We start from the raw sequence: 72,089 nt of genomic DNA on the forward strand, positions 1-72,089 counted from the left end.
GAGGCTTCACCACCCTCCCCCAGAGCCTACAGCCTGCACCCTGGGACACAGAGCCCCACATCTTTCCCTCCGGGCTGCTTTGTTGGCATTTGCACTGAGTCTCTCTTCAGTCAACCCCAAGGGAGCGAGGCCTCCAGTCCTGCAGTCCCTGCAGTCTGCATTCATCAGCATATCATCCTGAGGAAGGCAGATTCATCCCAGGGGTGGGGATTGCCTGAGTGCTGAGGGGTTCTGAAATTGATTTCCCATGTCTGGGTCCTCGGAATAGACTTAACCCACCCTGGCCACCTCTGGTCATGGCGACTTTGTATCCTGCCCCAAGAGAGGTTCAGAGTGAATCCCAGATTCACAGAATGAGTCCCAGGGACCTGGTCCTCTCTGTCATGTCTCAGCACATACTGTGGGCCACCGAATTCTGGAGATAGGAGAGGTCTTCACCTAACTGTGCCTATGACAGCTCCCTTACATCCCTCTAATCAGCTGTCATTTCTGAGTCCCTCTCCTGGTGACAGCTGCCACAAATCCTCTCTATCCCCAAATCCCCACCCTCTCCCCTCACCTTCCACCAGGCCTCCCTCCCACTCCAGGAGCCTCTTTAGCCCCTCTCCTAGCCCTGCTCACAGGGCCTCAGGTACATCCTCACCCCATTTGTGGCCTCTCACCCAGCACCTGCACTGCCTCAGACGATCCCCTGAGGACCTTGCCTGGTCCCTGCATTCTGCAGGACACCTCTCTCCTGCCCACACACAGGTGTCTGTCTTAAAGTCCTGGTGAGGGCTGAACTGAAAATCTCTCCAGGATCCAGAGAAAATCCAGACCCAGACCAGGCGTCCAAGGCACTTTCTTCAGGGCTGGGGGGAAAGGGAGGGGTCTCTGAGAGAAAGAGCTGGGCTCAAGGTCCTGCAGGGGTGACAGGGTTTTCTTCAAGTGAGATGGCACCTTACAAGTGCTTAGGGCACTGCAACTCAGACGATTGATTGCCTAGAACTCAGAGATGCCCCCAGGGATGCCAGCTGAGTCCTAGAGTGACCTCACTAAAACAGCCACTGACTGGGGAATCGTCTCCAGCCTGTTTACTGGGCAGCAAACACTCCTGAAGACTGGTTTCCATTGGCCCTCCAGTGCTCAGGCCCAAGACACCCACTGTGGACTCTTGCCCATCAACCTCAGCACCTGTGTGAGCCTTGGTCTGATCTGGGGTCTCTGTCCCTGTACCCCGTGAGAGCCTGAGCCTGTGTTTTCCACATGTGCTCCCCAGAGTGGTCTAGGATTCCTTGCCTCCCAAGCCCCACAACCAATCGCTGCTGCTTGTGTATTCAAATCTGCAGTGGGTGGGCATGGCCAAAATGGGGCTTGAGCGTCCTCCTGGACATCTGAGAAAGGGGATTCCCCTCGGCCCATGTTTGAGGCCTGGGTCCCAGCGTAGCATCCGCCCCATCTGTGTCAAAGTCTGAAGTTGGTTACCCTGGGCAGTGGTGGACGGTTTGTCCTTCCATAGGCAGTACTTGCATTGGTACCAAATGGACTCCTCTCCCCTGAAGTACCTTCTGTTCCTGTGGTTGTGCTTCACATCTCTGCAGGCACAATGGAGTGTTCCAGTCTCACACCTCACCCTCCAACACCCCCAGAAGGTGAGAACCCCATGGGGAGCCATTTTGCACTCAGGCTTGTTGGTCCTGGCTGGGACCCGACTATTTGCATGTCTAACCGTGGTGTGATCACTCACCTAGAGCCAGACATCCTGGAATGTGAAGTTAAGTGGGCCTTAGAACGCATCAGTAGGAACAAAGCTAGTGGAGGTGATGGAATTCCATTTGAGCTATTTCATATCCTGAAAGATGATGCTGTGAAAGTGCTGCACTCAATATGCCCGCAAATTTGGAAGACTCAGCAGTGGCCACAGGACTGGAAAAGATCAGTTTTCATTCCAATCCCAAAGAAAGGCAATGCCAAAGAATGGTCAAACTATCGCACAAATGCACACATCTCACACGCTAGTAAAGTTCTGCTCAAAATTCTCCAAGCCAGGCTTTAGCAATACATGAACTGTGAACTTCCAGATGTTCAAGCTGGTTTTAGAAAAGGCAGAGGAACCAGAGATCAAATTGCCAACATCCACTGGATCATCGAAAAAGCAAGAGAATTCCACAAAACCGTCTATTTCTGCTTTATTGACTATGCCAAAGCCTTTGACTGTGTGGAGTATGGATGTGAGAGTTGGACTGTGAAGAAAGCTGAGCACCAAAGAATTGATCCTTTTGAACTGTGGTGTTGGAGAAGACTCTTGAGAGTCCCTTGAACTGCAAGGAGATGCAACCAGTCCATTCTAAATGAGATCAAGCCTGGGATTTCTTTGGAAGGAATGATGCTAAAGCTGAAACTCTAGTGCTTTGGCCACCTCATGGGAAAAGTTGACTCACTGGAAAAGACTCCGATGCTGGGAGGGATTGGGGGCAGGAAGAGAAGGGGACGACAGAGGATGAGATGGCTGGATGGCATCACCAACTCGATGGACGTGTGTCTGAATGAACATCACCAGGAGTTGGTGATGGACAGGGAGGCCTGGCGTGCTGTGATTCATGGTGTCGCAAAGAGTCGGACATGACTCAGCAACTGAACTGAACTAACTGAACCGTGCTCAGCCTCCCTCCTACACAACTGGTGAACTCCCTGATGAGCAAAGGTCTAAGCATCCTGTTCACTGCAGGAGAGTGTCTGCTCCAACAATGATGTAACGGGGTAGTAAACAAGTTTTACTTCTCCTGCTTTACTGATGGACATCAACTTTACTGATGGACAGCATTTGGGAAGCATCTATTAAAGTGAAAAATCCATACAAAATCTTTGTCCTTGTTGATTTAATATTAAGAGTCAGTTAATTTAATATACCACATCAGTAGAATAAGGGAGAAAAAACCACATCATCATCTCAGTAGCTACCAAAAAAGCATTGGATGCATGCGTTCAAAGTACAAAGACTTAAAGTAGAAGTAGAAGGCAACATTTTCAGTCTGATATAAAACATCTATGAAAACCCCACAGCTATCATCGTACTTAATGATAAAAGGCAGAAGTAGTTCCCCTGAAAATCAGGAACAATAGAAGGATGTCATCTCTTACCACTTCTATTCCACATTGTCCTGGAGGTTCTGGACAGGGTAATTAAGCAAGGGAAAGAAATAAAATGAATCTACATTGGAAAAGAAGTAAAACTATTCTATTTGCAGATGACGTACTCTTTTGTGGGAGCTCTCAATGACCTTTTATATATTCCACAGACACAGAGTCTGCTAGTTGATCGTGTGGATTTCATCTGCAGCTTGTACAGCTGGTGGGAGGGTTTTGGGTCTTCTTCCTTAGTCACACTGCCCCTGGGTTACACTTGTGGTTTTATTTCCACCTCTGCATATGGGTCGTCCACTGGGGTTTGCTCCTGAGGCTGCCCTGGAGGACTTGGGTTTGCCCCTGTGAGGGCCAGGTGTGGAGGTGGTGCAGCTGCTTGAGTGTCAGGGGTTCTGGTGATATCAGATACTCAGGGGAGTTGGCAGCTATAATTCCTCAGCAGGAATTATAGTGCTGTAGAAGGGTATGGCAACCAGTATTGGCCAATACGCTCCAGTATTCTTGCCTGGAGAACCCCTCTCCCTGACAGAGAAGCCTGGCAAGCCACAGTCCACAGGGTCGAAGAGAGTCGGACACTACCAAAGTGACCCTGCATGCTTGGACATAAGACTTTTTTTGCCTGTGGCAGCTCTGCCCCAGCGGGGGTTGAGCGTGAACGTTGCACAGCAGCTTGGCTTGTGGGGACCCTGGCGGTGCCAAGTGTGCAGGGACACGGACTGCCTCCGCTGCAGGAGTTATGGCCCTGTGGGAGCCTTTTTTTCAAGCCTCCCATAGCTGGCAATCAGAAGGCCTCTTTGGCCAATCTTTCTCCATAGTTCCGCCCATTCAGACACTTAGAGGGCTTCCTTAAGTGGGGTCCTTCTCTGTTGTACGCACATCAGGCACTTAAAGGGGCACCCTGGGTGGGGTCCTACTCTGTAGTTCAGTGCATCAGGCGTTTGATCGGCCAGCCTCTCTATTGTTCAGCTGCCAATGCTGGCATGTGGGGGTTGAGAGGCTATGGTGATGGCTCCACCCGCTACACGTGACTCAGCAGAATCACCTTACTTCCATGGCTGCCAGGATTTCCTCCACAGGCATTTCCCACCACAGTCTCCTCCCTCACATTCCCTCCATCTGTCTCTCTGCAGTCAACAGCAGCCCTTGCCCTGGGATTGCTCCAGAATCCCTAAACTCCAGCTCCCAGCCACTGCGCCATCTAGGGCATGTATGGCTGCAGCAAGGATGTCTGATTCTCATTCCATTTAGGCTGCCACAGATGGGCTGTTTCACTCTCACCCTTAAATGTTTCTCCTCTGACTCAGACAATTGCCCTGATGTGGGGATCTGACCCCTTCTTCAGTTCCCCCACCTGCCAAGGGCAGGTCCAGCCCTACTAACACTCCCGTTTTTTCCCCTAGTTCCTTCATCCTACCGAGTTTTGCGTGGGTCTATGTATTCTTTTCCACTGGTCAGGTACTCCTGTCTGCACTCAGCTGGTGTTCTGCATGCACTTCTGTGTCTGAGGGTATATTCCTGATGTATCCATGGAGAGAGATGTATTCCCCATCCACCTACTCCTCTACCATCTTGTCAATCCATGATATAACCGTGCGTATAGAAAATCCTAAAGAACCACCCTGTCCCCACAGAGACTATGTATTAGACCTATTACAGGGGCTCGACAGGTTTACAGAATACAAGGTCATATACAAAGAGCAAATAGATCTCTATACACGTTCAAGACTTGTACAACACAAACTAGAAAACGTTGCTGAGTGAAATTATAGACCATCTAGATAAGTGGAAATTTCACTCCAGTTCAGTCACTCAGTTGTCTCTGACTCTTTGCAATCACATGGACTGTAGCACGCCAGGCTTTCCTGTCCAGCACCAACTCGCGGAGCTTGCTCAGATTTTTATGAATTTGGGAGATCACATTTATGGGTTGGAAGACTTACTATTGTGTTAAGATGGCAGTTCTCCCCTAATAGAGGCCTATCAAAATTCAAACTGCTCTTTTCCCCCAGAAATCAACAAACTGATCTTAGAATTGTAAGAATTAAAAGGGTCCTGGGAGAGCCAAAACAGTGTGGAGAAAGAACAAGTACTTACACTTCCCAATTTCAAAACGCACTTCAAACCTACATTAATCAAGACATTATGGTACTGACATAAGGATTGTATATAGACAGATAACGGAATAGAATGGAGAATCAAGAAACAAGCCCATATCTCTATGGTCAGTTGATTATTGTGAGGGGTGTAGAGGCCATTCAATGGCAAAGAATAATGTTTCAACAAATGGTTTTGGGATAACTGGATGTTCACATGCAAAAGAATCAGTTTTGACCTATACCTCACACTGTAGTTAACAATTAACTAAAAGTTGATGAAACACCTAAATATAAGAGCTAAAACTATAAAGCACTCAGAAGAAAACAGAGATGTAAATATTAATCTTGGATTAGGCAATGATTTCCTAGATATGATACAAAAAGCGCAAGTACCAAAAGAAACAAAAATAGGCAATTTGGAATCATCAAAATTAAAACTTTTATCCTTCAAGCGATACTATCAAGAATGTGAGACATCTAGGGCACCTACTGGATGCTGGCCTGGAGCCTTGAAACCCAGGCGGACCAGAGGAACACCAGAGCAACCCTGTATGATGTGGGGGTGGGGAGCAAGGGGGAGTTCTGGAGGCTAGTTGGGGTTACTGTTCCTGAGGGTCAGCTAGGGGAGAAAAGGGTTTCCTACGCCTGCAGAGGCACTGAAGGGGATCAGTGGGGATGGCGAGAGACCCTTGGGTTTTTGTTTTTTTAATTAATCTATTTATTTTAATTGGAGGCTAATTACTTTACAGTATTGTGGTGGTTTTTGCCATACATTCACATGAATCAGCCATCGGTGTACAGGTGTTCCCCATCCTGAGCCCCCCTCCCGCCTCCCTCCCCATCCCGTCCCTCAGGGTCATCCCAGTGAACCAGCCCTGAGCACCCTGTCCCATGCATCGAACCTGGACTGGCGATCTATTTCCCATATGATAATACACATGTTTCAATGTTATTCTCTCAAATCATCCCACCCTCACCTTCTCCCACCAAGTCCAAAAGTCTTCTTTACATCTGTGCCTTTTTGGACAGAAATGTTATGGATCTAACAGAAGCAGAAGATAGTAAGAAGAGGTGGCTAGAATACACAGAAGAATTATAATGCCCCAAATATCCACGATGGTGTGCTCACTCACCTAGAGTCAGACATCCTGGAATATGAAGTCAAGTGGGCCTTAGGAAGCATCACTATGAACAAAGCTAGTGGGGTAGCTTTTGCACCAACTCGATGGACACGAGTTTGAGTGAGCTCCGGGAGTTGGTGATGGACAGGGAGCCCTGCCATGTTGCATTCCATGGGCTCACAAAGAGTGGGACATGACTTAGAGACTAAACTGAAGTTGTTTATGGTAGCCTATAGCTAAGGAAATAACTTAAACATTGTGGGAAAATCAGTAAAGAATTTTAAATGCTACGTTAGAAAATACCCATTTAATGCAAAAGAAAGCTGTAACATGAGGACTGTAGAATAAAAAGGCATGAGACAGAAAAATATATTGGCAGATGTAAGTCTGTATCAACATTAAATGTGAATAGATACAACAATACAATCAAAAGGCAGACATGGAGATACCAGTTTAAAAATCAAAAGAAGATCCGACTCTATGTTCTCTACAGAGGACACAGTTTAGATTTTAAGATAATAAATTACTGTGTATGTGTGTGTGTCTGTCTTCAGTTGCCCAGTCGTATCCAACTCTTTGGGGTCCCATGGACTGTACCTGCCAGGAATTCTGTCCATGGAATTTTCCAGACGAGAATACTGGAGTGGGTTGCCATTTCCTACTGCAGGGGATCTTTCAGACCCAGGGATCCTACCTGAGTTTCCTGCATTGGCAGCTGGGTTCTTTACGACTAGCACCAATGGGAAGCCTTATATGACCCAGCAATTCTGCTCCTAGACAATTTTAACCAAAGGAAATGAAAACATGCTCACACAGTGGCCTGCACTCAAATAGTCCACACATGTATTCCCAATAGCCACACGTAGAAACAGCCCTGTTATTCAACAACTGGTATACAGATGGAAGAAAAACAAAAGAGTATACCTGTGCTAAGGAATACTACATGGGCTGTTTTCTACATTTTTATTGTGGTAGCATTTATACCACGGTATACATTTGTGAAAACTCTACAAACTATAATGATTAAAGTGTTGTCTTTTATTGTATACAAATTATACCTTAATACTTTCTTTTAAAGGAAAAGGAACATTTAAGTTTTAAATATTGGTTATTGTATCCATCTAGACCATGAGCTCAAAAACATAAAACTCTTATTTTGGAATTCTTCCCAGACCTGGCCAACTTCTGGGATTCCCCATGACAGTTTCATACTCTTATGACAGAACACACAAACGTGTTCTTAACCACGTTTACAACTCCCTCTCCTTCACCTCAAGTCCAAATTCTTGCTGAGTTCTGTCCATTTTATTTCATAAACGTCTAATGTGTCTCCTTTTACCCATGTCCATCACATCTGCTCTAGTCCAAGCCTCCCTCCATTTAATTGTCAACCCCCCTTCTCACTGGTCTCTTACATCCACTGAGTGTGTCTGTCTCCCTATTCCCGCCCTCTCCCTCCCTCTCTTACAGTTGCAGAACTGTCTATGTGTTTCTAGATAAAGGCTACTCTCCTATACAAGGACTTGAAGGCATGGTCTAGCCCCTGTCTCCTTGCTAGCAACATCGAAAGTAGAGCTTCAGTTTCTTGTCCCTCTTATCAGACTTCCTTCACATCCACCAATTTCCTAAGCTTCTCCACTTAGATTGTCCCCAAGTTCTGAAGCCTCCTGGTTTGTAAACTCCTTCAAACTAGGCTTTAACAGTACGTGAACCGAGAACTTCCAGATACACAACTTCGGTTTCGAGGAGGCAGAGGAATCAAAGATCAAATAGCCAAGATTTGTTAGATCATGGGGAGAGCAAGGGAAATCCCACAAAACATCTGCTTCTGCGTCATTGACTACGCTAAGACCTCTGACTCTGTGGATCAAACAAACTGTAGAAAATTCTTAACCACAGCGGAGTACCAGACTACCTGACCTGTCTCCTGAGAAACCTGTATGCCGGTCAGGAAGCAAGTTAGAACCAAAGATGGAAAAGGTGACTGCTTTAAAAGTGGGAAAAAGTATGACAAGGCTGTATGTTATCTGATAACAGTGGCCTCATAATATGAGACAAAGGAATTAACTTCCTTGGGATTTCCCAGGTGGCGCTAGAGGTGAAGAACCTGCCTGCCAATGCATGAGAGAGTCTGGTTCAGTCCCTGGGTTAGGAAGATCCCCTGCAGGAGGCCCTGGCACCCACTCCAGTATTCTTACCTGGAGAATCCCAGGGACAGAAGAGCCTATCGGGCTATGGTCCATAGGATCGTAAAGAGTCAGACACAATGGAAGTGACTTAGCATGCACACACATGAACTTAATAGATAGAAAGGTACTATTCAGCTTCATTACTTTTTGAGTGAACTTTGCTCCTCAATATTTTTAAAGAAATGTTCTCATTTTATGTAAGTATCCATTTTTTGGAGAACATTTTTCTGCTCTCCTTTTTTAAACGTCTTTATTGAAATAGAATCGATATACAGCAAATTGTATATTTAATGTGTACATTTTGATGAGTTTGGACATATGCAAACAATGATTCTACCATCACCGCAATCAATGTAATAGACATACCCAACACCTCCTAAAACTTCCTTGTGTCCCTTTAGTTTTGTTTTATGTTAGACTGTGTGTGTGTGTGTATGAGTGTGTGTGTAGTGAGAACACAATATTCGATTAACTCTCAACATATGTTGGGGCTACCCACGTGTCTCCGTGGGAAAGTATTCAGCTGACAATGCAGGAGATGCAGGACATGGGGGTTTGATCCCTGGATCGGCAAGATCCCCTGGAGGAGGGAATGGCAACCCATTCCAGTATTCTTGCAGGAGAATGCCATGGACAGAGGAGCCTGGCGGACACAATTCAAGAGAATTGGCACACACTTGGCATGTATGCACAAGTACTTATAAGGTGCCATTTCACTTCATCCTCACTAGGACCCTTGAAGAAAAGCCTTTCACCCCTTCAGGATTCTGAGACCAGATGCTCCTCTCAGAGACCCTCTCCTTTTCCTTCCACCCCACATGAACTTCCCTGGACTGCTGGTCTGGGTCTGAATTTTATCTGGATCCTGAACAGATTTTTCAGTTCAGTCCTCACAGGGACATTGTGACAGACCCTGCATGAGGGCAGGAGATAGGTGTCCTGAAGAATGCATGGAGCAGGCAGGGTCTTGAGGGGATGTTCTGAGGGAGCGTGGGTGCTTGGTGAGAAGAGAAAAATGGGGTGAGGCCCTGTGAGTAGGGCTGGGGGAGGGCTAACGAGGCCCCTGAGGGGGGAGGGGAGGCCTGGTGTTAGGGGAGGGGAGGGGTGGAAATTTGGGGAGAGAGAGGAATTGTGGCAGCTGTTACCAGGAGAAGGACTCTGGAAAATGACAGAGGTGATTACACGGATGTAAGGGAGTTGTCATAGGCACAGTGGGAAACCTCTCCTATCTCCAGAATTCAGTAGCATAGAGTGGGTGCTGCGATAGAGAGGACCAGTCTCTGGGGCTTCTTCTGTGGATCTGGCATTCACTCTGAACCTCCCATGCTGCAGGATACAGAGTTACCATGACCAGAGTTGACCAGGGTGGGCTTAGGGCCATTCTCAGGACCCAGACCTGGGAAATCAATTTCAGAGCCCCTCAGCTCTGAGGCACACCACACCCCTGGAATGAACCTGCCTTCCTCAGGATGACATGCTGGTGACTACGGGCTGCAGGAATTGCAAGACTGGAGGCCTCTCTCCCTTGGGGTTGACTGAACAGAGACTCAGTGCAAATGCCCACGCAGTAGCCCAGAGGCAAAGATGTGGTGCTCTGTGTCCCAGGGTGCAGACTGTAGGCTCTGGGGAAGGGTGTGAAGGCTTTGAGGTAAATGGGAGCTATTAGCTAGAGTAGTGTCCACTTAAGGAAATACATACAACAGAAGAGTTGTGAGTTTAGGTTGGATTTGGGGTCTCCTGGGGACTATAGCCCGGGACACAGCTCCTCTGTTAGCTCTGAGAACACTGCTCTGAGGAGGTAGCAGTGAAGGCAATATGAGTTTTGCCTAGGAAATACATGAAGTCTAGCATGAATACTGGCAAAAGATTACTGTGAAACACCGAGATCAGACATTGCAAGTTAATCATTTTCATGCTTTTGTGTGTGGGGCAAGGATCTGGGGTCACTGAACCTTTTCCCGAGGAAGCTGTGTGACTAAATAAGGGCCAGTTTGTCCAAAGCACAGTGTGCCTCTTCCTGTTTGTCACCCAGAATTCCTTCAGACTGCAGTGTCATGCAGGAACCATGGAGGTTACAAGTTAACCCTGTAGAACTGGCTGTGAGCAATGCTGTTTCTCTTAGGGATCCTAATTCATCTGAAGCCACAGTTGGTATTTCTGAGCTGGAGTGCATCTGTGTCCTCAGGCGTGACCTATTAGAGCTGTTTTGGGTTAGTGTCCAGGATGAGCAGTCTGAACTGTTTGCACATCTCTGTCCCAGGGCATGAAATCTCAGAACTATTTCGGGGTCCTTTGTCCAGAGGGTTGGGCCTTTCAGCTCTTCATGTATCTGCACATGAGAATAGTCTTAAGAGGAAGGCTGGATGGACCCCAGTCTCACAGGCCATAGAAGCAGGCCTGTGATGTCACATTTGCTACGATTTCTACCATGCCTCTGCACAGAGATAAAAGCCTGGGGCCCCAGCCTCAGAGAGGGTAATAATGCTCTGTTCACAGAAGCCCAGGTAATAATCTTGTTAAGAACAATACTTGCTGATATGACTGCTACCCTTGATAGGGGCCCTGTTTCAGAAACTGTGTACACACACTCCTTCAGTCCATCTGTCCAGCCCACAACAAGCAGGGCACCGATAGCAGATGAGCACCCAAGGCCAGTGCAGATGGAAGATCTCAGCTCATGAGGAGGAGAGAGACTGCATGTAAGCTTGGGCTCCTTGGAAGAGGAAGGGAAGAATCAGCACAACCCTGGCCGGGTAGTGGGGGGGGGGGGGGCGTTTGCACAGGGCCACAAGGACCCTATGACTGACTCACTGTCAGGATATGTCTCTGTGTCTCTCCATCACACACCCATCGATGTGGTGGGGGAAGGTACAGAGGTGAGCCTCCAAGCAGCTGGGGAGAAATCTCACATTCACCAATTTGCATGAGGCTCCACCACAAATGCAGAGATCCCTGCCTCTCTTTCCTCCATTAAAGCAGTCATTGGCAGTGAGATCAGCAGGAGGGCAGTCTGGGCAGGATAGGTTGTGAGGGACCCTGTGTACAGCATGAGCCTCCCCAGGAATGCAGCATGTACTTGTCTTGATGGGCAGAGGCCCCTGATGTGGATGAAGGGAGCATGATTAAGGCCCAGGCTATGGGCGACTGAGTCATTCCCTAGAGAGAGTCCTAGCGGAGGAGCTTCTTTTCTCCTATAGGGAAAATGTACTGTACATCATCCAGTAGCAGGGCTGGGGGCCTGTAGGTGGGTGCTAACTAAGTGGGGACAGGTTGCTACCAGAAGTAGTCTCTCCGTCCCTGTCTAATGCTGTATCTTTGTCTTTCTCCCTGCCATCTCTGTGCCTCTTATATCATGCCTCTTTGCCTTTGTAAGACTCAATGCGCCCTCAGTCACACCAAGAGGGTCCTTGCCCTGTCTCTCCTGAGAGTATCATCGGTTGACATGGATGTTCACTAGAAGCAGGAAGAGGCATTCCCCTTGAGTGTAGGGGATTCCAGGAAAGGCATGCTCAGCTGCAGAAGGGGTGGGGAAGGGTTTTTCTTCAAATAAACCAGGGGCTCTTCAACAATCATGTGCCATCTGGGCCTCGGAAAGAAGCCTTGGGAATTCTCTGATAAGAACCCTCCTGTGGTTCAAGTTCAAATCCCCCCTTTTAATGACCTGGCCCTCATCACTTCTGTCACCCAATCTCTTCACTCTCCCTCCATCATGCTGTGCCTGTCACATTGCCCTCCTCACTGTTTTCATACACACTACACAGGGTTCTACTCCCCAGCTTTTCCACTGGCCTTACCTCTGTCTAGGATACTTTTCTCCCAAATAGGCATATCTCCTCTAGGCTGTTGCTCAAATGTCACAATCTTAGAACTTCCCTGACCACTCTTTCTAAATATCATCCCCTCTCTGTATTTCACTATCCCGATTTAATTTTAATCACAGCAATTACAAACACCTGATACATTACTTGTATTTAGGGACCACATGATCCCAACAGAATGTAAGCTCCATGAGGAAAAGGTTGATTTTCTCTGTCCTAACATACAGAGTTGTGCTTAATGCATACTTTGGAGAGAATGCATGAATGATGGAATGAACAAACAAACTTAAACTTGTTGAGAGAGGCATAGCTAGACAGGCTGAGGATTCTGCTATGAAACATATTCAGGGATGACAAGATGGTGACAAAGCCATGGTCTTTATCTCACCTACGTGGTGGTGTCCTTGGGTCCTCTCAGAGTTGACCCCTTTCCTAAGAGAATGGAAGGTCCTGTTGTCTCTTCCACATATTACTCGCAGTCAGCGACAGAGGGCTTTCCCACGCCAGGCCTGCAGATCCCAGTCGGAAGCTTTATCTATCCTGCCCCTTGGGGGACTGCGGCTGGCCTTCCCCCATGAGACCTATTCTGTATTGAACAGGAAAGCACAAACAATCACAATGCCCAGCAAAGATAAAGTGTTTTCCATGCTCTCTGTTACGACAGTGATCCCCATAGAGACGTAATCTTCAGTTTACGAAGACTTTTTTCTGAGTCCCAAATTGCAGGAATCTGTGGGGTTTTCCCCCTAACCTTGCCCTTCTGCCCTTTGTGGATCCTCCTGGAATGGTCCACGGGCATCTATATCTGCTGTTCCCCAATGCCACCAGCAAGGGGCGCGCGAGATGAAACAGTTCTGTCCTGGGATGTACCACCGAGGGGTAGCGGAAAGACCACCCACTCTGGAAGGTACCATTGGGAGAGGGCGTGTGACAACAGAGAGGGTCCCCTTACACCGCGTCGGGCATGGACCACAGTTCCCAGCAGCGGCACTCATGGCGCCACTAGGTCCATCCCCACTCGCTCCTCTTATCTTCCCACTGCTTTTGAATCCGAGTGGACACAGGTATTAAGCGGAAACTTTCTCCGTCTCTTTTTCAACTCCACCCCTTCGTTGGTGGGACCACTACGGAGCGAGAGACTGGCTGTCTGGGTGTGGAGTCAGGGAAGCGTTCTGGGCAGTGATTGGCCACCGCGTGATTGCAGGCAGTGTGGTCGCAGAACAGGAACTGAGGGCGAGAGGCGCCTGTATACGCGTGCGCCTGCGTTGGCCTGCGCGACTTTTCAGAGCAAACAATTTTCCTCCGAGTCTTATTGCTTTTTCCAAAGGGGTCTAATAGGTGCCCTGGTTAGTGGCGAGGTTTGGCGCAGTCGCTGGCTGTGCATGGTGAAGGCATTTCATTCTGGTTTAGCTCCGCTCAGTCTGGATCCTGTGGCAGTGCACGGTCATTCACACAGCTGCTGCTGCCAAGTCGCGTCAGTCCTGTGGGACTCTGTGCGACCCCATAGAAGGCAGCCCACCAGGCTCCCCCGTCCCTGGGATTCTCCAGGCAAGAACACTGGAGTGACTTGCCATTTCCTTCTCCAATCCATGAAAGTGAAAAGTGAAAGTGAAGTCGCTCAGTGGTGTCCGACTCTTAGCGACCCCATGGACTGCAGCCTACCAGGCTCCTCTGACTACGGGATTCCAGGCAAGAGTACTGGAGTGGGTCGCCAGTGCCTTCTCCGTCATTCACACAAATGCATGCAATTCATGTCCAGGGAGAGGTCTCTGAGTTTGGTGTCTCTCCCTGGAGAATAAACTGTATCTGGCAGCTTGGGATTGTGTATTGCTTCGTGTGACAACACAGGTGTTGTTTGGGTACATTTGATCCCCTTGAGCCTTTTGGCAGGGTTGTGAGTGATGGGTTATTTGATCTGAGCGGATTTTGTGAGCCATAGTACAAAGCCTCTAGGATGTGTGCCTGTATACCGGGATGTGCATCTTTGGAGCTTGCTGGCTTTTCAGTCCCTGGGTGAGAGATGTCTGTATAGGCGTCTGCACCCCAGAATGTGAGATCACTGAGCTTTTGATTCTGCGTTCCAAGTTGTGATGCCTCTGTGCTGCTTTAAGGATGGGTCAGTGTAAAGGTGTAAACTATCAGCTGCTTGGGAATCTATGTACAGTTTGCAAGTTTTTCATTTGTCTGGGAAATTAATCTTAAGATTATATTGTGGTCTTGAGTTATTATTAAAACGTCTGTCTTTCTGTTTAGGGGGTTTTGTGTTAGATCGGTAAGTGTCCCAGTGGTTTGGGAGTCAGTCTCCATGATGTGAAGTATCTGTGCAGTTCTCGTTTGTTTCTGTCTGGAAGACTTTGGTCTGTTTGGAGGGTCTTTGTCACAGTGTGTATGGTTATGGTCTCAGTTGTGTTTGAGGGTCTGAGACGAGTTGTGCACTCTCTGTGCAGAGATTCAGTGAGCTCTTTTTGGTGTCTCTGGGTATCTATCTGAGCTGTTTGGAGTCTTTGTGTTAGATATAAAACCTCTTATGTTCTTGGCTGTGAAGTCTCTGTCTGGGAACTGAGGATTTGGAAGCTGGCAGATATGATTCTGAAGCCTGGAACCTGACATGCTGACTGTGTTGTTGAGTGTATCACTTGTCTCCTGAAATCTCAGTTTGTATCATAATTAATACAATGGGGCCAGTGCCCATCTTGGAGGGTACCTGTGCATGTTAGCAATGTGTGTAAAGGGCCTGGCTGCAGACTGTCCTTCAGCAAATGTTATCTGAGCACCTGCCATAGACCTGAGGACTATTGAAGAAGTTTGGGACAGTACTGTTGCTGCTGCTAAGTCGCTTCAGTCATTTCCAACTCTGTGCGACCCCATAGACGGCAGCCCACCAGGCCCCTGCCAGTCCCTGGGATTCTCCAGGCAAGAACACTGGAGTGGGTTGCCATTTCAACCAAGTCTCTCATTTCATCGACTACTGGTCAGTAAATAATCAAGGGTGGCAGGCGCTATGAAGAAACATATTGCTAGATCAGGGGAAAAGGAGTATGTAGATATGATGTTATTATTTTATTCAAGATAATGAGGGAAAGACTCCCTGAAAGATGGCAAGTAAGCAGAGATCTGGAGGAAGTAAGGGAGCAGGCTGTGGGGTTACCTAAGAGAAGAGCATTCCAGGCAGAAGGAACAATAAATGCAACAGTCCTGGCATGGAAATCTACTTGGCGTGCTCCTGAATGTCAAGGAGTCTTGTAACGGGCTGGGTTTGGCACGTAGCTGTCATCGAAGGGGGCCTGGTGCTGCTATTTCAGTTTCTCCCACAGTTTGTGGTCATCCGCATCTGTAACCTATTTCTTTCCTGATATTGGTAAGTTTTGTCTTTAGTTATCTTTTTTTTTTTATTCTTGTGGGTGGAAACTTATGAATTCATATTGACCTTTTGAAAGAGCCAGCTTTGGGTTTTGTTGCTTATCTACATATTTTTTCTAATATCTGTTCTGATCATTATTTCCCTTATTTTGCTGACAGTCTCACTACCAATGGGGTTTAATAAAGTCCCTGAGAGTTTCCCAAGTGTAGTGAAATCTCACAGATTCTGGGGCACTGTTGTAGCCCCACTGAGTGAGATTCACTGAGTGTAGATCATGGAATCTGCACTTTTTAAAAGAATTCCTCAGTTCTGATTGACATGGACAACTTGTCTAGGCACTACCAGAGCAGAGGCATGGTCTAATTTTGCCTGCTGCCTGGCTCTGTCTCCATTGAGAGCATGTGACAGGGGTTTCCTGCTTTCTCTGATGCACAAACCCAAGACCACCAGTCTAGGAGACTCACTGACATGCTGTCTGATGTTCTGAGGAGGCTCTGAGACCATCGTGTCTACAAAACATCCTGATGCCAGTCTTGTCAAGCCTCCATTTGAAAGATTTCTGAAGAAATCAGATTTCTATTTAGTGTGCATTTCTATGATGTAAGATCAATTTGTGTTATGTGCTAGCTGTTATTCTACATATTTTGCCATAGCCATTGGATCTTACTCTTGACTGATAAATACAGAACACACAGTTTTCCACAGTGCATCCAGACCTCTGGCTCCCTAAATGCTGGAGACACTGAACAAGTTACGTAGTGCCTCTGCGGCTCATTCCCCCTTTAACCACATGGAAACACTCAGTTCAGTTCAGTTCAGTCGTATCTAACTCTTTGCGACCCCATGAATCACAGCACACCAGGCAGCCCTGTCCATCACCAACTCCCACAGTTCACTCAGATTCACGTCCGTCGAGTCGGTGATGCCATCCAGCCATCTCATCCTCTGTCGTCTCCTTCTCCTCCTGCCCTCAATCCCTCTCAACATCAGGGTCTTTTCCAATGAGTCAACTCTTCGCATGAGGTGGCCAAAGTATTGGAGTTTCAGCTTCAGCATCATTCCTTCCAAAGAAAACCCAGGACTGATCTCCTTTAGAATGGACTGGTTGGATCTCCTTCCAGTCCAAGGGACTCTCAGGAGTCTTCACCACCACCACACTTAAAAAGCATCAATTCTTCGGCGATCAGCTTTCTTCACAGTCCAACTCTCACATCCATACATGACTACTGGAAAAACCATAGCCTTGACTAGACGGACCTTTGTTAGCAAAGTAATGTCTCTGCTTTTGAATATGCAATCTAGGTTGGTCATAACTTTCCTTCCAAAGAGTAAGCGTCTTTTAATTTCATGGCTGCAATCACCATCTGCTGTGATTTTGGAGCCCCCAAAAATAAAGTCTGTCACTGTTTCCCCATCTATCTGCCATGAAGTGATGGGACCAGATGCCATGATCTTCGTTTTCTGAATGTTAAGCTTTAAGGCAATTTTTTCACTCTCCTCTTTCACTTTCTTCAAGAGGCTTTTTAGTTCCTCTTCACTTTCTGCCATAAGGGTGGTGTCATCTGCATATATGAGGTTATTGATATTTCTCCAGGCAATCTTGATTCCAGCTTGTGCTTCTTCCAGCGCAGCGTTTGTCATGATGTACTCTGCGTATAAGTTAAATAAGCAGGGTGACAATATACAGCCTTGATGTACTCCTTTTCCTATTTGGAACCAGTCTATTGTTCCTTGTCCAGTTCTATCTGTTGCTTCCTGACCTGCATACAGATTTCTCAAAAGGCAGGTCAGGTGGTCTGGTATTCCCATCTCTTTCAGAATTTTCCACAATTTATTGTGACCCACACAGTCAAAGGCTTTGGCATAGTCAATAAAGCAGAAGTAGAATGTTTTCTGGAACTCTTTTCCTTTTTCCATGATCCAGCAGATGTTGCCAATTTGATCTCTGGTTCCTCTGCCTTTTCTAAAACCAGCTTGAACATCTGAAAGCTCATGGTTCATGTATTGCTGAAACCTGGCGTGGAGAATTTTGAGCATTACTAGTGTGTGAGATGAATGCAATTGTGTGGTAGTTTGAGCATCTTTGGCATTGACTTTCTTTGGGATTGGAATGAAAACTGACTTTTTCCAGTCCTGTGACCACTGCTGAGTCTTCCAAATTTGCTGGCATACTGAGTGCAGCACTTTCACAGCATCATCTTTCAGGATTTGAAATAGCTCAACTGGAATTCCATCACCTCCACTAGCTTTGTTCATAGTGATGCTTTCTAAGGCCCACTTGACTTCACATTCCAGGATGTCTGGCTCTAGGTGAGTGATCACAGCATCGTGATTATCTTGGTCGTGAAGATCTTTTTTGTACAGTTCTTCTGTGTATTCTTGCCACATGTTCTTAATATCTTCTGCTTCTGTTAGGTCCATACCATTTCTGTCCTTTATAGAGCTCATCGTTGTGTGAAATGTTCCCTTGGTATCTCTAATATTCTTGAAGAGATCTCTAGTCTTTCCCATTCTGTTGTTTTTCTCTATTTCTTTGCATTGATCGCTGAGGATGGCTTTCTTATCACTCCTTGTTATTCTTTGGAACTCTGCATTTACATGCTTATATCTTTCCTTTTCTCCTTTGTTTTTCGCTTCTCTTCTTTTCACAGCTATTTGTAAGGCCTCCCCAGACAGCCACTTTGCTTTTTTGCATTTCTTTTCCATGGGGATGGTCTTGATCCCTGTCTCCTGTACAATGTCACAAACACCGTCCATAGTTCATCATGCACTCTGTCTATCAGATCTAGTCCTTTAAATCTATTTCTCACTTTCACTGTATAATCATAAGGGATTTGTTTCCCTGAATGGTGTAGTGGTTTTCCCTACTTTCTTCAATTTAAGTCTGAATTTGGCAATAAGCAGTTCATGATCTGAGCCACAGTCATCTGCTCGTTTTGTTTTTGCTGACTGTATAGAGCTTCTCCATCTTTGGCTGCAAAGAATATAATCAATCTGATTTCGGTGTTGACCATGGTGATGTCCATGTGTAGACTCTTCTCTTGTGTTGTTGGAAGAGGGTGTTTGCTATGACCAGTGCATTCTCTAGGCAAAACTCTATTAGCCTTTGCCCTGCTTCATTCCATATTCCAAGGCCAAATTTGCCTGTTACTCCAGGTGTTTCCTGAATTCCACTTTTGCATTCCAGTCCCCATATTGAAAAGGACATCTTTTTTCGATGTTACCAACCAGTCTTTTCTAAAGGAGATCAGTCCTGGGTGTTCTTTGGAAGGAATGATTCTAAAGCTGAAACTCCAGTACTTTGGCCACCTCATGCGAAGAGTTGACTCATTGGAAAAGACTCTGATGCTGGGAGGGATTGGGGGCAGGAGGAAAAGGGGACGGCAGAGGATGAGGTGGCTGGAGTGCATCACCGACTCGATGGACTTGAGTTTGAGTGAACTGCAGCAGATGGTGATCGACAGGGAGGCCTGGCGGGCTGCGATTCATGGGGTCACAAAGAGTCGGACACGACTGAGCGACTGAACTGAACTGAAGAGCTGAAATAGCTTTTTGAGAATCTTGTAATACCTGTTGAGTAAAATTAGTCAAAAGCATCCGCTCATAGCAGAACATCTGTAGTTCCCAGAGAGGGAACAAACACTGCAGCCAAATAATCATACCAGTGAAATACAGACCTTGCCCACTGAGTTTTAAAGTGTGGTAAATTAGCAGGCTTTTCTGGAAGCTCTGAAAATATGAAGCCATGAGTAAAAGCTAAACCTAGGGTGCATCTCCCTATCCAGCCAGGGGGAAGCCATGCCCATAGGTAAGAGCCACATATCCAGTAGGTCCCATTTGGAGCAAGCCAGCGTGACTGAGATATCCACTCCCAATCAGTGCCTGGCCAAGCAAAGGGAGGACCTGAACTGGGGTTGGAAAATACGGGAATGATTACCTTGCATATTTCCTGAGGCAAAAGTCCCAATTGTTTCCAATCATTATAATTAAGTTGTTGGCTAACTTCTGGGGATGGCTCTATTTGTTCCCAGCATATATGGGCAGTAGACATTAGATGTCCTTTTTCAGGAGTTAGCCATATAACCTCAATCATCCCATATTTGATAAACGTCAGGTAAAAAGCCACTAGATCTAGACCCATTTACCTTCTGTGTAGCGAAATAGTCAATAAACCAAGACAATGTATAATCAAAATTAAAAGCCACGTTATGTCCGTAATTAAAGTACAAAGAGTTGCACCGGTCCATCTTAGGGTTGTTAGATGTCATCAGATTAAGAAGAGACATCACACACGATTGTTGTCGAAGGTATTCGCAGACTTGGAGAAAGTCTTTTCCTTGAAGTGGAGATGTCCACCATGGGAAGCCTTCCACTGATGAAGAGGGGAGCACTCTGCAGACCCAGCAGTTAGACAGATTGTGGAATGCAGCATAGGAGTGAGCCCAGGACAGGAAGGCATTGTCTTGAGGATCAAACGGCAAACTCAGGATATTTGGAGTCAGCAGAAGTAGGCTCACATAGATTATCAGGGCCATCTGAAAAGTACAAAGTCAGAGCATAAAAACGAAAGACATAAAATGACGTCACTTAGTTCTGGTCAGGGTGCCACCTCTTAAACTCGAGTGTGATGCACCCATGAATCTATTCCTGGCACTTTGACAGCTGTGGGAGAAGAAAGAATAACCTGGTAAGGGCCTTCCCAGGGATTGGCCCCCAGATCCCAGTGTTTTTATCAGGACCTCTGTTCCTGGCTCAAATGAGGGCTTGTTTGATGCAGAGGCTAGGTCAGGAGTCACCTGCTGGAATTCCATTAATGCCTCTTGAAAAACTGAGAGCTGAGTTACATAATTAGTTAATTCTAAGGCTTCAGGGTCTATAACAATGTCTGTGCATAAGAAAGGCCTTCCATAAATACATTCAAAGGGGGACAGCCCCTCCTTTTGGGGGGCAGTCCCAGCCCTCACTAAAGCTATAGGTAGAACTTTAATCCAATTGTCCTGTGTCTCTTGAGTTAATGTGCACAGATGTCTTTTGATAATGTCGTTAGCTGTTTCAACCTTTCCTGAGGATTGGGGTCTCCAGGAACAGTGTAAGTGAGATTCTATTCCTAGATCTTTAGACACCCCCTGAGTTAGAGCAGCTTCAAAGGTGGTGCCATTGTCCCTGTGAAGCCTCCGTGGCAGCCCAAACCTGGGGGTAATTTCATGGATTAAAATTCTTATAACCTCCTTAGCGTGTTCACTGCAACAGGGAAAAGGCTCAATCCATCCAGGAAAATATCCACCCAAACTTGTGAGCAAGAATATCCATTAGCTTGTGGCATGTGAGTAAAATCAGTTTCCCAGTCTTCTCCAGGATATTTTCCACTTCTTTGTAATCCACATTTTGCTAGCTTTTCAGTCTTTGGGTTATTTTTCTGACAAACCTCACATCTTTTGATAATGTCCTTTAAAGTTTTCACTACATTTTTACCTTCAAACAAATGAGAAGCTATCTGTTAAGTACTCTCTACACCTAAATGAAAACTCTGGTGTAAACCCTTAAGAATTTTCCATTGAGTCTTTTCAGGAATTATTAATCATCCATCCTTGGACTGTAGCCATCCTTTATCAGTAATCTTTGCTCCTCTTTTCTCATATCTTTCTAATTCTTCCTCAGTATATTGCGGTTTTTCCTGTTCCACAGGACCTGTCCAGATCAAAGGCATCTGCAGTGAAGGGGATTCCCAAAGTGCCACTTTTTCTGGCTTGACATCAGCCAGCTGATTACCTTCAGCTACTTTACTCCCATCCCTGCTGTGCCCTTTGCAATGCGTAACAGCTACTTCTTTAGGACAATATAGTCGTTACAAGTCTCTGGATCTCTCTGAAATGCTCAATAATTTCTCCTGTTGCCCTTTTAAACTGTTTTTCTTTCCATATTGCAGCATGAGTGTGTAAAGTCAAATAAGCGTACTTAGAATCAGTGAAGATATTTGCTCGCTGCCCTTCGCTTAGCTCTAGAACTTGGGTCAGAGCCATAAGTTCCGCTAATGGCACTGGTTCCCTGGGGGAGAGATTTTGCTTCTAAAACCTGTTCAGCAGTCACCAGGGCATAACTTGCTTTATGCTTCCTACCCTGATCACCAGCATCAGGGTCTTTTCCTGTGAGTCGTCTGTTCCCATCAGGTGGCTAAAGTATTGGAGCTTCAGCTTCAGCATCGGTCCTTCCACTGAATGTTCACAGTTGGTTTCCTTTAGGATTGGCTGCTTTGATATCCTTGCTGTTTGAGGGATTCTCAAGTGTCTTCTCCAGCACCACAAACCGAAAGCGTCAATTCTTTGTCACTCAGCCTTCTTAATGATCGAACTCACACGTCTGTACATGACTACTGAAAAACCCATAGTTTTGACTATACGAACCTTTGTTGCCAAAGTGATGTCTCTGCTTTATACTATGCTGTCTAGGTTTGACATAGGCTTCCCTGGTGGATCAGTGGTAAAGAATCCCACTGCATGGGTGTATCTATGGCTGATTCTAGTTGATGTTTGATAGAAAACAACAAAATTCTGTAAAGCAATTATCCTTCAATTAAAACATGCATAAATTGGCAAAAACAAAAACAAAAAACCTCCCTGCAATGCACGGAATGCAGGAGACATGGGTTTCACCCCTGGGTTGGGAAGATGCCCTGCCATGCCTCATGGGAGGAGGGCATGGCAATCCATTAAAGTATTCTCGCCTGGAGAATCCCATGGACAGCGGCACCTGGCAGGCTATGGTCCATGGAGTCATAAAGAGTCAGACACGACTGAAGCAATGAGCATTTATGCATACTAGCTTTGTCATAGCTGTTGTTCCAAGGATCAAGTGTCTTAATACATGGCAGCAATCACCATCCACAGTGATTTTGGAGCCTCCAAAATTAAATGTGTCCGTGCATCCACTTCCCCCCTTCTGTTTTCTGTGAAATGATAGGAGTAGATGGCATAATCTTATATTTTTGAATGTTGAGTTTTAAGCCAGCCTTTTCATTCTCCTCTTCACCCGTATCAAGAGGTTCTTTAGTTCCTCTTCAGTTTCTGCCATTAGAGTGGTATGATCTGCATATCTGAGCTTGTTGATATTTCTGACAGCAACCTCGATTCCAGCTTGTGAGTCATCCAGCCCAGCATTTCCCATGATGTGCTCTGCGTGTAAGTTGAATAAGCAAAGTGACACTATACAACCTTGTCTTACTCCTTTCCCAATTTTGAACCAGTCCATTGTTCCATGTTTTATTCTAACTGTTACTTCTTAACCCTCATACAGGTTTCTCAGGAGACAGGTCAGCTAGTCTGGTACTCCCATGTCTAAGAATTTTCCACAGTTTGTTGTGATCCACACAGTCAGAGGCCTTGAGGTAGTCTAGTCAATGAAGCAGAAGTAGATGTGTTTCTGGAATTCCCTTGCTTTCCCCATGATCTAATGAAGGTTGCAATTTGATCTCTTGTTTCTCTGCCTCTTCAAAACCAGCTTGTATATCTGGAAGTTCTCGTTCCATATACTGTTGAAGCCTTGCTTGAAGGAGTCTACTAACCGGAGGCTTCAGAAATATGGGACAATCTAAGCTTGAGAAAGTGGAGGGTATGAATGAAGCCGAATGAGAGAGACAAGAAGAGGATTCTCTACTTTCCATGATGTTAGCAAGCTGGGCAATGGCTAGACCATACCTTCAAGTTCTTGTGTAAGACAGTAGGCTTTATCTAGAAAGTCATAAACAGTTCTGCAACTGTAAGAGAGGGAGGGAGAGGGCGGTGAGTGGGAGACAGGCACCCTGAATGGATGTGAGAGACCCTTTAGAAGGGGGTTGACAATTAAATGGAGGGGAGCTTTGGACTAGAGCAGATGTGGTGGACATGGGAAAAAGTCGATGCATTAGACATTTTCGAAGTAAAACGGACAGAACTCAGCAAGAATGTTGACTTGAGGTGAAGGAGACGGAATTGTAAACGTGGTTAAGACCCAGTTTCTGTGTCCTGTCATAAGGGTACAAAGGTGTCATGGGGAATCCTGGAAGTTGGCCGGGTCTGGGAAGAATTTCAAGCAAGACTTTTATGTTTATGAACTCAAGTTCTAGATGGATACAATAACCAGTATTTACATACTTAAAAGATCCTTTTCCTTTTTTAGAACAGTGGGAAGTATTGAGATATAATTTATATACCATAGAAGTCAATGCTTTAAAGCATTACCATTTGTCGAGTTTTGACATATGCATACCATTGTGTAAATGCTACCACAATAAAAATGTAGAAAACGTCCCAGTGGTTTGAAAATGCTCCCTTGGGCTATTTCCTTTCAGACTCCTTCCTCCACTCCTATACCCTGGCAACCACAGACATATTTCTCTGCCCATAGTTGTGCCTTTTCCAGAAACCCATTGACATGAAATCATATAATACATAACATACAATCATATAATACATATGTTTCACGAGTTTTGTGGTAAGGTGCCAAGAGAGAAGTGGACCAGTTGCTCTGCATGCAGACTCACCTCAGCCACAGACACTGAGAAAATCCCATAGTCAGGCTGTAAAGACTGAGCCTTTCTTCGTGTTCCAACTGAATTCCAATGGAGTTGGGGGAAATAGGTCTGGTGAATAGGAGTGTGACAAGAGCAGTAGTCCTGAATTTTTAAATTCCTAGCAGTATTTCACTAAATATCTTCATGATGGAGAATTCTGTTGTGAAATCAAACTTCCTCACAAAAATTCAGCCTTCCTGTGTACCTTAAGGTGATTTCTCTGCCAGCATAGCAAAGACAAAAATGGCTTTGCAAGCAACTGTATTTGGTGTAATTGGAATGCATGTACACTTTAACTTAACCAGAATTTTCTTTTGAAAGTATTTTCACATTAAAAAAAATAAGTCAACATATGGTCATAAAAGTGATGAAATATAGCTGTGCTCTTAAATACATTTTCTAAATCACAATATTCTACTTTCCGGGAGAAATATCAGTGGGCAAGTGGTGTCAACATTGGGACCTATAGATCAAGATTCCCCAAGCTGGATGAACCTGTGGTTGTGAGTACCTTACCATTTGATGTTTTCTATTAGCACAAGTTTATTTTTGAGAAAATCATGTTAAATAGTACAAATGCAGTGATAAAGGTCTTCCATGCTCATAAAGGGTGACAGTTTGTGTTAGGAAGGAACATTGATCCAGATATTTTACAGTCTGGCATTGCCTATGAGTATACTGTTGAATTCCCTGGAAATGTGCCCAGTGACTCCCTCCTCCTGCTTATTAACAACAGACTGCATACTTCCATCCCAACATAGATTTAAATAACTTCCAAAGTCTTTCTGGGTAACTCTTATGGGAGCTAATTCTTCTCTGTGGGAAGAGTAACTTTATTAAAAGTAAGTACATAGAATTGTGTTGGGAAAATGTTGTTAGGTTTACTTATGCTCAGATATATCTATGTATTATGTATATTTATGCTATTAGATGTATTAACAACAAAAAGTTTTTATTTGCATGCACTCTCTACTAGGACCAGCAGCCCAGTGTTGAGCAACCTCAACAAGAGGAACCGCCAGCTGAGATTCAGGATATCACACCTGGGAAGGAGGAAGTAAATGGAGAGGATCCGGTGAATCATAATGAAGAGAAGGAGGATGCCTCTGGAGGTAAAGTGTAAGTGTGCATCATGTCTTAAGACATAACCAGTAAGAGGAGGAAAGGAAACATTAGAAAAGGACTTCAGACAGTTCCTAAAAAACTGAGCAGAGTATAGTTTGCAGGTCAGTGTGGTCGCTCAAATTTTCCCTTGTTTTCAAGACAAAGAGAAGGGGGCACCTAAGTTGTCTGAGGACAACCCTGGGAAAGGAAAATGGTGATAGCATTCGGAAAATTCTGCTTTCCTTTTTCTCCAGCAAAACATTCCTGGAATAATGCTCCTGAGGTTCTCATTCATCACATTTTTACCATACTGATCTAAGACTTAATTCATAATACTGAGAGAATCAATATCATCATTCCCTTGTTTATATTGTATGCTTTACAGCTGAATTGATACTTTTTTTTTTAAAAGATTCTGATCTGGAAACTGATCTCCAGGAATTGGCTGAGGCAAAGACTGGGGATAAAGGTGGAGATGGTCCCGATGTCAGGGAGGAGGTTGCATCAAATACAGAGCCTGTTGAAATGCCAGAAGCAGGTATGTCATCCATTCAGAAAGTAATTTATGTGGTTTCTTTTTTTTTAATTCTTTTATTTTTTTATCTTTTAAATTTTATTTTATTTTTAAACTTTACATAATTGTATTAGTTTTGCCAAATATCAAAATGAATCCGCCACAGGTATACATGTGTTCCCCATCCTGAACCCTCCTCCCTCCTCCCTCCCCATACCATCCCTCTGGGTCGTCCCAGTGCACTAGCCCCAAGCATCCAGTATCGTGCATCAAACCTGGACTGGTAACTTGTTTCTTACATGATATTTTACATGTTTCAATGTCATTCTCCGAAATCTTCCCACCTTCTCCCTCTCCCACAGAGTCCATAAGACTGTTCTATACATCAGTGTCTCTTTTGCTGTCTCATACAGGGTTATTGTTACCATCTTTCTAAATTCCATATATATGCATTAGTATACTGTATTTATGTTTTTCCTTCTGGCTTACTTCACTCTGTATAATAGGCTCCAGTTTCATCCACCTCATTAGAACTGATTCAAATGTACTCTTTTTAATGGCTGAGTAATACTCTATTGTGTATATGTACCATAGCTTTCTTATCCATTTATCTGCTGATGGACATCTAGGTTGCTTCCATGTCCTGGCTATTATGAACAGTGCTGCGATGAACTTTGGGGTACACGTGTCTCTTTCCCTTCTGGTTTCCTCAGTGTGTATGCCCAGCAGTGGGATTGCTGGATCATAAGGCAGTTCTATTTCCAGTTTTTTAAGGAATCTCCACACTGTTCTCCATAGTGGCTGTACTAGTTTGCATTCCCACCAACAGTGTAAGAGGGTTCCCTTTTCTCCACACCCTCTCCAGCATTTATGTGGTTTCTGTTTTTTCAGAATATTGTATCTTTAATAATATAGAAGGAACATTACTATTATTTTAATAACAGAGTTCACATATTCTTTGAAAGATAGTTCAGACCCCAGATGCCTGAGTGCCTGACTTACAGACTTTCAAATAAAGAAACAGAGAGGATCAAAGCCATATCGAATTGAAAATAGGGAACCGTTTTCTTCTCTTGTATTAGTACTTTAAGCAACAGCTAATAATTTTCAGGTTCTTTTATAATTTCTGCTTGTAGCAAATATGGCATGCATTTATAATAAATATTAGTTTATATGAAATATGCTCAGGCATTCAAGTAGGTTCTAGTACCAGCTTTAGCATAACGTGTGTGATTCTGTGAAATCCGTTAACTTCTAAACTCAACTTTACTCATATAAGTTGTGAATTCAGAACAGATACACTAAAATGCTAAGTTTTCAATGCTAATTCTTGCATTCTCTGATTCTCTTCGATGGAATGCATACAAGAATACTCTTTTTTTATGACTTATTTATAATAAAATATCATCTTCAGTCAAATTTTAACAGGGGAATTGAGATTTCATTTTCTGATGGGGGACACATGTTCACCTGTGGCTGATTCATGTCAATGTATGGCAAAAACCACCACAATATTGTAAAGTAATTGGCCTCCAATTAAAATAAATAAATAAATTTTTTTAAGAAAATGAGCCAACATTCTTCTTGATGTTTGTTAAATTCTCTCAAATTCTGAATTCTCTAGCTCTTAAAAAAACAGTTGGATTTTAAATCCTTTCCCCAGTAAGCATGCAATTACTGAATAATAAAATGGCAAAAGATAGTCTAGTTTCCTGTTTCTGTGGCTGATCAAGTTGAGAGAGTGCATTTTGTCAGTGATATTCAAGCCAGGTGTGAGTAAGATATATATGCTAAGCACACTACCTGCCCCCACGTTTGGTATTTTTGGGGGGTGGGGGTGTTGCCTATTTTAATTGGAGGATCATTACTTTACAATATTATGATGGTTTTTGTTCTACATCCCTCTCTCACTCTTAAAGAACTAATAAAAATCTGTGCCTCATGATATAATCGTCTCTAACCATAGTTATTTTTCCTTTGATACATGAATTTAAAAAGTTCTGAAGGTCAAAGATTGTAACTCTAGTTCTTCCTGCGTAATCAACTTAGTATCTTTCACATATGTGTTTTCCAACTTGCTGACAATGAATTGCATGGTACTGATTTTAAAGGAAGAACTTCATAGTTAGGGAAGAATTTACTGTGTATTAGCCTTCTAAATATTTTCACTTTACGTTTTTGTTCCATTCCATTAGAACATTTATACAAAAATACAACTTTCATACTACTTTCAAGTAACGACAGAACATGATTAAAATGTTCTCATAGAAAAATCTTAGCCCTAAATATGTATGGTATTTAAAAAGAAAAATACATAAATTACAAGGTACATAAATACAAAATCCTACATCCAATATAAACAGTAAGAAAAAGAGCAACAGAATAAACCTAAGGGAAAAAGGAAAAGATACTTAATAAAAGACAGGTATGAATTGTTAGGAAGAGGAAAATAAACTCAACTAATAAATAAAGACAATGTGCTAGTTTCCATATTTTTTAATATATATATATATATATATATACACACACACACACACACACATTTTAAAATATTCTTTTCCGTTGTGATTTATCACAGGAGATTGGACATAGTTCCCTGTGCTGTATAGTAGGACCTTGTTGTTTATCCATTCTGAATGTAATAGTTTGTATCTGTCAACCCCAAACTGCTAGTCCACTCCTCTTAGTTTACATAACTGTGAAGAAAATGGAAAGAGCCCAAGTATACATAATAAGAAATATGAACAAGACACTAACAGTTAGTATATTACAGAATTAAAACTGAGGATAATCTGGAACTCAGATATTTTTAGAATATTGATGAAATGGCTAATAGGGTAGAAAAACAAGTATTATTTAACATACCCCAGTAACTAAATAACTAAACATCACCAATACTGGTAATATGCTTGAAAAGTCTATAGAATCTCGAGAGGATTAACTGAAGGTAAGCCAAAGCGTCGCCCTTAGTGTTCTTGTTTTAGTCCATTTTGTAAAACTACAACTGCAGTGAGCTTTGTATACCTCTCCTGTCATCAAAGTTCTGCTGAGGAACTTTTCTAATGTTTATATTATAGGTGAAGGGCAACCATTTACTTGAAAGAAGATAAACTGAAACGATTTATGCTGTTCTTATTTCTATATTTGACTGTTAAAGTTGTGGAAATAAAGTTTCATTTTCTACTTGCACATTTTTGTTAAATTTATCCCTGGCTATTTAATGTTATTGAAAATTGATGGTTTGTGATTTTTATTGTCTAGTTGAGGATGTATATAGAGATAGAATATCTATATATAGATTTTCTGTCCAACAATTCCTCTAAATATGCATATTAATTCCACAAATTTAGATCTAGATTATTTTTGCTTTTCAAATATACTATTATATTTGAATATCAACAGTTTCTACTGGCTTAAACCTTAAACCTGTCCTCATTTTTCAGCATTGAACAAACCTGGCCAGAATAGTCTTGACTAAAGCAGGTGATAATTGGTATTTTTCCCAATAGGAAATGAAAAAATCTTCTCCATTTCAACCTGTTTTCGTTGCGTTTTTTGTAGATATAATTTATCAGAGTAAGTTCCATTCTATTCCTAGTTTGCCGTCTTGAATATAGATTAATTTTCATCAAACACATATAATGTATCAATTGTGATGATCATAGAATTGTTTTTCCTCCACTTTTCTATTAGTGTGGTGAAATGCATTGGTAACCTTATACATTTAAACCACCCTTGCACTTCTAGAGTTAAAAAACTTGGGTCATAACATATTCTTTAGGTGTAATCTACATGTTAATGCATATACATACATATATATATACCTACACATAAAAATTGCATAAAAGCCTTTGGTCTTCTCTTGAATAAATGGGTTTACAAAATGTGCCACCCAAATCTCATATGGTGGTGTCCCTGATGAAATCATTGACAGGGAAACATTTTTTAAAACTTAATATGATTGTATTTTCCTATAGAGAAATGGAATGCAAAAGCCATTGTCAAAGGTTGTAGGGAGACAGGAAAAAAACTGCTGTCAAATTCCATGGCAAATGCCACACCATATCTTTCACACACTTCTGACTTGCCTTCCAAGTTTTTTTGGGTGCAGGGAGAGAGCAGCCACAAACATCTTTTCTTCTCCATGACGTCCTCCATTGGCTTGATAGTCACCAGATCTCAGAAGCCCTCCAACTGTGTGTGTGTGTCTGTGTGTGTGTGTGTGAATCACTCAGTCGTGTCTGACTCTTTGCGACCTCACGAACTGTAGCCGCCAGGCTTCTCTGTGGATGGAATTCTCCAGTCACGAATACTGGAGTGGATTGCCATTCTCTTCTCCAGTGGATCTTCCCAGCTCAGGATTCGAACCCTGGTCTCCTGCAGATTCTTTACCATTTGAGCTACAGGAAGTCCTCCAGCTGTCTGATTCCCCCCTATTCTTATTATTACATAATAAAAAAATGCTTACCTATCTGAGGCCCCATCTGCATCCTCACGCAGCAAAAAAATATATTTCTGCTACAAAGGACCTATTCAGAATGCACTCTGCTTAAGGAATAACAAGGGATTATAAATAGCAGCTGTTGTGCCCTTACAGAGGTATGAAAACGCAGGTCCAAAAGGACTGAAAATGGGAGGTTCAGATCTACCATGAGACTTAAATAAGAGTATCCCATCTTACCAAAAAGTATGTGAAAAAGCCCCTAGGTCATGGAGCTGTCTGACAAGATTAGATCCTAGCTAGAAGAAAAGGGAAAGGAATGAGGGGAACTTCGTGAGACAAAATGACTTGAGTCTTATCTGCTCTGTCTCCTTATTGGCTATGACATGACATAACTGGGCTTTCCTGATGGCTCAGATGGTAAAGAATCCGCCTGCAGTGCTGGAGACCTGGGTTCAATCACTGGGTCGGGAAGATCCCCTGGAGAAGGCCAGGGCAACCCACTCCAGTATTCTTGCCTGAGGAATCCCCATGGATAGAGGTGCCTGACGGGCTACAGTCCATGGGGTCACAAAGAGTCAGATACGACTGAGCGACTAAGCACAGCACGTGACATAACTCAGAGTATCAGTACTGGCTCTGACACATACTGAGTGAAGGTGAGAAAGGTATTTACATCCTTTGGATCTGTTTCCCCATTTCTAAAATGGAAGTTACAATTTTACACTAAATATTTGTTATGAAGAATAAACAAGATAACATGTGCAATAGGCATTACATTGCAAATGGATTTGGCTTATTCTACTCCATTTTTTCATTTAAACATTTACCTTTACAATTACAATTCTCTCGCAAGTGATACAGATTTTGAATTTCAAATAAACTATAATGTTAACTTTTAAAATGAACTGGACTTGAGAAACATATTTTGTCTATATAAATATATTGATTCAATAGCAGATTCAATAGCTGGTATCAGACATGGCATCCATTCTAAGGTTGGTTTGTTAATGAGGACTGACAAGGCTACCCTAAGTCATAGTATGTAGTGAAAACCGTGCTCCTTGCTGTGTGTGATGACAAAGGAAATAAGCCAGTATTCTGGTCACGCAACATCACACAACTCAACACCAGACTCTGTCACGTAGTCAGGCAGCCAGTCCCTAAATCACAGCGCAGGAACTACAGGGCCTCAGGGCACCACTGCAGTTGTTAGTTTGGCTTGTCACCTTCTACGGGCTTGGCCAGTAAGGAGACAATGAACCCGAATGGATTCAGATTCTACCTTACAGACAGTGCAGAAGCAATATGACCCTGGTGTCAGTTGCCTTGTCCCTAGTCCCGCGGTTTGACACTGAATTGGAAGGCCTCAGTAAAGGCACTACAGGTGGTGGGTCTGTGCCAGGAAGGAGCCCGCACTTGTGCCCTATGGCAATGAGCAGCTCTGTAGTCCACAGCTGTAGTCTCAGCTTGCGCTAGGGAGACCATCCTATGTTCAACTGAAACCAGAGGTGGATGAGTAACAACTTTGTGTCACCTCCAGCTGGATGAGGAGGCAGGTGAGAAACGGCCTCATAGCAGCTCTTCATCAGGCTGCTTATCTCCCGTTGCTGCAAGACCAATCAGGAGGTTCTCTACCAAGGTTCAAGTCAGCCTGCAGTTTAGCCTTGTCTACGTAGCCTAAGTGGGGACATGCAAGGGCACCAGGGCACCAAGACAGAGTCACACTCCTACAGTGTCTGGAACAACACACAAGACTATGTATCATGCTACAAATATGACACTTATATACTGACTCCTACATGGAGGAGATGCTTTTCCTGTCAGTCATAAAAATATTCCTTCATTGAGTACACACACATTGATTACTAGCATGTCTCAGGACGTATCTGCAATGCTTGAAATAACAAGACCAGTGATGTGAGGTGGATGATGGGAATATCACACTGGTGGGCCAGACAGACACATAAACAGAAAAGAAGTGCAAAGGAGAAACACAGGGAATGGACCTAAGGGAAAAGCAAAGCAAAACGGTGAGCAGGGTGGCCAAGAAGCAGGAGGAAAGCTAGAAGATAAGGTTCATTCTAAGAGGGAAAGAGGTTATATATAACACAGCCGTGCTTTGACCCAGGCTGTGGATGAGAGTCACAACCTCCCCTGCATCACTGCCCCTTTTGAGGGTGGTGTCTGGGAGTCTAGAGATTCTGAAGGGAGAGAAAGAAAATAGAGAGTGCAGGGGATACATGCATCCGCCCTGATAGAGATACAGGTGCAGCTTTTTACAGGAACCAGTTGGGGATGAGCAGAGTTGGATTCGGTGACTCAAGAAGTAATGTGCAAGTGAATGTAAAGGGAGAAAGCACATGGAGAGGGGGTAAACAGCTCCAACTCCCATTTCTGTACCAGGGTAGGTGCTCCATTACTGTTGTGAGAAGGCTCCCTGGTCTGAGCTCTGGGAGGGAGTGATGAGCATTCTAAGGACCCATCATCACCAAAGCAGGGGGCACTGAGTGTGTGAAGACATAAGTCTCAGCTTTTACCACTGACAGACACAGAAAGCTTCTTAGCCCTGTTGAGAGTGGGGCTCTGGCAGCTTCTGCTGCTGCTGCTGCTAAGTTGCGTCAGTCGTGTCCGACTCTGTGCGACGCCATAGACGGCAGCCCACCAGGCTCCCCCGTCCCTGGTATTCTCCAGGCAAGAACACTGAAGTGGGTTGCTATTCCTTGTCCAATGCATGAAAGTGAAAAGTGAAAGTGAAGTCGCTCAGTCGTGTCTGACTCGTAGCAACCCCATGGACTGCAGCGCACCAGGCTCCTCCGTCCGTGGGATTTTCCAGGCAAGAGTACTGCTTAGGGAAGCTCAAAGGTAAGGTGGAGGTGGTGGTGGTTGTTCAGTTGCTCAGTCGTGTCCAACTATTTACTACCCATGGCCTGCACCATGCCAGGCTCCTCTGTCCTACACTATCTCCCTGAGTTTGATCAAATTAATGTCCATTGGGTTGGTGATGCTATCTAATCATCTCACCCTCTGTCGCCCCCTTTTCCTCCTGTCTTCAATTTTTTGCATCAGGGTCCTTTCCAATGAGTCAGCTATTCGCATCTGGTGGCCAAAGTATTGCAGCATCAGCATCTGTCCTTCCAGTGAATATTCAGAGTTCATTTCCTTTAGGATTGGCGGGTTTGTTCTCTTTGCTGTCCAAGGGATTCTCAAGTCTCATCTCTGGCACCACAATTCGAAAGCATCAATTCTTTGGCACTCAGCCTTCTTAATGATCCAACTCACACATCTGTACATCACTACTGGAAAAACCATAGTTTTGACTCTACAGACCTTTGTCAGCAAAGTGATGTCTCTGCTTTTTAACATGTTGTCTAGGTTTGTCATCAGAGAAAGCAATGGCACCCCACTCCAGTACTCTTGCCTGGAAAATCCCCTGGACGGAGTAGCCTGGTGGGCTGCAGTCCGTGGGGCCGCTAGGAGTCGGACACGACTGAGCGACTTCACTTTCACGTTTTACTTTCATGCATTGGAGAAGGAAATGGCAACCCACTCCAATGTTCGTTCTTGCCTGGAGAATCCCAGGGACGGGGGAGCCTGGTGGGCTGACGTCTATGGGGTCGCACAGAGTCAGACACAACTGAAGCAACTTAGCAGCAGTAGCAGCAGCAAAGTAAATGGACAATAAGGAGATTTCTAAGTAATGAACTGAGAGGGAGGAGGAAAACCAGGATGGTTGCTGTCACAGACTCTGACCAAAGAAAGTGTTTTTGAAGTCGGAATGTGCCTGTGGACAATACAGCACTGGGTACTACGGTTTGGCCCATGGAGCTCTTGGGATACGTTAGCAAGGGGATGTTCTGTGGATGGGCACTCAGAGGAGGCATCAAGAGGTAACCACATAAGGATGCTCCTGGAGTCTATACCTTCAAGAAGCATGGCTTGAAGGGAATCAGATACTCAGGGTATTGGAAGTAGAGGCCTGTGTGCTTGCAGGGTATGCTATTTTCTATTCCCCAAACCAAAGAGACCAGGATGCTAGTTCAAAAAGCATCATCAGGACTGTTGACTAGAAGACAGAGTGGAGAACTGGAATGACCTTCACAGGTGAGTATTCATGTTGAGAGGGGAGTGTGGTATTTTCAAAGCAGCAGTGGAGTTCCAGGAAGACCTCCTTCCTCTCCCTCTGGGCCCCACTTGTGGTGGGGGGGACGTGGGTTGCTGAGACCAGTTTCAATGTATGCTCCTTAGACTCCATGGACACTTTAATGTATTTTTTCTCCCTGGATGATCTGATCTTCCTCATGAGTGTTCACCCTTCATACTGGTTAGTAACGGGAAAACCCAACCGAAGTTGCTTCTGACTTGGAATGTGTGGTTGCATGCAACCAACTGAATATCCACAGTTACAAATGCTCAGTCTATTCTGGTGAGAATGCTCTCTACTTCTTTCAGCGATGGAGCAAGGGTATATGTCACTTACAAGGCTCACAGTCATGTGGGAGAGCGAGTCTATAACACGGCATAGGTTTGTTCCTCACAGAGGCCTCAGTGCTCCCTGAGGGAAAAATGACTGTCCTCTCCTGGCTCCAGCTGTTGATGCTGACCTGTACCGCCCATGGGTGGGGGTGGTGAAACTTGCATTTTTGTCTCCCTCCTCTTGCTGTGGACCCAGTGCTCCCTGGCTGACTGAGCTTCAGCCACCCTGCTTGTATCTGCAAACCCCTCTGAATCTGGGCATCATCGTCCAGTCCATCCCTGGGCGGGGACGTCCACTCCATTGCCTGCTTAGGCTTCATCTGGATTCAGTCCCTTTCCACATTTCTCCCTAAAGTGATGCAGGTCCCTCCCTTGGATCTCACCTGCACCGCAGCAGGAACCATGATCAGCTCCAGAAAACGAAATTCCTAAACTGCATCCACCCTTCTGCCAAAGACTCCGTTGGGTCATTGTACACTGTGCCCCTGGAGTCCCAAGTGTGAATACGGTGGAATCCTCCTGTCCCTGGTGTTCATTTCTTGTCGCACCTCCCTTGTCTGAGCTCTCTCGCCTCTGCCTGCCAGTTCCTCTGTGGGCCATTCCCCATTGTGACTGGGACGCTCTTTCCTTTGGCTTGTCTTTCATTTGACCCAAGACTTCCCAAACAATACCCAGGTCAAAGGGGGCACAGTGTAGAACGTGTACCTTGTGGAGTTCAGTTAGGATACTTTGGTGTCACATACGCCCCACGCCCCTGAAATATAAAAACAGAGGGATAAAGAACACAAGAGTCAAATATGCCAAAGATGCCTGAGATGTTGTCTTAGATGAGCACTGAAGAGTGTCTGTGGGATCAGGAAGTATGGATATTAATGATGGCCATGACGAGACCAGTTACAGTGGAGTGACTGGGACAAAAGCTCCACGGAAGGGGGCTGAGGAGACAATATCTCAGCAGAATTTGAAGCAGTTTTGCTTTGAAGGGCAACTGGTAATGTGCCAGGAGCTGCAGAAGAGGGTGGAAGATGGTGGGTTTCCCTCTGTGCTGTGGAATGCCGGGATGAAGAGGGAACAGGTTCTGGTTCAGGACAGAGGAGTGATAACTGCAGGTGCAAAGTCCCTGGGAAGGTGCAAGGCATGGGATCCGGAGCAGAGGTGAGGGGCTGGGTGTAGTCAGGAGCACACGTGCAGAGGGGCAGCTGACTGCCAGGGCAGAAACATGGAGTTTGGGACTGGGAGACTTGAGAAATCCCACGGGATTGCTTCTTCCTTCTCCACGAATTACTGGCCTGTGGGGTTGGTGGTCATTAGGATGGAGGAAGGTCACTACTGTGTAGTGTAGTAGTGTAGGTAGGTGAGAGTGAAAATAAACAGCAGTTCTACTCTGGCCAGGGATTTAAGATAAAACACTTCTGTAAAGTTCTAAAGTTTGCTCCTCAACGCTCCAGTGCTCAGACACAGGCAGGACATGGGTAGGCAGGAGGGTGCAAGGAGCACAAGAGATGTGTTTGCGGGGGACAGCTTCCAGCCCTGGCTCAGCGGATCCAGGAGGGGCCTGGCGGGTAGTGTTGAAGGACATGTGGTAGGTGAGGTAGGGGTTTCCAGGAGGTTCTGGTATCAGTGCACTGGCACTAGAGCCAGGGAGCTGGAGGGTAGGACATCATGTTGAGGGTGATGAGAGGGAGGAAGGCTAGAAACAGGAGAGCATGAGGGGCGCGGTCTTTCCTGATGCCCGGGGCGGGACCATGGGCAGGGGGATGCTCCGGTGAGGAGGAAGGGAAAATCGAAGAGGACGGAGAGTCTCCAGGATGACCGGGTGAGCCTCGTGGGCAATGAGGACGGATCAGAAGAGTGAGGGCTGAGAGAACAGTGAGTGTACCACGGGAGGAACGCCTCCACAGGCCTGGGGTGGGCGGGAGGAGAAATACAGGGGACTTTTACCGGTCCCGCACTTTGGGGGCTTCGGCAGTGGGCGACAGGACCCGGACATACCCGGTTAGGTTGCTCAGTGAATGAAGACTTAGAAACAGGGTCCAGGAGAAATCTCCCAACCGACCCGGGCCAGGAGACTGGCGCGGGGCTCACTGGGTTCCTGCGCGCAGCCCCGCCCACCAAGCACCGGATTTCCCGGATTCCCTGACTTCCTGCCTGTGTTGCCTTGGTTCCGTGGGCCAGTGGAGAGGAGCCCGCGGTCCACAGGTGGTTTGGCCGGACCCCTTCGAGAAGATCCTTTCCTTTCTCTGGTCCTCATGGGCATCCCCCTCAACTTCCGCGTCCACGCTGTCCAGTCCTCTGCGCGAAAACCCAACAGAAAGGGTGGATTTTCTTTCGGCCTTGTGGCGTTTTGGTTTCTGTGATCTGCAGGGGGCAGTGTTGCTCCAAGTATTGCATTCCGTTTCTCCCCCGCCCTTCGCCATTGAAAAAACTGCGACGAAGCCTTTTGCCACAAGAAGTGTTGTATATTTTTCTCCGCTTACAGGGGTTGGCTGCTTCAAACTGCAGCTGAGCCCTTCAGACAGCCCTTTGTGGAAATTTTGAACAAACCCATTGACACTTAAAATTACAATAAAATAATATAAGCTGATATATTGAATAATGGGGGCGGGAGTGAGCTCCCTTGTCTTGCTTCTCATCCTAGAGGAAATGCTGGATTTAAAAAGACCTTTATTATGACAGTGAGTTTTGACTTGAAAATGTTTATGTGAAGTGGAAATGGAAGTTGCTCAGTCCTGTCAGATTCTTTAAGACCCCTTGGACTGTGTAGGCTCCTCTGCCCATGGGATTCTCCATTCAAGAATATTGGAGTGGGTTGCCATTTCCTTCTGCAGCTGAGCTTTCCAACCCACGGACTGAACCTGGGTCTCCTGCATTGCAGGCTGACTCCTTACCATCCGAGCCACCTACAATAATAACATGACAGGGACAAGTGCCAAGCTAAGATCCTGCTGCGTAGATGCTGGACACCACCCAAGAAGCAGGTGGTATTACTTCCCTCATTTTTGCCTTTGAGAACTGTGGCACACAGAGGAAGAATCAGCTGCCAAGGTTCTCCAGGTTCCTCCAAGAGTGTCCCTATGTTCAGGTCTCAAGTCTGTCAGATTGTATTTTGCACACTGGTTTGCAGGATGCTTTCCTATCCCCAAGAGAAGAATGCAATAAAATAATGGGAATGAGGGTAAAGTGAAAGTGTTAGTCACTCAGGCCTGTCTGATTTTTGAGACCCCCTGGACTGTAGCCCACCAGGCTCCTCTGTCCATGGGGATTCTCCAAGCGAGAATATTGGAGTTGGTTGCCATTCCCTTCTCCAGCAGATCTTCCTGACCCAGGGATTGACCCTGGGTCTCACAGGGATTGCACCGAGGTCTCCCACATTGCTGGCAGATTCTTTACCATTTGAGCCTCCAGAGAAGGCCAAAATGAATGTAAACTAGCCTACAAAACTTTTTAAAATGTATAATAACATAGTTATTACAATAAGATGCTAAATGAAAAGGGAGGGTGCCACACAGAAAACAATTCATGTACTGAATCAGTATCATGGCACAACACAATGATAAAGTAAAGCACCTGGAACAAATCAGGTACTTTTCATTTGGTCTATATTTGACCAGATTTATATTGAGAACAGACTGCGGGTCATTTCTTGGTTGATAATGGAAATACTAGTGTGAGGAAAAACACAGCAAAAGATACAGCACCTATCCTTAGACAGTTCTATTATATTTCCCATTCAGGTAGGGGATCAGAGATGAGAACTATAGCTCTGGAGACTACCTGAGAGACAGATGGGCAGACAGCAGAATTCATTTTCACTTCTGAAGAATCTCATGGGCACTTGCTGGGTACATAACATTGAGCTCTGAGGGTGGGGAGGAAAAGTAGATTTCATCACTCCTGTCTCCTGTAATGAAAAGGGAAGCTATTTGTTATTAGGGGAAAGATGTTTGTGAATCACAAGTATGAGAAAGGTCTTATGTTCAGAATACATAAGGAATTGGAAAATTGCAAAGGACAAAATGTAGTGAAGGCAGACAGATCCTTTTGTCAGGAATTCAGGTGTGGAAGGATAAACAAGAAAGTGGCAGCTCCTGGGCATTTTAAAGGTGATGGACGTGGCCTGGTCCTGGTCATGGTGGTGATCACTGGAATTTGCCGTGTGTCAGAGCTCAGAAAGCTTCACACCCAAAGACAAGCAGGCCAGGACTTACCTGGTGGTCCAGTGGTTAAGAATCCGCCTGCCATATAAAATTAATACGCAGAAATCCCTTGCATTCCTATCCACTAACAATGAAAAATCAGAAAGAGAAATTAAGGAAACAATCCCATTCTCCATTGCAACAAAAATAATAAAATTCTTAGGACTAAATTTACGTAAAGAAACAAAAGACCTATATACAGAAAAATATAAAAAAAAACTGGTGAAAGAAATCAAAGATAACACAAATAGATGGAGAAATGTATCATGGTCTTGGATTGAAGAATCAATATAGTGAAAATGAGTCTACTACCCAAAGCAATCTGTAGATTCATCACAATCCCGAACTACCAATGGTATTTTTCACAGAACTACAAGAAATAATTTCACAGTTTGTATGGAAACACCAAAGACCCCGAATTCCCAAAGCAATCTTGAGAGAGAAGAGTATAATGAAGGAATCAACATTCCTGACTCAGACTATATTACAAAGCCACAGTCATCAAGATGGTATGGTACTGGCACAAAGACAGAAATATAGATCAATGGAACAAAACAGAAAGTTCAATGATAAATCCCTGCACCTATGAACACCTTGTCTTTGACAAAGGATGCACAAATATGCAATAGCTAAAACACAGTCTGTTCAATGCATGATGCTGGGAAAATTGGTCACCTATGTGTAAAAGAATGAAACTGGAAGACTTTCCAACACCATTCACAAAAAGAAACTCAACATGGATTAAAGACCTAAATGTAAGACCAGAAACTATAAAACTCTTAAGAGGGAAACATAGGCAGAACACTCTGTGACATAAATCACAGCAAAATCCTCTAGGATCTACGTCCCAGAGTAATGGAAATAAAAACAAAAATAAACAAATGGGACCTAATTATACTTAAAAGCTTTTGAACAGCGAAGGATTCTATAAGCAAGGTGAAAAGACAGCCCTCAGAACAGGAGAAAATAATAGCAAATGAAACAACTGACAATGAATGAATCTCCAAAATGTAAAAGAAGCTCATGCAGCTCAATATCAAAAAAAAATGATCAACCCAATAAAAAGTGAGCAAGTGACCTAAACAGACATTTCTCCAAAGATATACAGATGGCTAATAAACACATGAAAAGATGTTTAGTATCACAGATTATTAGAAAAATGCAAATCAAAACCACAATGAAGTATCATCTCACACAGGTCAGAATGGCCATCATCAAAATGTCTACAAACAATAAATGCTGGAGAGGGTGGGGAGAAAAGGGAACATTATTCCACGGTTGGTGGGAATGCAAACTGGTATTGCTACTATGGAGAAGAGTGTGCAGATTCCTTAAAAAACTGGGAATGGAACTGCCATACGACCCACTGCAGGGCATACACCCCAAGGAAACCAGATTTGAAAGAGACATATGTACCCCAATGTTTACTCAGCACTATTTACAATAGTTAGGACATTGAAGCACCCTAGATGTCTATGAGCAGATGAATGGATAAGGAAGTGGTGGTAAATATACACAATGGAATATTACCCTGCTATTGAAAAGGAACACACCTGAATCAGTTCTAATGAGATGGATGAACCTGGAGCCTGTTATACAGACAGAAGTAAGTCAGAAAGAGAAAGACAAATACTTATATTAATGCATCTATATGGAATTTAGAAAGGCGGTAGCAACGATTCTACAGGCAGGGTAGCAAAGAAGACAGAGACCTATACCACAGACTTTTCAACTCAGTGGGGGAAGGGCAGGGTGGGATGATTTGAGTGAATAGCATTGAAACATACACATTACCATATGTAAAATAGATGACCAGAACAAGTTCAATGCATGAAGCAGGGTATGGGGAGGGAGGTGGGACCCCCAGTTCTGGAATGAGGGGACATATAAATAACTGTGGCCGATTCATGTTGATATATGGCAAAACCCATCAGAATTTTGTAAAGAATTATTCTCCAATTAAAATAAATTAATGATTAAAAAAAAAGGAATCCACCTGCCAATGAAACAGGCAGGCGTTCAGTCCCTGGTCCAGGCAGTTTCCACGTGCCACAGAGCAGCTAAGACTGTGTGTCACAACTCCTGAACCTGCCTTCTCCAACTACTGGAGCCACGAGCCTAGAGCTCATGCTCCGCAACAAGAACAGTCTCTGCAATGAGAAGCCCGTGCACCACCCCTGGAGAGTAGTGCTCCTTCTCCACAGCTAGAGAAAGCCCTCGTAGAGCAACAAAGACTCAGTGCAGCCACAATAAAGAAAGAAATAAGAAAGAAAACCAGGCCGATCTTACTGTATGTTCATTTGAAAAATCCGGTGGTAGATACTGAAGTAGGTGCATCTCTATATTCTTTGAATAATCATATCTTGGGTGAAGCTAACAAAACTTACATCACAGGCTATATTAAAACTTTAGAGCAGCTTCCCAGGCACTGCTTGTTTCTAGAAACTACTTTTCCTCAGAGAACTTACTTCGGAACTTTAGTAATGGGAACTGCAGCCTCCAGCACATTTAAGGGCAGGGAACAAAACATATTAGGAAGACACGGTTCAAATCCTGTGAGTTGCCTGTGACCACAGGCTAGGATGAACACACATCCCAGAAAGAGTCTCTTCACATTTCAGTAACTGATCCTGTATTTCAACCACTTAGTTCAGTTCTTCAGGACCACTGCTCTCCCCTTAAACAAACACTTGGTGTGAAACATTTGGAAAATGACCTCAACCCAATTCACTCCCAACCACTTTCCACATGTCACAAGGAGTCTCTCACAATGATATTTCTTCACCTAGAAAGCCAATTCTCAGATAAAGAAAAGAATTCACACACACCTTGTGAAGAAATAGTGAGATTTTAGAAACTGACTCACAAGTAACCCATGGATCAACATTCTTTTCTCTCTTCTCCCTCCATCCACTCTGAGAAATGAATATTTGGCCATGCTATCTCCTTTGCCCACCAAGTTTCTCATACCACACACGTGGTGTTAATAGTGAGTCTTCACACAAAGGCATTAATACCAGTTAGACCTATTGAAGTCGGCTACCTGGGGGCAGGGAGGTGGCTGGGGCAATGAATTCATCGTCTCATTTCCTTCACCACCCCACCCCATTTCATTCCCTGCTGTCACTGGGCCCAAATGAAAAAAGATATCATACCAAATCTCTCCTTAAATCACCACTGCCTCAACATTCCTTCGTTATCTTACATGGCTTCTGAGGCCAGGGAACAGATTTTAGCTGAGATGAGTAAAGCTAGAGAGACAGCCCATTGGCCAGAGATTCTGTTTGGGACGTGATGTCTCAGTGTACTGCTTCCCCACTGTGATGAAGAAAGTAAAAGTCATCTTGGCTTGGCTCTGGTGCCCCATTTTTCAGATGATAGCCACTAGATGGCGGGCGAGTAAGGTACTTGGATACTTGATCCATAGACTTTCAGTTCAGTTCAGTTCAGTTGCTCAGTCATGTCCAACTCTTTGTGACCCCATGGACTGCAGCATGCCAGGCCTCCCTGTGCATCACCACCTCCCGGAGCTTACTCAAACTCATGTCTATTGAGTTGGTGATACCATCCAACCATCTCATCCTCTGTTGTCCCCTTCTCCTCCCACCTTGAATCTTTCCCAGCATCAGGGTCTTTTCCAATGAGTCAGTTCTTCACATCAGGTGTTCAAAATATTGGAGTTTCAGCTTCAGTATCAGTCAATCTAATGAATATTCAGGACTGATTTCCTTTAGGATGGACTGGTTGGATCTCATTGCTGTCCAAGGGACTCTCAAGAGTCTTCTCCAACACCACAATTCAAAAGCATCAATTCTTTGGCACTAAGCTTTTTTTATAGTGCAACTCTCACATCCATACATGACTACTGGAAAAACCATAGCTTTGATTTGACAGGCCTTTGTTGGCAACGTAATGTCTCTGCTTTTTAATATGCGGTCTATGTTGGTCATAACTTTTCTCCAAGTAGACTTTAAGGGAATAATATTACCTGGCATAATGGGGAAGCGGGGGAAGGGGGGAGTGCAGTTTCTTCATCCAATCAGTTGAAAAAGCTTAAGAGCAGGGACTGAGGCTTCCTGAGGATGAAACAATTTAGCCTCAAGACTACAGCCTGAGAAACCCTGCATGAGACTCGACATTGCTGGCCTGCTCTGCAGATTTGGGTCTCTAGAGTGCAACCTGGATTTCCGCCAGCCGACCTGCCCAAAGGACATCAGAACTGTCAGCACCCACAAGCCCATGATCCAATTCCCTAAAATAAGTCTCTCTCTATTGGCTGTGTTACTCTGGAGAAGCCTAATATACCCCCAGTATGTCACATCTTTCTCTGTCCAATCCAAAAACATTGGCTGAGACACAGTATTATTCCACACCAGATGCTGTGCATTAAAGAAGCTGACAGATAGAGGACACAGCCGTTTATTTAGTGCCTTCCACCTGCCAGGTCATGGGTGCTAGGTGTTTTACATCTGTGATCCCCAGCAGTTCTCCCAAGAAACCGCACCAACAAGTGGACCTATATCCATTTTACAGATAAGGAATTTGAGGCTGAAGGAGACTGCCTGGGCTGGTAGGGCCTGCACTGGAACCAAGCTTGAGTGTAAACTGTGAACATTGGTATGGGGGGAGATGACATGGGGAGAGGAGTTTGGGCACAGGTCCCAGAGAGTTTCCATGCCATGGGGGAGCATGGAAACGTCACACCCTTATTTTCAGTCCTGGGCTTCCCCTTGCACTAGTAGGAGCCTCAATCCATCTGAGGACAACATTACCAGGAACAGAATGATGCACCCAACAGAAAATGAAGTCTGTGAGTGGTTTCCAGGTGGGAGATGTGTAACAGAAAAGCCAGCCTCCTTGTGAGGGTTCGTCTAGCTGTGAGGGAAAAGCTCAAGGACTGTGGCTGAGGAGGAAGGAGCCTCTAGGGCTGGACACAGATGTTTAATGTGACCTTGAAGCTCAGTAGTCATTACACCAGGGAATATGCCAGCACATCTCTACTAACCTCATTCCATACTCACAAATGCAACCTGCTCAGTTCATGTCATTATTCAGAATAATTCCCCAATTTTCAGGTGAGGCTGCAATGGCACAGTGAGCCAATTTAATTTCTCAAGATGTGATGATAACAAGTGGGAGAACTGGGTGCAAGGAAGTTGTCTAGAATCAGAGCTAGTGTCCGTACCCACACAGTGTATTGTTTCCTCATAAAAGGGAAAAAAGGAAGAAAAAAAGGAGAAAATGAAAGAAAAAGAATAAAAGGAGACCCATGATGCTTACTGTATTGCAGCATCTACCTTGGACTGTGAGTAAAGAGAAAACTGCTCAAAGAACCTAATCAGAAAGGTAACTGACAACACACAACATGAAATCAGGGGAATGGATGGGCTCAAGCACAGTGTCCATGTACAAGGAGAGCAGTGGGCGCACAGAGGAGGGCACAGCAAAGGTACGGAGTAGAAGAAGCTATGGAAGCAAGAGGAAGAGAGGAGAGCAGGGTGACAGGGCTCCTGTGGCCTTGCCCAGGACACTGATCAGCAGGTTCAAAGCGTCCATCCTGCTAATGGCAGAATGAGTGGAAGTTACACCTCTCACCGGTGAAATAAAGTAGCCTGGCTGTCCGAGCTGTATTCATCCAACAAGTATCCCCCCAGCGCCCACCTGGCCATCAATGCCCTCAGAACAGTGCCGAAAGCAGCCATAGCCTAGGACAGAACTCAGTCTCAGGAGGTAATGGATTGTCCAAGATATAGAATAAATCAGAAGCCAAGTGGGAAGGTACGGACACTAGACACTCCTGTACGAGTGGGGATAGAAGACAGGATGCCCATCACCCGCTCAAAGGAACAGAAATGTGAGCCTAGAATTTTCAGGGTTCACTCACTGGCAATTCAGTTGAGAAACAGCTGCTTGATGGTGATGCACTAGGAAGGGGAAAGGCGAGTGTTACTCTGATACAATAAGGTTCTGGACAAGGTGGGGATAAAAGACAGACACAGCCCTGGGCCTATGAAAATTGAGCCAAGAGGTTTGCTCTAGCCACTTTTTTCGTGTATTGTGTTTGCAGCAAACAAATTGACAACGTATCAGCAGCTGCACTGCTCTGTGTACCTCACCTTATCATCACTTATAAGATGGTGAACGTGTTCTGAGCACCTGTGGGGCACCAGACTCCCAGACCGGTGCTTTCCAGACTTTGTGGGCACAAGAACATTTCAGGCAGCGAGAGGGTCCTCAAGGAGCTCACCGTGGGGTGGGCAGGGAGCCAGACTGAAGACAATGGTGACACAAGTGTGATGAGAGCCTTGGCCTCAGGAGCCAGTGGAGGCTGGGATCAGAGGGTCAGGAATGGGCTTCGCCTGGGGGTTGGATAACATAGAATATTATTGTCCCCATTTGCAGACATGGGAACCGAGGATCAGAGAGGGTGAGCATCTTACTCAAGGTCACACTGCTTGGTAGTGGTCCTGACCATTTTTCATCTGTGTGGGTTGAAATGTGAAGGTTTCTGCACTGTTCATAATACCACTCTCTCAATGTTGTCACCTATTTTAGCTCACAATCACCACGTTACACATTCCCTTGGCTCTAGGTCCTCCTTTATTAGATAAATGATCTGCTGAACAAAGTGTAGATTTCCTGTTGGCACATACAGTCTGTCCACTTTATAAACAATATTTCTGTGCAGGGCATGTTGGCTCTACCGAAACTGATCGTTTACACTGAGTTTGTACTGCATCCACATGCAGGGTAAAGAAAATGGATCACTGGGATCTGTAGTTTTACTTACCTATTTCACACAATCTCAAGCATAATTTTAAATGTAGCCAATAATCACTTAAAAAGAGTAGAACCACTTCTTTCCTAAAGTGACCACTCATGAAAGAGTTCATTCAATGTCAGTACATTCTAGGTAGGAGTCTAAACCCCTTCATAGGGAGTTGTGGAAATTCATCTCCTTAAGATATGGAAATACTTTTTTTTTATAAATACATTTTTACGGTTGCTGGTTCCCTGAGAGACTTAAGCAAGCAATGCCACTTCACTTTTCTGTTTCTGTCAGAACAAACAAGCAAAGCAACCCTAACACACAGGTGCATAAACGTATGTAATACACCCAATAGAGGTGTGTCAAATATAAGGCAATGGTATTGGAAATACAAGGGCTTCCCTGGTGGCTCAGCGGTAAAGAATCCACCTGCTAATGCAGGAGACTGGGGTTTGATCCCTGGGTCATGAAGATCCCCTGACAAAGGAAATGGAAACCCACTCCAGTATTCTGGCCTGGGGAATCCCATGGACAGAGAAGCCTGGTGGGTACAGTCCGTGGGATCACAAAAGAATGCGACACGACTTAGGGACTAATCAACAACAATCGAAATACAAATGGAAACCCCTAACTAATCATATATCCAAATTTCTGAGCACAGCAGAGGTCTACTGCCCAGGATCAGCTGTAGCCCAGGAAATCAGACAACCAAAGATGCTTTTGTTTTTAAATTACTCTACACTGCTACTGGTCGATTCAGGAGATAAAAGTTTTCAAAAGCATTGCACACCAAGGCAGGACTCAAGGAGCCTATTACAAGTATGTACTTATTCCTATGTCACATCAAGGTCTAACTCACACGCTCTTGAGAAAGAACACCTGTGATGATTTCTATATGGGAAATGCATTTCCCCTGAAAATACTTCATTATTTTGTCTCATTTTGTGACGTGGGACAGGAGGTATGGAGGAAGCTGTTGCCAAGGAAAGAGCCTACTTCTGAACCTGGTGAACACCGATTTGAGCCCAGTTATCCTGGTCAGCGACTGATGTCCATAGGATGTTTCGATATCAGTTTAAAATGGCGATCCACAGGGAGAGAAAGAGAAATAAGTCACATACAGACTGTCCATACTGTTCATGGGGTTCTCAAGTACCTCAAGGTTATATATTGTCACCCTGCTTGTGTAACTTATATGCAGAGTACATCATGGGAAATGCTGGGTCGCATGAACCACAAGCTGGAATCAAGATTGCTGGGAGAAATATCAATAACCTCAGATATGAAGATGACACCACCCTTGTGACAGAAAGCGAAGAAGAACTAAAGAGCCCCTTGATGAACTTGAAAGAGGAGAGTGAAAAATACACCACCCTTATGGCAGAAAGTGAAGAAGAACTAAAGAGCCTCTTGATGAAAGTAAAAGAAGAGAGTGAAAAAGTTGGCTTAAAACTCAACATTCAGAAAACTACGATCATGGCATCTGGTCCCATCACTTCATGGCAAATAGATGGGGAGACAATGGAAACAGTGGGAGACTTTATTTTTTGGACTTGAAAATCACTGCAGATGTTTACTGCAGCCATGAAATTAAAAGACGCTTTCTCCTTGGAAGAAAAGCTATGACTAAATTAGACTGCATATTAAAAAGCAGAGACATTACTTTGCCAACAATGGTCCATCTAGTCAAGGCTATGTTTTTTTCCAGTAGTCATGTATGGATGTGAGAGTTGGACTATAAAGAAAACTGAGTGCCCAAGAATTGATGCTTTTGAGCTGTGGTGTTGGAAAAGACTCTTGAGAATCCCTTGGACTGCAGGGAGATCCAGCCAGTCCATTCTAGAGCAAATCAGTCCCGAATATTCATTGGAAGAACTGATGCTGAAACTGAAACTGCAATACTTTGGGCCACCTGATGAGAAGAACCAGCTCATTGGAAAAGACCCTGACGCTGGGAAAGATTGAAGGCAGGAGGAGAAGGGGACAACAGAGGACGAGATGGTTGGATGGAGTCACCGACGGGATGGACATGAGTTTGAGTAGGATCCGCGAGTTGATAATGGACAGGGAAGCCTGGGGTGCTGCCGTCCATGGGGTCGCCAAGAGTCGGATACGACTGAGCAACTGAACTCAACTGAAAACTGTCCAACCGCCATCTGCTACTGAAGTGGTGGGGCATCTGGGGAAAATAACTGTTCTGAGAAAACACGGATCCCACTTGGCTAAAGAGGATTCTGGTCCTGTGACACTAAGGCACACCTGGTTGGTCCTAGAGAGATAGATGTCTTCCTCTGCGTGTCTGTCCCTCTCTCTACCCCTCGCTGTCACACATTCCTCGTCAGGATCAGGTTCTCAACAGCAGGACGCCAATGCAGTGCCTCCCATCCTCCGCCCGTGCAAGAAGCCGGGAGTGGGCGGCGGTCGGCCTCCCATCCTTAGTGTGTGTGGAATAGAAGGGTAAAGACCACCGAGAAGGAAATGGCACCCCACTCCAGTACTCTTGCCTGGAAAATCCCATGGATGGAGGAGCCTGGTGGGCTGCAGTCCATGGGGTCGCGAACAGTCCGGCACGACTGAGCGAATTCACTTTCACTTTTCACTTTCCTGGATTGGAGAAGGAAATGGCAACCCACTCCAGTGTTCTTGCCTGGAGAATCCTGGGGACGGGAGAGCCTGGTGGGCTGCCGTTTATGGGGTCGCACAGAGTCAGACACGACTGAAGCGACTTAGCAGCAGCAGCAGACCACCGAGAGGAGTCCTCCAGCGTCCTACAGAGCCTACCCGCCCTTCAGGGGTGAGGAGTTGGCGGGCCTGGTTTTGACGTCACAAAGATGGGACATTTACTCCTCCCTTCCTTATAGAAGGACCTTCCTGCGTATTCCCTGGGTTGTAGTGGATTGAGAGGGAGCCTGGAATGGCCTGAAGACAAGTAGGTTCCTCCACGGGGACGATGGCAGTAGGGCGGGGGGGATTCGGAGAAGAGGAGTTAGTGCCGGGTCCTCTCGACCGCGTGCCCGGAGGTCCTCTCCCAGCAGCTTGGAGGCTAGGAGGGACCATCCTTGCCAGAGTCGCAGGAAGTTTCCTTCCACACAGATGACAGCTGGTGATGGTCGGCTCTTGGGATCGGAAGGCGGGGGCTTCTCCCTGATGCCTGGTAATTTGTGTTGTCGCCTGTCCACGTGAGGAGCAGCTCCTGTTACTTGCATGTTTTTCTACCAATTGTTACTAGTAACACACTAGGAAAGAGTAAAAGCAGACTATTAGAGACACTGGCTGTATTTCTACCGATTGCAATTGGGAGAGCACCACAGCCCTGAAGACCAGACTGCCAGCAAGGTGGTTTTGCACTGTACTTCATTCCACAGAGAGTAGTAGAGAAGTGACAGTGGGGACCTTTGCAGGGGGGAAAACATTTAGGGGGAAATCTCGTCGACAGAAGAGGAAATGATTATCTTTGTGACTAGCTAGTTTCAGGAGAACTGACTTTTAATCACCGTTCCTAGTTATGAGACAGAAAACAAGGAGTTGGATGGTCTGTGTCTGCCCTTTAATGACAAGGAGGAAGGTCTGTACTTGACCTTGTGGTAGGTAAACCCAGGAGTCACTGGGTACTTTGGATGAGTCTTACCGAAGTCCGACGGGGAAGGGTGGTGTTTGCATTAAGTCATTTTGGGGACATGAAAGTCTGCAGAGATTTCTTTACTGTGGCTTTTCTTAACAGCTCAGGTGAAGTTGAACTTTGTCAGCATGGTAAATATGAGCATCTTTCATGCCGGTCCCAGTAGATAAGTATAAAGGCAGAGAGGTTCGAACACCCCTCACCTTTGAAAATTGGATTATGATTGCTTTAAATGTTGTGCTAATTTTTGCTGTAGGACAAGGGTGAATCAGCTATAAGTGTATACATATATCCCCTCCCTCTTGAACTTCTCTTCCACCCCTGAACCCCACCCCTCTAGGTCATTACAGAGCACCAAACTAAGCTTCCTGTGCTATACAGAAGCTTGCCACTAGCTATCTATTTTACACATGGTAATCTGTATATTTCAGTGCTATACTCTCAATTCAATCCATCCTCTCCTTGCCTGCTGTGTCCATAATTCTCTTGTCCATGACTGAGACTCTAATCTTGCCCTGCAAATAGGTTCATCGGTGCCGTTTTTCTAAATTTCACATATGTGTATTGATGTAGGATATTTGTTTTTCTCTTTCTGATTTATTTCACGCTGTATAACAGGCTCTAGCTTCATCCAATTCACTAGAAATGACTCAAATTCGTTCCCTTTTATAACTGATGAACATTCCATTGTATACATACATGTACCACAACATCTTTATCCATTCATTGACAGACATCTATGTTTCTTCCATGTCATGGATATTGCAGATACTGGTTCAAGGAACTTTTGGGTACATGTGTCTTTCTGAATTATAGTTTTCTCAGGGCGTATGTCCAAGAGTGTGATTTCTGGGTCATATGGTAGTTTTATGGGCTTCTGTGGTAGCTCTGCTGGTAGAGAATCCATGTGCAATGTGGGAGAACCCAGTTCAAATCCTGGGTCGGGAAGACCCCCTGGAGAAGGGATAGGCTAGCCACTCCAGTATTTATGGGCTTCCCTGGTGGCTCAGACAATAATGGATCCGCCTGCACTGCGGGAGAGTGGCTTCGGTCCCTGGGTTGGGAAGATCCCCTGGAGGAGGGCATGACAACCCACCTCGGTATTCTTGCCTGGGGAATCCCCATGGGCAGAGTAGCCTGGTGGGCTACAGTCCATGGGGTTGCAAAGAGACGGACACAGCTGAGCAACTAAGCACAGCACTGCACGTGGTAGTTTTATTCCCAGTTTTAAAGGAAACCTCCATACTGTTCTCCATAGTGGCTGTATCAGCTTTCATTCTCACAAACAGTATAGGAGGATTCCCTTTTCTCCACATCCACTCCAACATTTATTGTGCGTAGCTTTCCAATGATGACCATTCTGACCACTGTGACAAGATACCTAATTGTGGCTCTGATTTGCATTTTTCTGACGATGACTGAGGTTGAGCATCTTTTCATATCTTTGTTGACAGGTTCCATTTTTACTCTGGAAATAATCGACACTTGAACATCACTGTATAGTTCTCAAAGGTTTTTTTTTTCTTTTTTTGGTAATCTAAATGAAGGCAGCAAAAAGGAGTCATTATCGCAGAATAGAATCATCATCCTCTTCAATTCAGGAAACTAAGTCACGCAGACTGTAAGTAACTTGCCCACGGTCACAGAAGGAATAAGTCATGGGACCTTGATTTAAATCTAGGTATCTGTGGCTTCATCACCTCCCAGCTCGGCACCACAGGGTGATCGTTTCCGGATCCACACTTCAGGCTCAGCACTCTCTTCCTGACTACAGACTCCCCTAGTCAACTGACAGGGCTGCAGGGAGACTGCACTCAACAAGTGCTGGGCAACTTCTGGGACACCGGAGATGCCTTCACAGGGAAGAGAAGTGAAAGACACGCTGGGTCCCACAGGCCTCTACCCACCCCCTGGGGGGAGTGAGGAGCTACAGGAGGTTCTAAAGGGGGCTGTTTCTCTGAGAGACAGGCTGATGGACTGCCGTTCTGCATGCATGTGACAAGAAACACTTGTTCCTTTGAGTTTATTTCTCTTTACGGTTGACAATACATACCACATGGTGAAAATACACAAAGCAGATATGTAAAACCAAGCGGATATATGGATAAGCAGATACATTCCCATTATACCGACGGAATACCTGACAGTAAGACAGCACTTCTTTGTAAAAGGAGAACATTCTCCTAGACTAAAGCAATGAAACAGGAAATTAGTCTTTTTCTTAATTCTTAGCCTCATTCCCCCATCACAGATGTGCATCATGGGCACAGAGAAGTTAGGTCAGCTCCCCCAAGTCATTGTGATAGTACGTGTTTGATTCCCCCAGGCAAGGAATATTCAACATGTCCAAACTGCACCCATCCCCCCCAACCCCCGCTCCCCACACAGCTGCACCTCCTTTACTGTCCCCTGACTCAGTGCAAGGCAGCCTTCTCCCCAGCTGCTTAGGCCAGAGATGCTTAAAGCCATCCTTGCCTGCTACCACTCTCTCACCACACTCTCAATCATCAAGCCTCACCTCTCGGCCTCCTAAGTCTAAGTAAGATATTGTTCCTTCTCTCCATCAGCACAGTGAGTTCCTTAGGCCAGGTCACCCTCGTCTCTCTCCTTGACAAGCACCAGCAATCCTGATGCTTTCCAACACATGGTCTGTCCTGCTGCCTGAGGAAGGGAAGCTTTCTTCAGTGCAATCTGGACATGACACCCCTGCTCAAAACTCTGCACAGGCTGCCTGCTGCTCTTAGGATACTGTCCAGCCTCCTGGACTAGGCACAGCAGGTCTTGTCTTCCCCCAAATGCCTGATCTTCACCAGATACCCTCCTTCTGCTCCATGCCCCACTTGATATTCCAACCACCCAGACCTCTTTCTGTTCATCAGATGGCCGGTGTGCTCACACTCCTACTCCCTAGCCACCCGCTCCGCCCCCTCTCTCCCCCTCCCCACCCACCGATTTCACAATCTCACTCCTGCCTTTGCCTCCATCTTACATGCCCTTCCTCCCTCTTCATCTGCCTGATTCCTTCTTAGGTTCAGCTGCCAGGCTGTGTAGATCAGTTTCCGTTTTTCCTGGGGAGTACCTGGGAGAAAAGTCACAGTTAACAGTTTTGATATTTTTACCAAATGGAAGGTGGTGGAGATTTCACTATGAATCCCCACTGCACGATAAGCTGATGAGAAACGCAATCTGATGGCAGAGTTTGTCTGCGAAAGGCTTCCTTGCTAAGAATAGGATACAGACAGAAAAGCTCTCCTCTTGCTGTATATGGGCCCGTTGTTGTCTTTGAATATGGCCTTTTGAATTTGGTCACAGTATTGGAAGCATAAAGGGATCCAGGGTGACCACCTGCTTCACAGTGAGGAGGGATAAGCCGAAGCATGGAAATTTCAAAATGTCACTTTACGGTGTCTGTGACCCAGTACATGGAACAGGACTTGAGCTGCCCTACCCATGCACTGTATGTTGATGAGATTTTCACTATTTTTCACTCTATAGTGTTGAGTTCCTGTTAGGACAAGATGAAGTATATTGACACGTCCTCCCTATGCAGGGGTTTGATTTACTAGTCCCTGTGGTCATCAGGGAGGCAAGGATGAGCTGCCAGCTCAGTATGGGGACCCTCCTAGTGAATGTCACAGCACCTTCTTGCAACTCCTCAGGTGTCTCCACCAGGTGCCATCAACCCATGGAAGAAACTGCCAGTTCCTGTGATGGCCAGTGGAGGGAGCGACCCCACTGCTGCTTCTACTTGCTACAGATTCAACTGTGATGACTGACTTCCTTCACTACAACTCCTCTGAGCAGAACACACCTAAATATGAAATGAAGTATGTGCCTGTGGTATGTAAAGCCAATTAAATGGTTGGACATGGCACCAGTTCCACCACCCCACCCCAAACCCCACCCCAGCCAGAGGATGGAGTAGACTCTCAGGGGCTCTGGCTAGCCTCCCTCCCCACTGACGTGTCCATAACGGGGAGGGGGGCGGGCAGTGTAAATGACTCACCTTGAGCCTGCTTATGGAGCTTGTGGGAGCCAGGTATGTGTGGTTTTATTCCCCTCAGACCCAGAGGGGTATGGATGAACCCTAGCCTTCTCACAGACAAGTAAGCAAGCTGAAAGAGCTTAGGTGGCTGATGCAGTAAAAGCTGGATCTGGGAGTCATGCCCTAGTTTCTCTTGAGTGCAAAGCCACTCTTCTCTGCAGTCACAACAAAACGCATGGCTTGTGTTTCAGTTACTGAGATGCAGATGTTGTTCCATGAGAGGAGAGCCATCAGTGTCCCAATCTCCTGTCCGCTTGTGAAACGCAGGTACCCATAGGGCAAAGCCACCCTGAAAGGTTCTAAGCCCCTTTGTGTGCGCCTTAGGAGGAGCTGCCTTGCAGCCAAGAAACTGGAGTCCACTGGTAGGAAAGGGTTGCTCCAGAGGCAACACCAAGCAGGACTTTAACTTCCCTGGTGGGGAGGCACTCTGCCATATCAGAGAGGCTTTTCAACCAGCCCCCACCCCAGTTATGTCTCCACCAGTCTCACTCTATTTATCAGGTATAAGGAATCGGGAGGCACGCCAAAGTACAGGAAGGGTTTTTAGTGGCTGCAAGACAGCGCTGGAGATGACCCAGCTGCCATGGTGCTCTGGAGACAACTGGGAATGAAAGTCTGTCTGGCTCCACCTGTGTCCAGGTCTGTGCTCTTCTGCTCATGTGTGTGTAAACTGTGGAAGGTCAAAGTGCCACCTCAAGAAATCTCCCCATCCCCCCGAGAATGTGTCCTAACTAGGGACCCACACCACATCCCACCCCTGGACATATGGCAGGGGTCAGATGCTCTCTTCTGTGTTCCCAGAGTTCTATAACTTAAATCCTGCCATCGCTTTTCTCACACAGCACGTGGCAGTCATCTGCTTGCAGGGGACAGTTCCGATCATCCCTAACCAATCCAGCCACAGTTGGAAGAGACATAGCATCTGGTCCCTGCTTAGAACTACTTCCTCAGTGAATGAAGGACCGGGACTCAAGGTAAATTCTCAGTCAATAAAGCGTAGCTCTTCGTGGACCAGTTACTTTTGTGTTAATAATGACACAGGAGAATGGAGTAAGCAGGACATCTGTGGAATCAGATTCTCTTCCCTTTTGGGGTGGGGATTGGAGTGCATGTTTCCTATGACCCCTAATTCTGGAAACTCCTGACCAAAGAGGCTGCAAGGTTCATTACACACATGTGGGTCACACTGTTGCCTCATCAGCCACAGTTGTAGCCTCACAGTGGAACTGGGGTCAAGATCCTGAGAGCACCATTCAGGTCACTTAACGTTTCCGAAGGACCAAGTGGCAATGTACGCCCCGCAACTATGTGTCCAGACGATGGACAGTTGAATGACATCAGGCTGCTAGTGGAGTCTCTGACACTGTGCCTGGAGAACAGGCATCTATGGAGGCGGGGACACCAGTACAGGTAGGAAAGGCGTGTCGAGTCCAGGGGAGGCCGTCAGCCTCACTCGGAGCTGCCCCTCATGCATCCTCCTCACTCCTTGCTTGCCCCACCTCAGCTGTCTCTGCTCTTTCCCCCTGTCCTGCCTCTGCCTCCCTCACAGGCCTGGCACAGGCATGTCCATCAGCACCTATGACCCCTGCTTGTCCCTGTTGGTTCGCCAACAGAGCAGACGCTTACCCAGTGCTGCGGTATCTAGTCCCCGCTTTCTGTTCAACTCTCACTCCCTGCTCCCGGCTGCCCTGGCCACCTGGCAGTGTCTGCCCCCTGCATTTATCCCCACTGTTCCCTCTTCTGCCATATCCTGACCCCAGATGTCTGCTGTGCTGACTCCTTTCCCCCTTCAAGTCTTTGTTAAAATATGAGCTCCTTAATGAAGCCCGCACTGGTTCCTCTGTTCAACACTGTGACTTGCAGCTTTCCCCCTTGCTGCCCACAGTACCAGTCCCTTACAGGACTTACATGTATCTGATCACAGCACCACCTCCTTCTAACACACTGTAGAATGTCCTGGATTGTTTTGAGTTAGGGTGCCTCCTACCCCTACCCCTTCCCCTTTGGGGAGAGTAACTCCAGCACAGGGATTTCTGTGGGCTGGCCACTTGTATCCACCACAGAGAGCCAGGAAAAGCCTCGATGAATATGTGCTGCCAGAAGCAATGTGCCTGCCTCCCTGCTACCCCTGTGAGACCCCTGGGGGTCCTGTTCTTCTCGTCCTTGGGGCAGGACCTCCCTCCACGCAGGGAGAGGGCTTCAAGTTGCAGCTGCCTCAGTTTCAGCCACACCTCCAGCCCAGCGGCTCCGTGACCTGGGACTCAGGACTCACCTGGCTTCACTTCAAAGTGTAAACGCCTGTCTTTAAAGGAATGTAGGTATTTTCAATGTTTAGACTTTACTTTGGGCCTCAAGTTTTTTGGCACCCACATTGAGTACGAATTGTTGTGGCTTCTGAAACACAAGTTCACAATTTTTGATGAATTTGGTTGTGCCAATGGAAACAACGTGAAACATACTGGAGTGTGAAGTCAAGTGGGCCTTAGGAAACATTACTGTGAACAAAGCTGGTGGAGTTGACGGAATCCTGGCTATTTCAAATGCTAAAAGATGACACTGTTAAAGTGCTGCACTCAATATGCCAGCAAATTTGCTAAACTCCGCAGTGGCCACAGGACTGGAAAGGTCAGTTTTCATTCCAATCCTAAAGAAGGGTCATGGCCAAGGAATGTTCAAACGACTGCACAACTGCACCCATTTCAGATGCTAGCCAGGTCATTCTCAAAATCCATCACGTTAGGATTCAATGATATGTGAACAGACAAGTACCAGATGTACAACGTAGATTCCGAAAAGGCAGAGGAACCAGAGATCCAACTGCCAAAATCCATTGGATCGTAGAAAATGCAAAGGAATTCCGGGAAACAATTCGTTGACTACGCTTCACGACCTAGATAATCATGATGGTGTGATCACTCACCTAGAGCCAGACATCCTGGAATGTGAAGTCAAGTGGGCCTTAGAAAGCATCACTATGAACAAAGCTAGTGGAGTTGATGGAATTCCAGTTGAGCTATTTCAAATCCTAAAAATGATGCTGTGAAAGTGTTGCTTTCAATATGTAAGCAAATTTGGAAATCTCAGCAGTGGCCACAGGACTGGAAAAGGTCAGTTTTCATTCCAATCCCAAAGAAAGGCAATGCTAAAGAATGCTCAAACTACCACACAATTGCACTCATCTCACACGCTAGTAAAGTAATGCTCAAAATTCTCCAAGCCAGGTTTGAGCAATACGTGAACTGCGAACTTCCAGATGTACAAGCTGGTTTTAGAAAAGGCAGAGAAACCAGAGATCAAATTGCCAACATCCACTGCATCATTGAAAAAGCAAGAGAGTTCCAGACAAACATCTATTTCTGCTTTATTGACTATGCCAAAGCCTTTGACTGTGTGGATCACAATAAACTAGAAAATTCTGAAAGAGATGGGAATACCAGACCACCTGACCTGCCTCTTGAGAAACGTGCATGCAGGTCAGGAAGCAACAGTTAGAACTGAACATGGAACAACAGACTGGTTCCAAATAGGAAAAGGAGTACATCAAGGCTGTATATTGTCACCCTGCTTATTTAACTTATATGCAGAGTACATCATGAGAAACAATGGGCTGGAGGAAGCACAAGCTGGGATCAGGATTGCCAGGAGAAATATCAATAACCTCAGATATGCAGATGACACCACCCTTATTGCAGAAGGTGAAGAAGAACTAAAGAGCCTCTTGATGAAAGTGAAAGAGGAGAGTGAAAAATTTGGCTCAAAGCTCAACATTCAGAAAACTAAGATGATGGCATCTGGTCCCATCATCTCATGGGAAATAGATGGGAAATCAGGGGAAACAGTGACAGACTTTATTTTTTTGGGCTCCAAAATCACTGCAGATGGTGACTGCAGCCATGAAAGTAAAAGATGCTTACTCTTTGGAAGGAAAGTTTTGACCAAACTAGACAGCATCTTAAAAAGCAGAGACATTACTTTGTCAACAAAGGTCCATCTAGTCAAGGCTATGGTTTTTCCAGTGGTCATGTATGGATATGAGAGTTGGACTATAAAGAAAGCTGAGTGCCAAAGAATTGGTGCATTTGAGCTGTGGTGTTGAAGAAGACTCTTGAGAGTCCTTTGGACTGCAAGGAGATCCAACCAGTCCATCCTAAAGGAAATCATTCCTGGGTGTTCATTGGAAGGACTGATGTTGAAGCTGAAACTCCAATATTTTGGCTACCTGATGTGAAGAGCCCACTCATTGGAAAAGACCCTGATGTTGGGAAAGATTGAGGGCAGGAGGAGAAGGGGAAGACAGAGGATGAGTTGGTTGGATGACATTACCGACTCAATGGTCATGAGTTTGAGTGAACTCCAGGAGTTGTTGATGGACAGGGAGGCCTGGCATGCTGTGTTTCATTGGGTCACAAAGAGTTAGACACGACTGAGTGACTGTACTGAACTGAACTGAAAGCCTTTCACTGTGTGGATCACAACAAACTGTGGAAAATTCCTCAAGATATGGGACTAGCAGACCACCTTACCTGCTTCCTGAGAAAGCTGTATGCAGGACAAGAAGCATCAGCTAGAACTGGACATGGAACAACAGACTGATTCAAGCTTCAGAAAAGAGCATGTCAAGGCTCTATATTGTGACCTTGCTTATTTAACTTATATGCAGAGTATATCCTGTGACATGCTGGGCTGGATGAAACTCAATCTGGAATCAAGATTGCTTTTAGAAATATCAATAACCTCAGATACACAGATGACACCACCTTTATGGCAGAAATTGAAGAGGATCTAAAGAGCTTCTCAATGCAGGTGAAAGAGGAGTAAAAAACCTGTCTTAAAACTGAGCATTCAAAAAGTAAGATCATGGATCTGGTTCTGTCAATTCATGGCAAATAGATGGAGAAAAAACTGGAAACATTGAGAAATTTTATTTTCTTGGGCTCCAAAACCAGTGTAGACCGTGACTGCAGCCATGAAATTAATAGACACTGGCTCCTTGGAAGAAAAGCGATGACAAGCCTAGACAGCATGTTCAAAAGCGGAGACATTACGTTGCCGACAGAGGTCCCTATCGTCAAAGTTACGGTTTTGCCAGTAGTGCTGTATGGATGGGAGAGTTGGACCTACAGAAGGCTGAGCGTCAAAGATCTGAACCTTTGAAACCGTGATGCTGGAGAAGACTCTTGAGAGTCCCTTGGACAGCAAGGAGATCAAATAAGTCAATCCTAAAGAAAATCAACCCTCAATATTCATTGGAAGGACTGATAGTGAAGCTGAAGCTCCAATATTGTGGCTACCTGATGTGAAGAACCGACTCACTGAAAAAGACCCTGCTGCTGGGGAAGATTGAGGGCAGGAGGAAAAGGGACCAACAGAGGATGAGATGGTTGGATGGCATCATTGCCTCAATGGACACGGGTTTGAGCAAACTCTGGGATATAGTGAAGGACAGGAAAGCCTGGCATGCTGCAGTCCACAAGGTTTTAAAGAGTCGGACACGACTGAGCCACTGAACAACAATGTGAAATGTTTCAATCCCTGATAGCTCAGCTGTGAAAGAATCCTCCTGCAATGCAGGAGACCCTGTTTGATTCCTGCGTTGGGAAGATCCGCTGGAGAGGGGATGGGCTACTCACTCCAGTATTCTTGGGCTTCCCTTATGGCTCATCTGGTAAAGAATCCGCCTGCAATGCAGGAGACCTGGGTCCGATCCTTGTGTTGGGAAGATTCCCCTGGAGAAGGGAAAGGTTATGGAAGGGAAAGGAAGGGACCTCACACTATGGGTCACAAAACCCAAATATCAATGATACACTCGACCAGATATGGACCAAGGAAATAGCAGCTGGCAGACCTCACTGCACTGGACACCCAACACCAAACAATCCACCAAACTGAAACTCTAGAGACTCAATAAATGAGGCAAGACACATGAAATCAGCTGAGATGAAATTTGAATACAGGCCGACATGTATTTTAGCAACTTCATAAGCTGCCATGGACAAATCCAACTGCACTGGTATGGTGAACGCATACAGCTCTTTCACAGTGTTCCATGCAGCCACCCCAAAGAAACCTCAGTCCATGGTACCCCGCATCCTACAAACCCCAAAGTTCACAGCCTAAGGCATAGTAACCCCTCAAGGGTTCAGCACCCTCAATCCCTGGTTCACAGACTTATCTCCAGGTCAGAGATGGCACACTCAGGGTGCAGAGCCAGCGATGGGTCAGATACTTCCCATTCTTTGACAAATACACTTTGTGATGTCACAACCAAGGGTATGGACACCCAGGGTATTCACGTCCCCTGAAATCCCTACGTGGATCAATCCTAGTTGTGGACTTGAAGCTCTTTTAAGGAACTGGACACAAGGTGTCCAGCCTCCTGCCAAGACCTCCCACCCTACAAATGGTACCCAGATGCCAGTAAAGGCACATTCACTCCCCTGCCCCACTGAGGCCAGTGTGAACTGGTGAAACACCTTTGCAGGGGTCTGTGGCAGCACCCATCAGAATTTACATTCCGTGCTGCCCTCACCCTCAGCAGCATTTGCCTTCATGAAAGAGGGACAAGTGTCAGTCCTATTCTGTGATGCCTCCTTGGCGTTTAGAACAGCGTCAGGCACATGCGCATAGTAGGTACTCCACAGATGTGTGTTTAGCCAAGGAAGTCTTTGATCCAGCGGTGTCCCTGCTATGAATGTGACTTAAGGAAATATTCCCACATGCTCAGAGATGTGTGTACAATGACAGCAAATTTCTAGGGGAAACTCTAGTGCCCACTGATAGTCAGCGACCATTTACTTAAATTTTCATTAATTTCTTTCAACTGGTTTTGTCATTTTCAGTGTACAAATCTTACACCTCCTTGGTTAAACTAATTCCTAAGTTCTTTTTATATTGTAACTGGAATTTTCTTACTTATTAGAAGTATTCACCACTAGTATGGAAATACAGTTGAGTTTTATATATTGAAGCTGGTGATGATTTCACGGGTGCGTACACAGCTCTTTACATGTCACAGATACCACAATAAAGTGGTCTAAGAAGATAGAAATGAAAGCAAAGTAACGCTGTGCCCAAATTAAAAAAAAAAATTCAGGGAATATGTTGGTAGAACTGGCTTACAAGAAAAACTAAAGGAAGTTCTTCATGCTACAGTAAGTGAATTCAGAGGTTAATCTGAATCCATGTGAGAAAGCAAAGAGCACAGGTAAAGGTAATTATATGAAGAAAAATTCTTTATGGACACATATTTCCCTCCTTTCTTCCTGTATTTAAAAAGCAACTGTCTAAAACAATATCACATAATTTATTGTTGTGAAAGCAGTAGTTGCTCAGTCATGTCTGACTCTTGGCAACCCCATGACTGTAGCCTGCCAGGCTCCTCTGTCCATGGGATTCTCCAGGCAAGACTACCAGAGTGGTTAGCCATTCCCTTCTCCAGGGGATCTTCCTGACCAAGGCATTGAACCTGGGTCTCCTATATTGCAGGCAGATTCTTTACTGTCTGAGCCACCAGAGAAGCCCAATTATTGTTGGGCCAAGAACATATGGAATGTAATATATTTGCAGTAGCACCACAAAGGAAGTGGTTTGTATCAAAGTTGTATTAGGCAAGGAAACAAATCTGGATGGTGTCAAATCCATACAAACACATGCAAAGTATCAGAAATCATGACTAAGAGGGTGAATATAACAGAAGTTATAGATACCTGATATCCTGCCGTATATCAGCTTTTCATCACATAATGTTATATATAATGTAATAATAAGAATGTATTAATGGGCTTACCCTTTATAGATTTATTATATATGTGACAATATGAGGAAAAGAGGGAAACCTGAATAGAGCGATATAGGAGTAATGTTTCTGTATCTCATTAGCATTTGTGTAAATTTCAAGCTGATTGTGATAAAGTAAGATGTTTATGGTGGCATACAGCTAAGGCAACAACTTAAAAGTAGTGGAAAATCAGTAAAGGGTTTAAAATGCTACATTAGAAAATATCCATTGGATGGAAAAGAAAGCAGTAAAATGAGAACCATAGAACAAAATGACATGAGAGAGAAATATACATTGGCAGATGTAAGTCTGTATCAACATCAAATGTAAATAGATAAAACAATCCAACCAAAAGGCAGACACTGCGAGAACAGTTTAAAAAAATCCATGTGTATGTGGTCTACAGAGGACACAGTTTAGATTCTAAGATACACAAATTACCATGTATGTGTGTGTGTGTTCAGTTGCTCAGTCGTGTTTAAGTCTCTGGGGCCCCATGGACTGTAAACTGCCAGGAACCCTCTTCATGGACTTGTCTAGGCAAGAATACTGGAGAGGGTTGCTATTTCCTTCTCCAGGGGATCTTCCAGAGCAAGAGATTTAACCTGAGTCTCCTGCATTGGCAGATGTGTTCTTTACCACTAGCGCCACCTGGGAAGCCTTTTATGACCCAGCAATTCTACTCCTAGCCAGTTATCCCAAGAGAAATGAAAACATGCTCAGACAGTGGGCTGCACTCAAATATTCCACACGTGTATTCCTAATAGCTAAACGTAGAAACAACCCAGTTATTCAACAACTGGTATACAGATGAAAGAAAAACAAAACAGTATACGTGTACAAAGGAATATGACACAATAATAAAAAAATAAAAGTAACTACTAATGCATGTAAGACCAAGGATGTGTCTCAACTCTGCAAATGAGAGAAACCAGACACAGAAGGCTACATATTGTATGATTTCATGTCAATGGATTTCTGGAAACGGCACAACTGTTGGCACAGAAATGTATCTGTGGTTGCCAGGGTACAGGAGTGGAGGAAGGAGTCGGACGGCAAATACCCCAAGGGAGCATTTTTGAACATTGAGACGTTTTCTACGTTTTGATTGTGGTAACATTTACACCACGGTATACATTTGTCAAACATCTACAAATGGTAATACGTTTAAGTGTTGGCTTTTATTGTATATAAATTATACCACAATACTTTTTTTAAAGGAAAAGGAAATTTTAAGTATTTAAATACTGGTTATTTTATCCATGTAGGCCATGAGCTCAAAAACATAAAAATCTTGTTTGGAATTCTTCCCAGACCTGGACAACTTCCAGAATTCACCATGACAGTTTTGTACTTTATGACAGGAAACTTGGTCTTAACCATGTTTACGATTCCATTTCCCTCACCTCAAGTCCAAATTCTTGCTGAGTTCTGTCCATTTTACTTCGTAAACGTCTAATGCATCTACTTTCTCTAAAACATCTACTTCTGTGTCATTGACTACGCTAAGACCTCTGACTGAGTGGATCACAACAAATAGAGAAAATTCTTAAACAGAGGGCAGTGTCAGACTACTCGACCTGTCTCCTCAGAAACCTGTATGGGGGCCAAGAAGCACCCGTTAGAACCAGAGTAGGAACAAATGACTGCTTCATAATTGGGGAAGAAGAACGGGAAGGCCGTGTATTGTCATGCTGCTTATTTAACTTATACGCAGAGTACATCATGCAAAACGCTGGACTGGATGACTCAAAAGCTGAATGAAGATTGCTGGGAGAAATCTCGACAAGCTCAGATACACAGATGATACCAGTCTAATGGCAGAAAGTGAAGAGCGACTAAAGAACCTTTGGATACGGGTGAAAGAGGAGAGTGAAAAAACTGGCTTAAAACTCAACTATTAAAACACTAAGATCATGGCATCTGGTCCTATCACTTCATGGCAAATAGAAGGGGGGTAAGTGGAAGCAGTCCATCCTAAAGGAGATCAGTCCTGGGTGTTCATTGGAAGGGCTGATGTTGAAGCTGAAACTTCAATATTTTGGCCACCTGATGCGAAGAACTGACTCATTTGAAAAGACCCAGATGCTGTGAAAGATTGAAGGAGAGAGGAGAAAGGGAAGACAGAGGATGAGATGGTTGGATGGCATCACCGACTCAATGGACATGAGTTTGGGTGAACTCCGGGAGTTGGTGATGGACAGGGAGGCCTGGGGTGCTTCGGTTCAAGGGGTCACAAAGGGTCGGACATGGCTGAGCGACTGAACTGAACTGAACTGAAGTGGAAGCAGTGGCAGATTTCGTTTTCTTGGGCTCAAAAATCACTGCAAATGGTGATTGCAGCCATGAAATTAAAAGACGCTTGCTCCTTGGAAGGAACGCTATGACAAACCTAGGTTACATGAATTCTCAGGCACTTCAGTAGTGTCTGGCTCTTTACGACCCCATGGACAGAGGCCCACCAGGCTCCTCTGTCCAGGGGATTCTCCACATGAGAATACTGGAGTGGGTTGCCATGCCCTCCTCCAGGGGATCTTCCTGACCCAGGGATTGAACCCATATCTCCTAAGTGTGCTGCATAACAGACAGATTCTTTACCGCTGAGCCCCCAGGGAAGACCATGACAAACCTAGACACCATATTAAAAAGCAGAGCCATCACTTTGCTGACAAAGGTCTGTAGAGTCAAAACTATGGTTTTTCCAGTAGTGATGTACAGATGTGTGAGTTGGATCATTAAGAAGGCTGAGTGCCAAAGAATTGATGCTTTTGAACTGTGGTGCTAGAGATGAGCCTTGAGAATCCCTTGGACAGCAAGGAGAACAAACCCGCCAATCCTAAAGGAAATGAACTCTGAATAGTCACTGGAAGGACTGATGCCGAAGCTGCAAAACTTTGGCCACCTGATGCGAATAGCTGACTCATTGGAAAGGACCCTGATGCAAAAAGATTGAAGGCAGGAGGACAAGGGGGCGACAGAGGGTGAGATGATTAGATAGCATCACCAACCCAATGGACATTAATTTGATCAAACTCAGGGAGATAGTGTAGGACAGAGGAGCCTGGCATGCTGCAGGCCATGGGTAGTAAATAGTTGGACACGACTGAGCGACTGAACCACCACCACCACCTCCACCTTACCTTTGAGCTTCCCTAAGCTTCCAGAGCCCCACTTTCAGCAGAACTAAGAAGCTTTCTGTGTCTGTCAGTGGTAAAGGCCGAGACTTAAGTCTTCACACACTCAGTGCCCCCTGCTTAGGGCTGATGGTGGGTCCTTAGAATGCTCATCACTCCCTCCCAGAGCTGAGACCAGGGAGCCTTCTCATGAAAGTAATGGAGCACCTACACAGGTACAGAAATGGGAGTTGGAGCTGTTTACCCCCCTCTCAATGTGCTTTCTCCATTTACATTCATTTGCACATTTCTTCTTGAGTCACCAAATCCAACTCTGCTCATCCCCACCTGGTAACTCTAACAAGCTGCACCTGCATCTCTATCAGGGCGGGTGCACGTACCCCTGCACTATGTATTTTCTTTCTCTCCCTTCAGAATCTCTAGACTCCCAGACACCACCCTCAAAAGGGGCATTGATGCAGGGGAGGTTGTGACTCTCATCCACAGCCTGGGTCAAAGCACGGCTGTGTTATATATAACCTCTTTCCCTCTTAGAATGAACCTTATCTTCTAGCTTTCCTCCTGCTTCTTGGCCACCCTGCTCACCGTTTTGCTTTGCTTTCCCCTTAGGTCCATTCCCTGTGTTTCTCCTTTGCACTTCTTTTCTGTTTATGTGTCTGTCTGGTCCACCAGTGTGATATTCCCATCATCCACCTCACATCACTGGTCTTGTTACTTCAAGCATTGCAGACGCGTCCTGAGACATGCTAGTAATGAATATGTGTGTACTCAATGAACGGATATTTTTAATGAGTGACAGGAAAAGAATCTCCTCCGTGTAGGAGTCAGTATATAGGTGTCATATTTGTAGCATCATACATAAAGCCTTGTGTCTTGTTCCAAAAAACACTGTAGGAGTGTGACTCTGTCTTGGTGCCCTGGTGCCCTTGCATCTCCCCACTTAGGCTACGTAGGCAAGGCTAAACTGCAGGCTGGCTTGAATCTTGTCAGAGAACCTCCTGATTGCTCTTGCAGCAAGGGGAGATAAGCAGCCTGATGAAGAGCTGCTATGAGGCCATTTCTCACCTGCCTCCTCATCCAGCTGGAGGTGACACAAAGTTGTTACTCATCCACCTCTGGTTTCAGTTGAACATAAGATGTCTCCCTAGCCCCAGCTGAGAGTACAGCTGTGGACTGCAGAGCTGCTCAGTGCCATAGGGCACAACTGCGGGCTCCTTCCTGGCAGAGACCTACCACTTGTAGTGCCTTTACTGAGGCCTTCCAATTCAGGGGCAAACCATGGGACTAGGGACAAGGCAACTGACACCAGGGTCATATTGCTTCTGCACTGTCTGTAAGGTAGAATCTGAATCCATTCGGGTTCATTGTCTCCTTACTGGCCAAGCCCGTAGAAGGTGACAAGCCAAACTAACAACTGCAGTGGTGCCCTGAGGCCCTGTGGCTCCTGCGCTGTTACTTAGGGACTGGCTGCCTGACTATGTGACAGAGTCTGGTGTTGAGTTGTGTGATGTTGCGTGACCAGAATACTGGCTTATTTTCTTTGTCATCACACACAGCAAGGAGCACAGTTTTCACTACATATTATGACTTAGCGTAGCCTTGTCAGTCCTCATTAACAAACCAACCTTAGAATGGATGCCATGTCTGATACCAGCTATTGAATCTGCTATTGAATCAATATATTTATTTAGACAAAATATGTTTCTCAAGTCCAGTTCATTTTAAAAGTTAACATTATAGCCTACTTGAAATTCAAACTCTGTATCACTTGTGAGAGAATTGTAATTGTAAAGGTAAATGTTTAAATGAAAAATTGTAGTAGAATAAGTCAAATCCATTTGCAACGTAATGCCTACTTCACGTTATCTTGTTTATTCTTCATAACAAATATTTACTGTAAACTTGTAATTCCCACTTTAGAAATGGGGAAACAGATCCAAAGGATGTAAATACCTTTCTCACCTTCACTCAGTATGTGTCAGAGCCAGTACTGATACTCTGAGTTATGTCACGTGCTGTGCTTAGTCGCTCAGTCGCTCAGTCGTGTCTGACTCTTTGTGACCCCAGGGACTGTTGTCCGTCAGGCACTTCTATCCATGGGGATTCTTCAGGCAAGAATACTGGAGTGGGTTGCCGTGGCCTCCTCCAGGGGATCTTCCCAACACAGGGATCGAACCCAGGTCTCCAACACTGCAGGCAGATTCTTTACCGTCTGAGCCATCAGGGAAGCCCAGTTATGTCATGTCATAGCCAATAAGGAGACAGAGCAGATAAGACTCAAGTCATTTTGTCTCACGAAGTTCCCCTCATTCCTTTCCCTTTTCTTCTAGCTAGGATCTAATCTTGTCAGACAGCTCCATGACCTGGGGCTTTTTCACATACTTTTTGGTAAGTTGGGATACTCTTATTTAAGTCTCATGGTAGATTTCAATCTCCCATTTTCAAACCTTTTGGACCCGGATTTTCATACCTCTGTAAGGGCACAACAGCTGCTATTTATAATCCCCTGTTATTCGCTAAGCAGAGTGAAGTCTGAGTAGGTCCTTTGTTGCAGAAATATATTTTTTTGGTGCATGAGGATGCAGATGGGGGCTCAGAGATGTAAGCGTTTTGTTATTATGTTAATAATAAGGATACAAGGGAGGAATCAGACAGCTGGAGGACTTCCCTGTAGCTCAAATGGTAACGAATCTGCAGGAGACCAGGCTTCGATCCCTGGGCTGGGAAGATCCTCTGGAGAAGGGAATGTCAATCTTCTCCAGTATTCTTGCCTGGAGAATTCCATGGACAGAGAAGCCTGGCGGGCTACAGTTCGTGGGGTCGCAAAGAGTCGGACATGATTCACTGATTCACACACACACACACACACACATACACACACACACACACACACACACACACACACACACAGACAGCCAACTGGAGGGCTTCTGAGATCTGGTGACTATCAAGCCAATGGAGGACGTCATGGAGAAGAAAAGATGTTTGTGGCTGCTCTCTCCCTGAACCCAAAAAAACTTGGAAGGCAAGTCAGAAATGTGTGAAAGATATGCTGTGCCATTTGCCATGGAATTTGACAGCAGTTCTTTTCCTGTCTCCGTACAACCGTTAACAATGGCTTTGGCATTCCATTTCTCTATAGGACAATACAAATATATTAAGTTTTTAAAAATGTTTCCCTGTCAATGATTTCATCAGGGACACCGTATGAGATTTGGGTGGCACATTTTGTAAACCCATTTATTCAAGAGAAGACCAAAGGCTTTTATGAATTTTTTATGTGTGGGTATATATATGTATGTATATGCATTAACATGTAGATTACACCTAAAGAATATGTTATGACCCAATTTTTTTAACCCTAGAAGTGCAAGGGTGGTTTACATGTATAAGGTTACCAATGCAATTCACATTAGTAGAAAAATGGAGGGAAAACAATTCTATGATCATCACAATTGATGCAATATAAGTGTTTGATAAAAATTAATCGATATTCAAAACAGCAAACTAGGAATAGAATGGAACTTACTCTGATAAAGTATATCTACAAAAAGCAACGTAAACAGGTTGAAATGGAGAAGATTTTTCATTTCCTATTGGGAAAAATGCCGATTATCCCCTGCTTTAGTCAAGACTATTCTGGCCAGGTTTGTTCAATGCTGCAAAATGAGAACAGGTTTAAGGTTTAAGCCAGTAGAAACTGTTGATATTCAAATATAATAGTATATTTTGAAAAGCAAAAATAATCTAGATCTAAATTTGTGGAATTAATATACATATTTAGAGGAATTGTTGGACAGAAAATCTATATATGACATTCTATCTCTACATACATCCTCAACTAGACAATAAAAATCACAAACCATGAATTTTCAATAATATTAAATACCCATGGATAAATTTAACAAAAAATGTGCAAGTAGAAAATGAAACTTTATTCACCGAACTTTCATAGTCAAATACAGAAAATAAGAGCAGCATAGATGGTTTCAGTTTATCTTCTTTCAAGCAAATGGCTGCCCTTCACCTATAATATAAACATTAAAAAAGTTACTTAGCAGAACTTTATTTCGATGACAGGAGAGGTATACAAAGTTCACTGCAGTTGTAGTTTTATAAAATGGACTAAAACGGGAACACTAAGGGCGACCTTCGGCTTACCTTCATTTAATCCTCTCTAGAGATTTTATAGACTTTTCAGGCAGGTTACCAGTATTTTTAAAAACACACTACTCTTCCTAGTTATACAAGAAAAGAAGGACACTGAGTTCAGAACAAATGAAATCAATGGAACCTATCAGAAGGTAGTTTTCAGTAGAAGGCAAAACTGTGTACACATTCAGTAAAATATCTAACAACAAAAAGCACCCTAAGGAGAACAAAATACACAAAAACTGAAACAAAAAATCCCAAAAAAGTATCATTTAAATGCATTGGTTTGAAATAATATTCCCGAATATAGGATAGCTAAACAGTTGTTATCTCTGTTACTGCTTAAGTGAAGTAAATAAAAAGGCCAGTATTACATTTCTTTCTTCTCTACTGTCGAAAACTGTAGACATTTTCATTTGTTCTACTTTATCCCTGATATGGTGGTTTTAAGTCGGTTAAACATTTGCCCCTTTTTTACCTGTGGCCCTCATGTAATTCTAAATGTTTCTTTTCACCCTGGAAAGCATTCGAGTTGGTATAATACATTATATGCTGACACTAATTTTAAGTCCTTACTATCACTGGCGACATGGTGACATCAAAATGTGAAGCAGAAATAGGTGTGTTTCTCACAGCCACACCAAAAAAAAAAAAAAAAAAAAAAAAAAGGAAAGAAAGAAAAAAGGAGAGAAGAAAAGGGAGAGCAAGAGGGACTATGAGTGAGAGAGAAAAGCAAGTAGGAAGAGAGAAAGAAAATCTGGAAAAGCAGATTTTTTTGTTTCTAAATGATAATGGCTTTTGAGAGAAAACTCTGACCAATTTCAAAAGTTCATCCACGGTATTTGTGACGTTTAGTTATTTAGTTACTGTGAGGTATGTTAAATAATATTTGTTTTTCTACCCTACTAGCCATTTCATCAATATTCTGAAAATATTTGAGTTCCAGATTATACTGCTTTAATTCTGTAATATACTAACTGTTAGTGTCTTGTTCATATTTCTGAGTACTTGGGCTTTGTCCATTTGCTTCACAATGATGTAACCTAGAGGAATGGACTGGCAGTTTGGGGTTGGCAGATACAAACCATTACATTCAGAATGGATAAACAACAAGGTCCTACTATACAGCACAGGGAACTAATGTCCAATCTCTTGTGATAAATCACAATGGAAAAGAATATTAAAAAATGTGTGTGTGTATATATATATATATTAAAATTTATGTAAGCTAGCACATTGTCTTTATTTATTAGTTGAGTTTATTTTCCTCTTCCTAAAAATTCATACCTGTCTTTTAATAAATATCTTTTTCTTTTTCCCTTAGGTTTATTCTGTTGCTCTTTTTCTTACCTTTTATGTTGGATGTAGGATTTTATATTTATGTACCTTGTAATTTATGTATTTTTCTTTTTAAATACCACACATATTTAGGGCTAAGATTTTTCTATGAGAACATTTTAATCATGTTCTGTAGTTACTTGAAAGTCATCTGAAAGTTGTATTTTCATCTAACTGTTCAAATGGAATGGAACAAAAATGTAAAGTGAAAATATTTAGAAGGCTAATACACAGTAAATTCTTCCCTAACTATGAAGTTCCTCCTTTAAAATCAGCACCATGCAATTCATTGTCAGCAAGTTGGAAAACAGGTAAGTGAAAGATACTAAGTTGATTACGCGGGAAGAACGAGTTACAATTTTTGGCCTTCAAAACTTTTTAAACTCATTTATCAAAGAGGAAAAATAACTACTGGATACGGTTAGAGATGATTATATCATGAGGCTCAGATTTTTATTAGTTCTTTAAGAGTGAGAGTGGGGTATATGGCAAAACCTTCATAGTATTGTAAACTAATCATCCTCCCATTAAAATAAGCAACCTCCCCCCCCCCAAAAAAAGACCAAACGTGGGGGCAGATAGTGTGCTTAGCATATGTATCTTACTCACACCTGCCTTGAATATCACTGACTAAATGCACTCTCTCAACTTGATCAGCCACAGAAACAGGAAACTAGACTATCTTTGGCCATTTTATTATTCAGTCATTTCATGCTTCCCTGGGGAAAGGATTTAAAATGCAACTATTTTTTAAAGAGCTAGAGAATTCAGAATTTGAGAGAATTTAACAAACATCAAGAAGAATGTTGGCTCATTTTCTTTTATAAAAAATTAATTAATTGATTTTAATTGGAGACTAATTACAATAGTCTGGTGGTTTTTGCCATACATTGACATGAATCAGCCACAGGTGTACATGTGTCCCCCATCAGAAAATGAAATCTCAAATTCCGCTGTTATAATTTGACTCAAGATGACATTTTATGATAAATACATCATACAAAACAGAGTATTCTTGTATGCATTCCATCAAAGAGAATCAGAGAATGCAGAAATTAGCATTGAAAAATCAGCATCGCCGTGTATCTGTTCTGAATTCACAACTTAAATGAGTAAAGTTGAGTTTAGAAGTTAAGGGATTTCACAGAATCACACACATTATGCTAAGCTGGTACTAGAACCTACTTGGATGCCTAAGCATATTTCATATAAACTGATATTTATTACAAATGCATTCCATATTTGCTACAAGCAGAAATTATAAAAGAACCTGAAAATTATTAGCTGTTGCTTAAAGTACTTATACTCAAGAGAAGAAAACGGTTCCCTATTTTCAATTCGATATGGCTTTGATCCTGTCTGTTTCTTTATTTGAAAGTCTGTAAGTCAGGCACTCAGGCATCTGGGGTCTCAACTATCTTTCAAAGAATATGTGAACTCTATTATTAAAATAATAGTAATGTTCCCTCTATATTAGTAAAGATATAATATTCTGAAAAACAGAAACCACATAAATTACTTTCTGAATGGATGACATACCTGCTTCTGGCATTTCAACAGGCTCTGTATTTGATGCAAACTCCTCCCCGACATCAGGAGCATCTCCACCTTCACCCCCAGTCTTTGCCAGAGCCAATTGCTGGAGATCAGCTTCCAGGCCAGAATCTTTAAAAAAAAATGCATCAATTCAGCTGTAAAGCATACAATATAAACAAGGGAATGATGATATTCATTCCCTCGGTGTTATGAATTAAAAGCCTTAGGTTAGTATGCTAAAAATGTGATGAATAAGAACCTCAGGAGCATTATTCCAGGAATGTTTTGCTGGAGAAAAAGGAAAGCAGAATTTTCCAAATCTTATTACCATTTTCCTTTTCCAGGGTTGTCCTCAGACAACTTAGTTGCCCCCTTCTCTTTGTCTTGAAAACAAGGGAAAATTTGAGTGACCACACTGACCTGCAAACTATACTCTCCTCAGTTTTTTAGGAACTGTCTGAAGTCCTTTTCTAATGTTTCCTTTCCTCTTCTTACTGGTTATGTCTTAAGGCATGAGGCACAGATACACTTTACCTTCAAAGGGATCCTTCTCCTCTTCTTCTTCACGATTCACTGGATCCTCTACATGTACTTCCTCCTTCCCAGGTGTGATATCCTGAATCTCAGCTGGCGGTTCCTCTTGTTGAGGTTGCTCAAAACTGGGCTGCTGGTCCTAGTAGAGAGTGCATGCAAATAAAAACTTTTGTTGTTAATACATCTCATAGCATAAATATA

The 72,089-nt window shown here is 44.4% G+C and overlaps 2 protein-coding genes and 1 long non-coding RNA gene across 3 annotated transcripts in view; 2 read left to right on the top strand and 1 right to left on the bottom strand.

Moving 5' to 3' along the window:
* Positions 1 to 24,624: 24,624 nt before the first annotated feature.
* Positions 24,625 to 29,060, top strand: LOC139182072 (X antigen family member 5-like; the record flags this gene model as incomplete). The annotated part of the gene is made up of 4 exons (XM_070785554.1): positions 24,625 to 24,756; positions 25,230 to 25,365; positions 25,770 to 25,895; positions 28,949 to 29,060. Coding segments are annotated over 4 exons (417 nt in total), but the record flags the coding sequence as incomplete, so codon positions are not given.
* Positions 29,061 to 48,589: 19,529 nt separating this feature from the next.
* Positions 48,590 to 69,746, top strand: LOC139182076 (uncharacterized). Its single transcript, XR_011565639.1, has 5 exons — positions 48,590 to 48,682; positions 50,827 to 50,993; positions 53,032 to 53,212; positions 53,919 to 54,056; positions 54,260 to 69,746. It is a non-coding gene; the product is annotated as an uncharacterized lncRNA (long non-coding RNA).
* Positions 68,243 to 72,089, bottom strand: part of LOC139182075 (P antigen family member 3-like) — a 4,361-nt gene continuing 514 nt past the window's right edge. Inside the window, exons 2-4 of the mRNA XM_070785555.1 lie at positions 71,889 to 72,027; positions 71,358 to 71,483; positions 68,243 to 68,355 (exon numbers count right to left, since the gene is read on the bottom strand). Coding sequence (XP_070641656.1) covers positions 68,333 to 68,355; positions 71,358 to 71,483; positions 71,889 to 72,027 — 288 coding nt within the window. The 3' untranslated portion in view covers positions 68,243 to 68,332. The remainder of the gene's footprint in view (positions 68,356 to 71,357; positions 71,484 to 71,888; positions 72,028 to 72,089) is intronic.

The sequence above is a fragment of the Bos indicus genome, unplaced genomic scaffold (genome assembly GCF_029378745.1).
Source record: "Bos indicus isolate NIAB-ARS_2022 breed Sahiwal x Tharparkar unplaced genomic scaffold, NIAB-ARS_B.indTharparkar_mat_pri_1.0 scaffold_72, whole genome shotgun sequence".
In the NCBI taxonomy this organism is placed as follows: Eukaryota; Metazoa; Chordata; class Mammalia; order Artiodactyla; family Bovidae; genus Bos; species Bos indicus.